This window comes from Micromys minutus, assembly GCF_963924665.1.
Source record: "Micromys minutus genome assembly, chromosome: 4".
Lineage (NCBI taxonomy): Eukaryota > Metazoa > Chordata > Mammalia > Rodentia > Muridae > Micromys > Micromys minutus.
Window position 1 is genome coordinate 35,258,527 of NC_137973.1, and position 72,089 is coordinate 35,330,615.

General features: G+C 46.0%; 2 protein-coding genes across 2 annotated transcripts in view; both read right to left on the reverse strand.

Moving 5' to 3' along the window:
- Positions 1 to 3,026: 3,026 nt before the first annotated feature.
- Positions 3,027 to 38,389, reverse strand: CD101 (CD101 molecule; the record flags this gene model as incomplete). Its single annotated transcript, XM_080915145.1, has 9 exons — positions 3,027 to 3,256; positions 13,191 to 13,592; positions 17,469 to 17,879; positions 21,418 to 21,822; positions 22,953 to 23,330; positions 26,747 to 27,136; positions 28,454 to 28,870; positions 30,009 to 30,389; positions 38,347 to 38,389. 9 exons carry the CDS (start codon positions 38,387 to 38,389, stop codon positions 3,027 to 3,029), a joined length of 3,057 nt encoding a protein of 1,018 aa, XP_080771271.1.
- Positions 38,390 to 50,038: 11,649 nt separating this feature from the next.
- Positions 50,039 to 72,089, reverse strand: part of PTGFRN (prostaglandin F2 receptor inhibitor) — a gene marked incomplete at its 5' end in the record, with an annotated part of 65,533 nt that continues 43,482 nt past the window's right edge. The window contains 5 exons of the mRNA XM_080915514.1: positions 50,039 to 51,728; positions 53,065 to 53,370; positions 58,136 to 58,243; positions 63,666 to 64,085; positions 67,701 to 68,126. Coding sequence (XP_080771640.1) covers positions 51,562 to 51,728; positions 53,065 to 53,370; positions 58,136 to 58,243; positions 63,666 to 64,085; positions 67,701 to 68,126 — 1,427 coding nt within the window. The 3' untranslated portion in view covers positions 50,039 to 51,561. The remainder of the gene's footprint in view (positions 51,729 to 53,064; positions 53,371 to 58,135; positions 58,244 to 63,665; positions 64,086 to 67,700; positions 68,127 to 72,089) is intronic.

Sequence of the window (72,089 nt, forward strand, 5' to 3'; positions counted from 1 at the left end):
AGTTGCAACCACTGAGCACAAGAGAAACCCTCCACAGGATGCAAATACAAAAATAAACAAGAGTGTAACCGGAGCGAGGTCTCCTGGAAAATATAGGTTATGGTGGATCAAAGTTAATTTTTTCAAGAAGCTCCACAGTTGGGTTGGGGAGATGGCTCCGTGGGTAAAGTCGGGGCTAGAAGGGCTTGAAGACCTGAGTTCAAATCCCTAGTACTCACATAAGAGCAGAGTGTGGTATCAAATGTCTTTACCTCAGCTCTGGGTTGTTATGAGGGTTGGGAGACCAGCACATCCTGGTGGTTTGCTGGCCGGTCTGTCTATCCCAAAATAGGTGAGCTCTAAGTTCTATGAGAGACCCTTCCTCAAAAAAGAAGAAAAAAAAAAGGCAGAGTATTGGTTGAGGAAGCCATCTCGGTGTCTACCTCTGGCCTCTACACATAGCACATGCATAGATCTGCACATTCATGTCAACACACATACAGATACAAGAAGCCAAAAGTTAAAGAGTCTGGGGGATTCAGTTGCCTAAAACCTGATTGTTGGACCAATAGTGAGATATAAGGCAATCAGATGTGTTTCCTATTCAAGCCATTTATGGAAGGGAGCACCCAGAAAGGGCCACGCAATACTGCTATGGGGCTGGACAAGCAGGACTGTTTCAGGGGCATACTTGCCCTGGCTGCACTCTGGCTGGAAAAACCCTGTCTCCTCAAATTAGGTCTGTCCTGGATTCAATGGCAAAGAAGTCACAGCTGAGGTAAAGAAAGGAAGGTTTGGAGAGTACTCCAAGCAGGCCAGATAGGACATACCACAGCGCATCTGATGATTCTCCAGCCAGGCATCAATTCAAATACAGCTTTCTTCTAGGCACGCCATTGCCAGGGCACGCAGATCTCTATGAGTATTTGGTTATCCCTGGTTTACCTTGTGAATTCCAGACCAGCCATGGCTACATAGTAAAATCCCGTCTTAAAAAAAAAAAAAAAAAAAAAAAAAAAAAAGGCATAGGATGGATTCTGGAGAGAGAGATGGCTCAGTTAAGAGAACTGACAGTTCTTCCAGAGGACCCAGGTTCCTTTCCTAGCACCCACATGGTGGGAGCTCACAACCATCTGTAACTTCAGTTCCAAGAGATGGCATGCCCTCTTCTGACCTTAGTGGACTCCATATGCATAGTATGGCACCCAGGCATACAGGCAGGCAAGTTGCACAAAATAAAAATAAAAATTGTTAAAAGGCCTCTAAAAATGGGGGGTAAAGGGAGCCATCACATTTGTTTCTGAAGAACTCTTTAATTTCGTTCTTCTTTTCATCTTTACTTGGGAGAGAAGAAGTTAATGTGTTGGTTGTTTGAGAAAGCATTTGGAATGTTTCAGATGAGGCTTTAGAGGAAGTGGGATTAAAGAACCAGCAGGTCTAAGTGGCAGTTCTCACAACCACTGATAATCTGCTTGCAAAGGAGCAAAGGAACTAATTATCTTTGGAGAGGACTGTGTGCCTGATAAAATAATTAAAAATAAATGGCTCTCCTTAGAAATGCAAATTACCAAGTACTGAAGAAACCCCGGTGGTCACACAGACAATAAATAGATGTGTTATCTGAGGTCCTTTATTTGATTGATTTTCAGTTCTGGTTACAGCCAGACCTGCACAGTGGAAACAGCTCTTAAAAGCCTTAAACCATCACACCTCACCCTTGGGATTTCAAAAGTAAGATTAGGAAACTCAGGAGTCAGACTTGACCTGATGCTCCCATTGAACCAACACTGCAGTACCTTGAGCTCGGGAGCATTTCTACAGAGCCCTCTCCCAAGTTCTACTGAAGCTCTTTCCTTCTACCCAGTGCTTTCAAAGAAGGCACTGGCCAAGCACTACTATGGTGGTAGGCTGGCTTGTGTGTGTGTGTGTGTGTGTGTGTGTGTGTGTGTGGCGGCGGGGGGGGGGGTGTTCTTCAACTATGACTTACTAGCTCTTAAACCAAGCATGCCTATGTCTTTCATTCTCCTTCTCCCCTCACCCTTCCTCCTCCAGTTCCTCTTCTTCCTCCTCCTTCTTTTTCCAAGACAGAGTTTCTCTGTGTAGCTCTGGCTTTCCTGGAACTCATTCTGTAGACCAGGCTGGCCTTGAGCTCAGAGATCCACCCACTTCTACCTCCCGAGTGCCAGGATTAAAGACACGCACAGCACCAACCAATGCCACTGAGTGCTTCTAATCCCAGCACTTGGAGACTGGCCTTGGGAGGGAAAAACTGTTGTACACTGAAGGACACCCCAGACTGCGCAGTGCAGGGCTATACAGTGAGATCAAGTTCAAGACTGGCCTGGAACTGTATCCCAAGGTCTTTTCTCAACAGAACAAAAACCAAAACAAAAAACATGCCCAAACCATAAAGGAGGAAGCCAAATAACACTTCCAAAAGGCTGCAACATGTTGCCCTTTTGTCAAAGGGTTAATATTGATTAGACAACGACGCTTACACTTTTCAGCAGGCATTGGTAAAGGGGGTTGGAGAATAAACATTGGTTTTCTGCCTAGAAACAGTTACATACTGAGCAGGAGAGTCCGATTCCAGGCAACATCGTCCATGCTCCCAATTCCTCTTGCTTTGCCGACACCAGCTTCTCCCTACATTTCTTATCTAGAGAAAAATGATTTCCCTTGTGACTGGGCCAAGCTGATGTTTCCAAGGGACTAGGTGATGTTGGACAGGAACGAGAGAGGAAGGAAGGCTCGGCAGCTGGTGTTTCTCTCTTTCCAGATGAGGGCTGGACCTCCAGGAGGCGAGGTCTATGTAAGCGGTGGGGGGTGGGGGAGGCAATGATGCTATCTGCTCCTGAAGGATGGGGGGAATAAAACTGCTACACAAAGAAACACTGAACAAGATCTGGTTAACCACATAAGCCCTCGGCACATTCCTTCTGGCCCCTAGGTAACTTGGCCAAGGTCTGATGCACAGTTCATTCACCCTGGCCAGTCCAACCCAGTCCCTCCCCACTCCTTTCTCCGGCACAGGTGCTCCTTGGAGTTCAGTAGCCTTCACCCTCCTCTCCTGCTTCCTTCTGGAGTGATGTCCGCCTCATGCCCACCCAGAGGGCCTTTTCTTTCTTTGCACTGAGATTCAGCTGTGACAACCTCCTGGTTTTCCAGCACAGGCAGAGGAAGGACATGAAGAGGAGCAGCACCATGATGACAGGGCAGACGAGGAGGAAGTGGAGTAAGGGTCCTGAGGAGCAGATCCGAGAAGAGAACGTGGGCTCTGCAACCAGACACAGAAGACAATCAGTGTTCCGGTGATCAGGGCCGATTAGGCACGCACACCTCCGTACACACTACAACAAGCCCATGTAGATAACAGGGTGGAATGGCACAGGCCTTGCATCCTGTGAGAGCATCCGAAGAACGGGCCTAGGACCTTCCCAACACACACCTTTCCCCTGCCTGGCCCCGGCCGCTGTAGAGCTGCCAATGACCTACTTACAACCACCAGCCAAAAAGAAAAGCAAAACAAAAAAAGAAGAAAAAAAAAGCCTTTCCTTTAATCTTCTTCCCTCAGAAAAGATATGTATAATTCAGTCCTCGTTCTCAACCGTGTAGCTGGCCCTGAATTTTTAACTGAGCTATTCCCACTGCTGTTTCTGAAACTCACAGTGCACCACGCTGTTCTCTCGGTAGCAGCTGTACCTTCGGAGGAGGGCGCTTCTCCTCCTGACCCCATGACATGTAGGTTATCCGGGGCCCTGGCTCTTTGCCCCACCATGCTCAGCTCCCACTTCCTGTATCTAAGCCACTGGGCACAGCCCATCTGATTGGATCTCACTTCTCCCAGACTTCTTACGTGGCCCCATGCTCATCCCTCCTTGTCGCATGGCCCTTTGTTTCGGCCGTGCAACAAGGAGGTCCCTTTCATCCTTGTACTGAGAATGTCTAATTGTCCTGGGTTCCTGCGTTTGCTGATCTCGAACCAAATCGAGTGCTGACACAGAGTCAAAAACACCGTACAGAGGCATGCCAAAGCATGCGATCCTCCGGGCAGCTGCAGTCGGTTGGGAAACACTATTAGAAGACCAACATGTCGGGCACTGGGGCTCCTGGCCACTCCCAAGGGAAGCAAAGCAGAGAGAACCACGGATCCCACAGGTCCTGGGAAATGGCGCCCTGAGCTGATGGTTAAAGGCCTGGGTTACAGGCACTCAGCAGGAAGCCTCATGGTTAAAGTGCTACCGACCACTCACTGTAGCCTTCCAACTACATTTATGATACATTTGAAACCAGGGCTATTCTGAACAATCTGATGCTAACAGCAGCTGTGCTTTGCTTGGGAAACCATAACAACAGGAGGACACTCTTCTTCAAAGGTTAAGCTGTACAATTTCTGAGATTATGGGTTCCTCTGTGATAAAACAGGTTTAGTAGGTCATTCTGACCTACCTCCAAGTGCTAACATGGGGCCTCACTGATGTACTTTACAAAGACTGCCTCCTCCCAGGAAATCAGGAGGGAGCCAGAGGTGGGTACTGTGAGCTCCTGGAGGGTCGGGCCTGTGTCTTACGCGGCTCTGTCTTATAAAGCACTTTCCCTCAAGGCCTCCAGGGTCCCAGAGAAGGAATCAACTACCAAGTATATTCCCCATTTGAGAACCAGGGTGGCCACCGTCCGGCAGAGTGGCAGTCCCTGGTGAACATTAGGCTGTCAGTTCTGAATGGGTTTGGCACAAAGTTGCAGAGTTGGTGGCCTAGATTTTTTTTTTTCTTCCTGTTCTCAATTGTAGTCTTGCTTTACATCTGGTTTTCCTTCTTGAAAACGTGAGCAACGGCAGGGAGATTTCAAATGTTATTTTTTCCTTTTGTTTGTTTTAACCTGAGGCTGAGTCTTAATATGTAGCCTGAACTAACCTCAAACACAGCTCTTCCAGCCTCAGCTTCCCAAAGGCTGGGATTATAGGTGTGTGTCACCACACCTGGTTTAATTTCCTACTTCATTTTTAACCTCTTTCTGCATTCTTCTCCCAGATGGTCCAGCCGAGATCCAGGTCTCCTGCGATGATGCTTGCAAGCTTGGTCAATGGAAGCAGAGGCTGCAACTCCGCCATGTTAGAATCGGCCAGGCTGCTCAGCCATGGCTACTGAAAGAAACTTCTTTTTATAGCAAGGCCCCTGTCAGGAAATGGCAAGTCCCCTACAGAGAGCCCAGCTACAAGAGTGTAAACAGTCTCCTCAGGTGTCCTGGATTCCCAGAGAATGACAGACAGCCACAATTTTTCACTTCCCTAAGGAAGTTTACAAACCTCAGGGCTGGACTCCCAGGGATATCAAAAGGGTACCAGTGTTGACACATGCCTCCACCCATATAATGGGTAGATGGCAACTAGACAGTCTTTTTTCACTTCCCCAGATCCTCAGAGCTATAGATCCCTTTCCTGGAATCCTCTTCTCCTCTCCACCCCACCCACGCTGCTGCAGCTGAATCCGAGAGCCTGGCTGCAAGCTCACCACGTGAACTCGTCCCCCTCGTGAGACCTCTAAGAGGAGCCCTTCTAACTGCCTGTGGGCTTGAACACTCATTAGGGCTCCTGCCGTGCTGCTGTCTGTACTTGGCACTAATAACCCTTGTAATATACTTCGTACCCAAACAACGACAATCTGCCTTAGTGTCCCTCTTGACCCCAGGCCCAAGATCTTTCACTGAGAGAGGATGGAGCCATGGAGTCCCTGTGAAAACACTGGCCATACACTGGAGGGAAGGAGTACCACACGTACTTCAGAGAGAGCTTGGTTCAGCTCTTCACTCCCAAACTCACTCTTATGAACATTGGGGAAGTTATTCATCTCCTCCGATCCTCTGTTTCCTTATCAACTAAGCAGGGACAATCATTTAGGGAACTGCGACGAAAGAAGATGTAATATAACATTTAACACAAGACCTAAGCCATTTGTTGAATCGTCCTGGGAAACCTGAGAAACTCCCAGGCAACCTTCTCCCAAGCCTGATGACTCACCACAGAGACCTAAGCTCTGTGCTCTGGGTCTGGAATCTCCTGTAAGAGACCAGGTGGTAAAGGTTTGGCCTTGGCTAGGCACTACTGGAAAGTGAGGAGACCTTTAAGATGTGGGGCTCAACAGGACATCATAGGTCACTGGGAGTATGGCCTTAAAGGAGACAATAGAATTCTGGTATCCATTCTCTCAGTCTCTTTCCTCCTCCTCCTCCTCCTCCTCCTCCTTTTCTTCTTCTTCTTCTCTTTCTCCCTCCCTCCATTCCACACTCCCTTTCTCTTTGCTTCCAGGAGGTCAAGAGGTGAGAAGCTTCTAGAAGTGCCACACCCTCTTACCCACCATGCCGCCAGCCCAAAGCCATGGACCAAATCACTCACGGCCTGAAAACTCCTAAACAATGAGACAGAATATTCCTTTCTTCCTTAGAAGTTATCTCAGGTCTTCCATCCCAGAGATGGAAGCCGACAACTACAACAGACTTTTCACGTTCTTCCATGGCTAAAATCTCACCCTTCACGGGAAAAATCAAGTGACTCCTTCGGAGACCGTGGTGAGTTGAGTAAGATACCCCATTCATCTCAGGCACTTGAACACTGTTTGGAGAGGTTTAGGAGGTACGGCCTTGCTGGAGGAAGTATGTCACTATGGCTGCCTTTCTAGTAGCTCAGGCTGTAAGCCCCCGTTGTTTATGCTCACTGCCACACCCACTACGTGCTGCCTCTGGTCTGTTGTCATGGCCTCCAACCCTCTGGAATTATAAACCCAAACAAATTCTTTCTTCTGTAAGTTACTGTACTCGTGATGGTTTTTTCCCCCATAGAAACAGCAAAGGAACGAATACACGGGTGAGGTGTGTGAGGTGGTTGGGGATCAGGAGGTGAGTCTGTGGCAAGTCTCCTGGGATGGCAGGACCACGACGGTGACAGGAGGTAGGAAAAAATATGGCACTGGCTTATCCTGCCCCTGAGACTCTAGCCTTCAGCATGAAGGAACTGTCTTCACGGGAGGAGGCTGCTCCATTTAGAGCAGTCTGCCACCAAAGGGTAGCACAGTGCCCTCTGCACGGTGCTGAGTTGGCCAAATGCGAGCAACTGTCAGCTCCAGTGCTTTCCGATGACCTCTCGGGGGAGGGCACTGTTTGCTCCGGAGCCTGCGGTGCCCATTTCCCACCATCTGCCTCTCACCCATGTTTGGATGAAAACTGGTGACACTCAAAACCATTACAGCTTGGCATCGTGAATCAATCCAAGTAAGTGCCCCGGACTCAACGTACAAGGCTTGCAGAAGAGAGCCAAACCGTAATGAACTCAGTTCATCTGAGCCGTTGTTTAGAAATTGCTTCCTTCTGCTCAAGCACACTAGATTTTCCTTTGGGCATTGCCTCAGAAATGCTGGCTTTGGGGGCCACAGGGGTGGGGGCACATAAAGGTATTTTCAGCCTTTCTCTACCTCAATTCCAAACTTGGGCCATATGAGGTCAATTGAGAGATCTGGCTCCTGCCAAGAACTAAAAGTGGGGTTTGGATCTCTGCAGCCGGTGCATCCCAGAGTAGGTGGCCCCTGACAGCTTCCTGTTTTAACCTAATTGAAGAAGTGCTTGCTCACTCTCTCAAGTGTTAGTTCAGTGCCTCGTGCCAAACCTTGTTGAGTACACTGTGGAAAATAAACAAATGGCCTCTCTAGAAGCTTGAGTGTGGGAGGAATGCATGTCTCCTTTAAGAACCCATTCCTTAGTAAATTCTTATCTAAATAAAAGCTGAGATATGGTAATGTGTGTCCTGTGCAGCCACAGCTAATCCAACCTCCCAGGAAGCCTTACGGACTGGCCTATCACAGAACACAACAGTTAGGTAATATGTTTGCCTGGCATGCACAAAAGCCTGGGTCTGAGCCCTCGTGTTATATATGTATGCTGTAATAAGGCAGATGTGTAATCCTAGCACTGAGGAGGTAGAGGCAGAAAAATCAGTAGCTCAAGATTATCCTTGGCTATATAGCATGCGTTAAAACAGGTCGGGAGCTATGAAACTTTAACTCAAACAAACAAACAAACAAACAAACAAACAAATAAATAACACATTTGTGCTTATGATCTGAAGGTGAGGTAAAAAGGCTCAGCCCTATAGCACTCACCCTGTTGAGTCATTGTAAAGAGACAATTGGGGGATGGGAGGAAGCAAGGATCTGTCTGCTCTGCCTCGACTCAAGCCATGTGATCCACGGCTCTTTCATGTAGTTCTAAAACTAACCCCATCTGGTGTGGCCAAATAGGGGAGGAGGCAAAGTGGAGAGTGGTGGTAGGCTGTGTGGAGTCTACCAACCCGCAGAGCTGGCAGCAGGAATGCCACTGTGAGCCTCTCTTGGGTGCCCCCTAGTGGTGGTGTGAATGTATAGACAGCTGCAGGGCAGGTCTGAGGACCGAAAAGGCTCAGATTGCTGGCCAGAAAGGATGTCATGGAGGAGTGTGGGAGGCTCTTCACAGCCAGATGCTGGGCTGCTCTGTGGATCTCATCCCCCCTCCCCGGCCCCACTGCCTCTTCCTCTCTATACTGTAAATCATGCTCCTAAGCCTACCAAACCTGAACCTCAAGCAGAACAAACAACTAAAACTCATTCATCAACGCTTCTGCATGTCTTACTGTCTTCTCTCATGCCCTTTACAAAGTACCTTGTACCACCTGACGTGTCTGCCTCCTCACTCTTCAGCTACCTCAGGCTGACCTTCACATTGCTTTCTGCCCTTACCATGTTAGATCCAGGGAAGATGTTCCCATTCTGTGTGTGTGTGTGTGTGTGTGTGTGTGTGTGTGTGGTGTGGTGTGTGTGTGTGTGTGTGGTGTGGTGTGTGTGTGTGTGGTGTGGGGTGTGTGTGTGTGTGTGTGTGTGGTGTGTGTGTGGTGGTGTGTGGTGTGGTGTGTGTGTGTGTGTGTGTGTGTGTGTGTGGAGTGTGTGTGTGTGTGTGTGTGTGGTGTGGAGTGTGTGTGTGTGTGTGTGTGTGGTGTGGGGTGTGTGTGTGTGTGTGTGTGTGTGTGTGTGTGTGGTGTGTATGTGGTGGTGTGTGTGTGTGTGTGTGTTATATGCACGTGTCCTCCTCTACCACCTCTGCCTTGTCCTTTTGAGTCAGGGTCTCATCTGTAGCTCATGTTACTTTTTGCCGAGGCTGGCAGCCAGCAAACCCCACAGAGCCTTCTACCTTTGCCAGCAGTACTGCTGGAGTCATGAGTCCAGACACATGGGGCCATGCCTGGCTTGTGGCAGGGTCCTAATACCTGAACTCCAGGTAACGGTTGAACAGTGGTGTTTTTAAGCCCTGAGGCGTCTCTTCGGCCCTCCCTTTCTTGTCTTAAATAGCCTATTGTATTCTCCGGTCTCTTAGGTTTCTCTTGCCTCCTGTTGCTCTATTCTGATTCTCCGCTGCTGATGCCTGGTTCTTTATCTTGGGTGTCCTCCCCTGAGCATCATTACTGACCACACATTGGTAGTTCCTAGTGTATGAGTCAGGTGCAGTTCACACTTGGAATTCCCACAATCTCCCAGATCAACGCCTCTTGGAAACTCTTTTTGAGTTGAGTTCCAGCTCAACTTGTGCAAATCGGACCAGTCTCTCCGTCTAAGTCTTGATTTGGTTGCTTGGTAAACAGCTTCATAATCCACCTAAGCCCCAAAACTGACTTGTGTCTTCTTCTCACTCACCGCCCACAGATGTCTATCTAGTTAACCAGCTTCCGACACCTACTTACTGCTTACTCGTCCCTCTGCCTCAGTGCAGGCCTCCATTTGCCTCATCTTGGCCACAGTTTCACATAGCTCACCCGGCTTTGTCTGCCTCCATTTTAGCTTTACTGATGCACCTAATGGGAACCTTCTAAATGTGACTCTGAGGGTGTCACTGCCACACCTCAACTTATTCAGTAGCACCCCCATAACTGTCACCATAGAGCACCCCTCCTTCACTTTGGGCACTAAGCACTGCTTAGCTCTGTGCTAGCCCCACACCCGTGCTCCCATCACTAGCCTTGTCCTCTGTGCACTGAGTTTCAGCCCTTCTCAGCCACTGAGGTTCCCTGGCTCTGGCACAAAGTTTTATATCTTTTTGTCATCTTGTGCACCTTTTCCTAAAATAGTTTTCCTTCTCACGTGTCTAGGAAACCTTCCCAGATAGCATCTGTCCCTGACCCTTCACTCCAGTTCAGTTGCTCCCACAGCATCCTGGGAATACTTCTCTGATGATGCTTATCATAGCGGGTTTGACTCTCCCCACAGCCTCTGCCATATGCACGTCTGTGTGTTCAGATCTCATATGATTACTGAACAACTTAAAACAGTCTGCCACAAAGACGGGTATAAGCATATTATATATGTACATGTGATGGTTAGAGTCCTCAGCTTGACAGAATCTGGTATCGTCTAGGAAACAGGCAAATCTGTGGATTATCTTGATTAGAGTAATTGAATTTGAAGGTTTGCCCACTGTGGGTGGCAACATTTCTTAGACTCAGATTCTAAAAAAGGAGAAAGTGAGCCAAGCACCCATTGCTGGGATCTTCCAAAATCCAGACACAATGAAACTCACCTCCTCAAGTTTCTACTACCTTCACTTTCTTGCCACTATGAACTTTATCTTCTTCTTTTTTTTCTTTTTCTTTTTCAGACAGGGTTTCTCTGTGTAGCCCTGTTTGTCCTAGAACTTGCTCTGTAGACAAGGCTTGCCTCCAACTTGGAGATCTACCTGCCTCTGCTTCCCAAATGCTGGGATCAAAGGTGTACCCCACCCAACTGAACTGTATCTTCAAACTAAGAGCCAGAATTAACCTTTTCTCTCAAGTTGCATTTGCTGAAATGTTTTATGGCAACAACATGAAAAGAAATTATGACAGTGTATGTATGTGATATAACAAGTTTGGTTAAAGACATGAAGACAAAGGAATTAACATTTATCTAAAACTTATGCCAGTGTCTGTACTAGGTTTTTTCAAAACATATTTGTATTATGATCCTCTTTTTATGAGAAAGCCAAAAACTATACAAGTAAACAGTCTAATGACACGGCTAATATGTGGTAAGACTGTAATCTGAGTTTAGGCTTATGGACTCCAACCCCTTAGGACTTTCTATCACTCCAGACTGTTTTCCTAGTCACCAGTCAGGAGCAGCAAGGTAGAGCAGGCCAGTGTCTCAGTCACAGGATTGCCTTGGGAACACGAGATGTTAGTTGCAACAAAAACCCTGCTGGTTGTGGCACAGGCTTGTGAGCATTTTCAGAAGAGACAAAAGTGACTCCATTTTTTTTGTCTCCCTCCAGACTTCCTCCTTTACACCTGTTCTACATGCTCTCACACAGACATGCTGCGCAGCATCTCACCTGTCTCATGGGAGATGTGCTTGCTAGTCACAGACTGTCCTTTTTTATGGTTGTTATCTATAGATTCTACTGGAATAACTGCTGACTCTACGGGGCCCGGGAACTCCAGAGGAAAACATCTGTGGAGTGTACCCAGATGTGTGGAATATCCTAGAATGGTTGGAACGAAAAGCTGATAGGAAAAATTCTGTTTGGACACACAGCAAAAATTACTGAAGAATGGGCCTAAGGGAGAGGTGATGGAGCCCTGAGATTAGACAGGGGGAGAGGATGGTGGAGCTCTAGGGAACACTTCAGATGGACCCTACATGGATGTAGTAGGGTCTGCCTTTGAGAAATTGCCACATGTACCCTTCTCCTTCCAGGAACTGTCGCTAAAGCCAGCTGGTCACCTAGGAATGTCAATCTGATGATAAATCCCATTTGTCTTTCCTGTGGGAGAGTACCAAGACTTTGCCTTAGTTTCTCTTGTCTTCCTTTTCCAGCGTAAGTTCAGCCTGTAGTTATCTTTTCACCTATTTGAGTCTTACTGGAATGGGAAGAAGTAGCTAAGACCAGCTGACAGATCCACAATTATCATATTTTTTATATTATAGCCAGCTACAATTTATTGGTCTTGCTGGAAGAGACTGCTCTTATTAACACATGCCTAATAGATGCGTATCACATGTCGGATACTACACGAGTCTGAGACAGTGGTTGAGGATGACTTCCCTGCACAAAGAGCTGTCACTCTTTGGTCAAAGGCCTTTGTTGGAGGCCAGAAGTCAACTCTTTATGACATCATCCTTTTTTGATGTCTTCCAGGACACAACGATACAATAGAAAGAAGACACCAAATGACCATGGCTACCATGTATGAAGGGATTGCTCTTCAGTTTGGTTCTATTAGGAGATGGTGGTGCCTAGTGAGAAATGGTTCTACTAGAAGATCTTCCTGTTATGAAAGGCACATCACTGAAGTCGGGACGGTGAAACACCAGTCCTTCCTCTTCCTCTCTCTCTCTCTCTCTCTCTCTCTCTCTCTCTCTCTCTCTCTCTCTCTCTCTCTCTCTCTCTTATTTCCTAGCCATGGGGTGAGTGGTTTTGCTCAGCCACAGACTCCTGCCATGGTATGATTCTGCAGACTCAGTCACAGGGCCAAATAATCATAAACCAGAGTTTCTAAAGCTTTGAGCCACAGCAAGCATTCAACCAGTAACATTATCAAAGCCTTGACAGTTTGGTAAGGAGGCAGTCAAAGGGGGGAGAGGGAGAGAGTGAGAGAACAAGTGTGTGTGTGTGTGTGTGTGTGAGAGAGAGAGAGAGAGAGAGAGAGAGAGAGAGAGAGAGAGAGAGAGAGAGAGAGAGATCCCCTGCACTGATTCTTTGAGAAAGTGTTTGGGTTCTTTTCTTCCTTTAATCAAGGTAGTATCTGGGTGTAACTGACCCTGGTTCAGTTGGGTTAAATTGCAGAACTGCCATCACAACTATCTTATTCTGCCTCATCTTCTTTTCCACTACAAAACAGCATCTGGAAATTAGAGCATCAGCCAAGAGGTGAGGATGCAGCTTTCACATGCTTGTTGGGTATCAGAGGCTTACATGACAGTGATTGTTCTTGGCTTGGGCAGGGAAGGTTAAAACAGGTCAGATGTGCCTATTAGTCACGTGTCTATGCCCAAACCTCATGCAGACCTTGCTGGTCGAAATGAGTTATTACGGAGAAAGGCAGTAAAGTTATTTTCTTTAAGGAATTTGAAATATTGTCACTAGCCAGAAGAAAGCAGGAACCACAGAGAGGAACAGGATACGCCATGACCCCTGAGCCAGTGGCTGAGTGACTCCCAAGTTACCTGAGCGCAGCACCCTGAGTACCATTCGTTGCGATTCATCTGAGGCTTGGTTGATCCACTTGCCCGGGTGGCCATGTTGCTGCCACTCAGTCATCCTGCACCAGTACATCCCAGCATCCTCCATTTCTACCCGATGTAGCCTCAGGACGAAATCTGTGGGAGATGATCGATAGCAGTACGGGAGCCTCCTGCTTCCCTCTGGGCCATACTGCAGTAAGCCGTCATACTGCAGGTGCACCAGCATGTGACTCCCGCTGTTGGCCGTTCCTCTGCTCCGATACCATGTCACCGAGTACAGGGAGGCTGTGCTGCCCAAGCCATCCAGGCTGCAGCTGAAGCCCGCCTCTCCATACTCGGTAGCGTTTTCCATCCAGCTCACTTTGGAGACATGGACCTGACTTCCTAGGAGGCAAAGAGGTGGATGGTTAGAGAAGAGCGAGTTATAGAAGAGCGGGACTTTTGGCCTGGTCGTTTCTGAGCCCTATCATTTCCACTGGGAGGTCCCATCTGGGATTCTCTAGACATGAGAACCTTCATCACGAATGCTTTCCTTTGATGCTTCTCCTTTTGGTCATATTTGCCAGAACATTCTCTGTTATGAACCAAGCTAACCACTTCCCCTCTTTAGCCTCCTGCCTGACAGAGCCCACTGCTAAAACAGACATGACTTCAGCCGGGCTCACAGCTTTTGCCCGGCTTTGAACTTCCTCTTTGATTTGCCACAGGTACTGTTCATTTCCCGACTTCCAGCATTCCACCAAGCTCAATATGACAGCAGTACCAGTCCTGACGAAATCACCTTCCCCCACCACATCGTCTTGTTCACACACTTAGAGACAGAACAATGCTACCAGTGTCGAAGTAAGGCCCAAGGGATCCATCTCAGTTATTAATCAGTATGCCTTAAACAACTCTGGGCCTTCCTCCTTCCCCCTTCTCCACTAGTCAGCAGGCGAGGACTTGGAATAAAACCCCCAGGATTTATATCAAAAAACAACTGAAAGTCAAAATGGGACATTTACCACTCTACCATATATTCATTTATTAATCTGTTTTGTTGTTTTTTTCAACTCCCCCTCCCCCCATCTTAGATTACATTTAGTATAATTAGTATTTTCTTGCTCTTCATGGGGAATCATGTAAAAATCTTAATTCACATAAACTTCTATGTGTCCTTGCCTCCAGTTACCCCCTATTTGGTTGCACATTGGTTCCTAAGCCATCACAATTCTTGACCACGGTCCACTTGTAAGCTCAAGAGACCCCTTCAGCCATGATTTTTTCTCATTGGCCTTTGTCACTAAGGTTTATTTTCTTCTTGAGTTTTTTTTTTCTTTTGACCTGAGGAAAAAGCTCCGGCCACAGTGATGCCCACAGCATCGCCTGGCAGCCTATTTCGTAATTTCTTTCCTAACCCAGGTGTACAGCTACAACCCACAGTCACACGGAGATTCCATGGAGCTTGGTACCCTCGGGTTTTTAAGAGACTTTGGTCAACTACAAACATTCTCAAGTTGAGGAATGTCACTGTGCTAAGTTAGTCAGTATTTCATTACTGTGCCAAAAATACCTGAGCAAAGCAACTTAAGGAAGCAAAGTTACTGTGTGCTTGGTGGTTTCAGGCTCCGTAATCCAATGTCTACAAAGCCAGCAGCACCTGGATGGCTTGCCTTGGACCACGGCTTCAGTGGGTCTATGCAGCTGGGTCCAGTAAAACAGATCCTATAGAAACAACTTCCTACAGAGCTCAGTGTGAGCAGAGGGTTCCAGTCATGTTGCCACCTCAAGAAAAAGTCATTTTAAAAAGATTCCAGTAGCTTGGGGTAGTCTGGAACTCATTCCGTAAGTCAGGATGATTTTGAAGTTGTCCTAAGCTGCCTCAGTGTTTCTAGTTGAATGTCACCACACCTGGTTTTAAAGCAAAATTTTCCTTAATGAATTTATTCTTTTACATCTTTGAGTCTGTGGTGGGTGGGTCTGGCCAATTCCTTAGATGCCTTCGAAGTGCCTTTCCTTTTGTGCTGGTGTGAAGTGTGCAGTACTCATCTCTAACAGCCAACTTTCCTTGACTCCCCACTCCTCAACTTTACGTGAGCCTCTTTACTGGGCAGATGCCAACGTGTTTACATCCCTCTGTTCTGTTTCATTGCTCGTTGTCACTGTAAACCTGGCTAAAAGGAAGGCGCGGCAACCATGCCATAGCCTGAGTTGCCTTGGAATTTTATTTTGTCTTTTGAGTTTAACCTTACTCAAGTCTCGGGGAATGAACAAAATATTTGCCAGAACTCAACATGAATGACCTTTAGACCACTTCCCAATAAAGCCCCATCTCTCTGTGAAATTTCATGAGCAACATCCCTCTGTCCACAGTTCTACCAGCATTTTCTTTCTCCAGGATTTCCCATTAAGCTCTGCTTAAAACATTCTAGAACTGTTCTGGCTTGCTTCTCCAACCTCTTCCCAACTCTTCCTCCAAACCAGTTTCAAATGCTTAAAACCCACTTCATCAGGGCTGGGTCACTGCACTGACCCACCCACCTCTCTGAAATCAACTTTCTGTGTTAGTTCCTTGTTGTTGTAGCTGCTGCTGCTGTTGTAACAAACACTTAAAAGAAAAGAGCTAGAGAAAGAAATCCTTATTCTGTTGATAGCTTTGGAGATTTTAGTCTAAAGACATCTAGGCTTTGGGCCAGAGGTGAGGCAGAATTGCATAGTGTTGGAGCATGTAGCAAATGCCGATCTGAGGATGGCAAGGAGGACTTCCTCCTCCTCCTCCTTTACTTATATTCTGTCTGGCTCCCCCCACCCCCAAGCTGTTTGGTGAGGCCACACATATTCATACATTCTTAGCTAAACCTCTCTGAAAATGTTCTTAAAAACACACCCGAAGTGGACTTTACGATCCTCCTAGGTGCCTCCCAATCCAATTGACCTAACAGTGCAGGCTTGATACACTAAAAGATCTAATCCTGAAGCCACATTTCTACCTTAGGAACACTGGCTTGAGCCAAGAAATGTTACTTTCTTAGAAACATGCAAGCACACACAGTCAAGTTGTGTCAAATTACTTGTCTAGGGCAACTGGAAGGTGGGGAAATCAGTCACAGAGACTCAGAATGTAGGAAGACAAAGTAATCATGAGGGTCAGAAAGGATAAAAATGCAGTGGGGGTGGGGTCTCTGCGGCATCCAGGTAGAAGTGAACAGTGGAGTCTAAAAGCACAAGGCTCAGACTATCTAAATCCAAAGATTTGGGGTGATTATGTTGTTGACAATAGTTGAAGCCAGGGCAGAGTTTTAGAAGTTCTGAGAAAAGCAGAGAAGAAGAAGAAGAGCCCAGGATCACTCCCTGGGGCGCACTCAAGCTTAATAGAGAATAGGAGGGACTTGAAAAGAAAGGACAGAGGAGGACATCGCTCCCTCAGCTGGTATTACTTAGGCTTCCCTTGCACCTATGAGCTTGCCAAGGGCACGGGCCCTGTCTCACCTTTGCAGTCCCATTTCTAGCATATGGGAATGTCCAGTTATAATCTTTAAAAGAATATCATTTTTAAAAATAGTACTTTAAGCACCACATTAGATGGAGTTATTTACATCACATGGTTGGATCTTGTTCAGTTCCTTGGCTGTGACACCCTTTTTGACTTTAATCAACATTGAGAGGTGACCCAGCCGGAACTGAGAGGCCCAGTCAAGCCTGTCCGCATTCAGACAGCAGCACTGGTAGGCTGGCTGGAATGGATGGAAGTTCCATTACACTTTTAAAGATCTCTGGAGGTGGAGAAGACGCCCCCAGTAAGCCATTTCCAACAGTTAACTACTCTTATTTGCTTATGTTTAGGCAGCCAAATGTTGAAAAGCAATTTCTCCACATATCCCCATAGAGTTGTACAGTTTCTGTTCACAGTGGGAGAAATATGCTTCCTATTACTCTTTCTCTGCCAAATTACAGTAGGGCCCACTGGAGTGACGCAGCTGGTTATTACCGAGATCTGGAGATAGGATTCCCAGGGCAGCTGCATGGACCAGGCTGCCAAGATGATAAGCAAACCAGGCAAAGGGGATCTTGATCCTGGTTGAGCTCAAAACCTCATACTGATTCACCTTAAGCAACCTCCCCTCCTCTGGTAGGCTACCAGGTCCTGTAGCCCTTTGCAGGTGTCTATTATTCCTATGATCCGGATCATATTTGTTAATCTCTTCATGGTCACACCCTAAAGGTCTCTGGAGAAAAAAAGTCCTATAGAAAGACGTATGACAATACTCTTCTAAGGTTTACCTGTGGGCCTGAGTTTCAATTCTGTGAGTCCTGACGTCTTTCTTTCAAGCTTTTGCCATGTGCCATTTGTAGACAAGTGCCATTCCTCTACAGCACAGTGGTAGTGGCCCTGGTCACTGTTCTCCACGCTCAGAATGTTCAGCAGAAATAGGTCTTGAGTAACTTTCTCAGAATAAAATTTTTGCTTGCTCCGAGGGGTTTGAAACTCATCCCCATATTTTACAACACTGGTTTGGTCCATTTCTAGGATTTTCAGATAGGATGTGTTTGCAGAAATGGGAGAGAAGTACCAAATGATGGATAATGGAAGGTTGCCAGCAGATCGGGACAAGATGGCACATTCTATGTGAGCGCTGGAGCTGATGGTTAGCTCTTGGATCTGATTGCTTGAGTTCACTCTCAGTTCGTTCTCTGAAGGAAAACAATGAAAAGAGTTACTTTACTAGAAGCACACACACACACACACACACACACACACACACACACACACACCAGAATTTTAAGCTAGCTTGTTAACCAGGGCAAACAGCCACTATAGCAGCACTGGCTCTCAACCTTCCTAATGGGGTGACCCTTTAATACACTTTCTCATGTTGTAGTGACCCCCAGTCATAAAATTATTTTATTGCTACTTCATATCTGTAATTTTGCTACTGTTATTAATCACAGTGCAAATATCTGATACGCACGATATCCCTTGACCCCCGAGTTGAGAACTGCTGTTCAACAGTGGATGAATTGCCTCTCAGCAGCTGCCCTAACTGTTCCTTCAGCTTTGGTGTGACTCCTAATCTGAAGAAGCTGTCCTTTCCTTTACTGAGCTCTGCCCATCTTACAGGCAGCATGTGGCTGAGGGGAGCTGTGAATGGGACCCAGAACAGAACTGTAAATATACTTAAAACACCATGAAACTTTGTTTTGCTCTTGGTGTTTCCGTTGAGCATGAACTTTGTAGATGATGGTGTAGTGTTACAATGTTACAAACATCAGACATGCCTGTGAGAACTCTGCGTGACTGCAAGTTGATGTTTCTTTCTTCATAATATCCATCTGCTGGTCCTCCTGCTGCCCTGACTGTGTGGAGATGGGGGCAGTCATGGAAGAAAGCCCAGCTCTTCTCACACGTGATAGTCCTGTTGTATTTAAGCAGAAGGTCTCTTCCATAGCATATTTACATCATCTGAGAGAAAATGGCATTGCACGCGCTCTGTTTCTCTGTGTTTACTATCTGAGCCACTTCTGGATCCCTCATTCGTCAAAGTCTAGTTAGAGCTGCCTACCAAAGTTAGTAATTGGGAGGAAGTTATTCACAAGCCATTACAACTCTATGTTTCTGCAGCCTCTCCACTCCAGAATATCATGGGCATGGGGGCTGCTATGTTTTAACTCTAGTGGCTTTTCCTTTGTCCTAAGATTCACAGTATTTGCCACAAATCTCTTTTCCATTTCTTGTTGATCATTTTACTTTGATTGATGTTTCCAGAAGGTCCCTGAATCCCCCCCCTCGACAAACATTTAGTAATCACATCACATATCATATACGAGACTATCCTATTTTGTAAATAGCTCCTGTGAGTGAATCATAGTTCAAAGGACATTATAGGCCAGGAACAAAGACTTCCTGGAATTGGTCACCAATGTAGGACTGAGATATGCAGTAATGAAACAAATATCAGGGATCACCCAGCAGATTTATCTAACCCAAGGACGGGAGTGAAGGAAGACTTCCTGGAGGAGGCAACTCTGAACTGAGTCTTGAACATCAATAGCAGCCATTCTGATGAACAGTGGGCAAAGAATTCCACATAAAAGGAAAAGGGGATTATGGATCCAGGCATTTGAGTGTGCTTGCTGGTCAGATCTAGGGTGGAAAGCAGGAGGCTCTGAAGAGACAAGTCCAGAGTATTAGAAAAGATCTTTCATGGCAGCCATGGGAGTTTAGATATGTGGAGGATACGGTTTCTGCTGTGGTGCTGGTTTGTGGGGAGGATCACACCATGAACAATATGGAAGGGCCATCTTTGGACAATGATAACAACCTATGCTATGACACTGAATATAGGCATGTCTTGGAAGCAGTTAGATGTGAATCCCAAGAGCAGCAGACAAAGCATTCTGGATAATGGACTGTAGCATTAGGAAGAGGTTTCGGTTTTTTGTTTTCCCCTGGAAGAACACAAAGAGTCAGAGGGCATACCTAAGCTTGTTTCTAAAAAAGAAACTGTGGGACAAACGCTTGACTACCCTGGAGGAGAATCAGAAGCTTAAGGTCATTCTTGGCCACCCAACAAGTCTGATGCTAGCCTGAATTTAGAAAGAAAGAAGAGCCAAGCACCGTAGCTTATATACACCTGTAACCAGAACACTTAGTGGGGTGGGGCAGGAGGACTGAGAATCTCAGGCCAGCCTGCATTGCAGAATGAGACACGGTAGAAAACCAAACCAAACCAAAGAATTAATATATCAACTCAGTGGAGGAGGAGAATTCTGTACAAGAGAATGAGAAGAACCCTTGGTATTAGGAAGGAAACCTCATGCCATGGGGCTGAGAGCAAGGAAAAGGAAGGCTCATGGAAGCAACCTCAAACAACATAGGAAGGACAAGTAAATTAAGGCATGCTTCAAGCAAGATCGGGACTATTAACAAAACCATTGCTCAGCAGCACAGAGCAGGTGGTGGCTGCCACGCCTGAGTATCTACTTTGGGTGCACAATAGACACACCCCAGTTCAAGTGCACATCAGAGATTTATCAAGGCAGTGACTATGGTAGAGAAAGATTAAGGGACTTGTCCAAACCCAGAGCTCATCACATCTGAGCCATCTTGAAGTCCCTCGGGGCAAGTCAGAAGAGAGGAAGCAAAAGCACAGCAGAACTAGGCAGGGTTTTATTCTTAGCTTCTGTGCTCTGTCATCGAGTTAGGACTGAACTGGACTGGAACCACAAATTCTCTCTTACATGTTAATATGTTAAAAGAGGTAGCTAAGTGTATTTGGGGTTGTTTGCATGGTTATGGCCCCTATAAACTCATGTGTTTAAACACTTGGTCATAGGGAGTGGCAGTATTAGGAGGTGTGACCTTGTTGGAGTAGGCCTGGCCTTGTTGGAGGAAGTGCGTCACTGAGGAGGCAGGTTTGGAGATTTCCTATTGCTAAGCTAGCCACAGCGTGGCACACAGTCTCTTTCTGCTGCCTGTGGATTAAGAGGTAGAACTTTCAGCTCCTGTTCCAGTGCTCTATCTGCCTGGATGCTGTCATGTTTCCACCCATGATGATAATGGACTGAACCTCTGAAACTATGAGACAATCCCAAATTAAATGTTTTCCTTTATAAGAGTTGCCATGGTCATGTTGTCTCTTCACAGCAATAAAACCCTAACCAATACAGTATCCTAATAGAATTTACATGAGCCTCACCACATCCAAATTAAAAAAATGATGCTGGAGCACCAGCAGTGACTGGCCTCAAATATTATCTCCCTGGATGGAGGATGCTCTTGAGCTTTGGCTGTGCCACACAGTATCCTGTGGCTGCTGGCAACAGGAATTCATGGCAGGTGTGGAAAGGTCAAAGAGCAGTGGTTATAAGCTGCTAAGGAAGTATTTCATTGCTTTTGTAGCCAATGTGGCCATTCCACCTACACTAAGTTCATGGGAATGCCATGACGTCATGCTCACCTTACCACCTAGTGAATTGATACTTTATGTCTATTTCTGGAGTTCAAATGTGGTGAAGGGATACTTTGTGTCTGTTTCTAGAGCTTACATAAAGTGGGAGGAGTACTGTTGTTATTTGAGACAGAGGCTCACTATTTTCGCCTATTCTCATTCCTCCTAGCTTGGTCTCCTGAATACTGGGCTTATAGGCATGCCCCATCACACCTGGCCAAAAAAGAAAAAAAAAAGATTCTTTTCTTTTTAAACAGGGATCAATGTCAAGTATCACTTACCTGGAAAGGTGACAGTAATCATTAATAGGTTAGAGGTGGTAGATACCCTGGCCGGGCCATTTGTGCACATGGAATTTCTGTCATAAACCTCCACTTTACACCGATACACCCCTGTCTCCTCCCTAGCAGCATCGTGGATTTGGAGTTGAGAACGAAAGAAAGACTGTGACACCTTCATCTTCCTGTGGAGCTGGGGGAGGATGTCCCCCCATTCGACTGTGCCATTGTGGGTGATTCGAATAAGCTGATGAAAGGCTCCAGAGCCAGCTGGCTGGAACTGCCACGTTACTGAGAATGGCAGCTTAAGATCCGAGTAGTTGGCCCTCACGAGGCAGGACAGGTCAAAGGTATGGGCTAACATCACTTGTGGCTGCCGGCTCATCAGATTAACTTGTAAACTTGATTCTGTTGGGGGGACAGCAAGACACGCTTCCTGTTTACCAAGTCCAAGCACGGGGACTTCCAAGTTTTCTCAATGCCACCCTTCACACAGGACCACAGGGGCTAGAGGTTGGTCCACAGTACAGTCTGTCCCGAATTTCAACCCCAGCTCTCCAAGTCTCCCCCCTCCCTTATGGCTGTTCTCAGCAGCCACAACAAACAGGCAGTGTTTCTCCAGTGTGCACTGAGACAGCTGCACTGAGCAGGGACACCACGCGCAGCCAGGGTCTGGCCTCCTTCCTCTCCCCACCCCCACTGGGCTCAGTGTCACTCTCTTGCCCAGGCTAGAGAAGACTCCATGATACCTGTGCTGCTGCTGGGATGGGGGGCAGGCTTGGCTCCACTCACCTGTAAGTCAACTCCAAGTCATAGGGGTTTGTTTTCAACTTTGAACAATTTACGAGTTACACTCTGGAATAATCTTTATAAAGATGAATACACTCAAGAGGTTGCTGTCAGGCCTGACTTGCATAATCTGCTCTACATGTCTCAAGGTACATGTCCAATGACACTTAGGGGACATATATCACTGGCACTCAGGATACGTGTACCTCTAACAGGGGTTCTGGATGATATCACTCACACTGCAGCATAGAATAAGGTGACTGATGTTATGAAAAGGATGAAGAAAGTGGGGGTGGGGAGGTATGGCCCATCGAAGTGCAGCGAGGCCTGGGGGCAAGGGAGATGCCTCTGGGAGGGACCAGCCACACACAGAATAGATTTATTCAGGTCATGGGGGAGTTAAGAGGGTAGTAGAGGCAAAGAGAGAGAGAGAAGAGAGGAATAGAGAAGTAGAGGAGTAGAGGCCGGCCTGGAGTACATGGAGAGAGAGGAAGGAAGGGAGGGGAAGAGGAAGAGGAGGAATAAGGGGGAGAGAGCAAGAGAGCAAGACTGAGGAGGGCAAGAGAGAGAGGAGGGAGCAAGCAGCCCCCTTTATAGTTGTCAGGTCACTGGGGAGGAGCATACCAGGCTATTGCCAGGTAACTGAGGGGTGGGGTATACCTGGCTGTTGCTAGGTAACCAAGGGGTGGGCTTTACAGAATCCCAACAACTGACACACATTCAGAAAAGGACTTTTCCCAGGGACTCACTCAGAGGTTTTACAGTGACTGAAATCTTCTGGGTTGACTGCAAATCTTTGGCCTTGTTCTGGGGTCTCTCTGACACTCTGCATTCATAGGTACCGCTGTCTGTGACCATGGCAGAAGCAATCTCCAGCCGAAAGGTGGCCCAGTCCACTTTCTCCAACCTCCTGTTACCATGGTACCCAGGGCCCAGAGAAGAGACTCCCAGCTGCATAGTACCATCTTGATCCATGCCAGCCACAAACACGGGGGTGGTCTGGTCCTGTGGGGTGAGCCACCAACTCACAGACAGAGCACCTGCATCTCCAGCTGCCTTGCAGAGAAGGGTGAGTGTCTCTCCTTCCCACACGGTGCATTGCTCGGCAGACATGGAGACACTTCTTGCTGCAGATTACAGGTTATAGAAGAAAGGTGCTTCAAGTGAATAAAAACATTTCTAAGGTTAGATCTCCCAAACACATCATAGAGGGAAGGATGGATGCATGGATGGATGGATGGATGGATGGATGGATGGATGGATGGATGGATAGAAAGGTAAATGGACAGCTGATGGGTAGATAGATAAGTGTGCAAGTGTGTGTGTGTGTATGTGTGTGTGTGTGTGTGTGTGTGTGTGTGTGTGTGTGTAAATAAAATAAAACTTCCCTAAGGTAATTATTACATAGTGGAAACAAGAAAGCAGACTGGGGAGCCCATGAACACATACATGATACGTACTACATCTTTTCCCTACGGTTTTGTTCAGCTGGCTCATACTGAAGAAGGTCTAGTTGGGCAAATGTCTGATAGTATTTTGTTTGGCTCATTAGGGAGAGTAAATGAACCTGAAAGTAATGAAGCCCTGATAATTTAAATTTTAAGGTGTCTTTCTTTTAGGATAAAGGCTGTTGGTCTTTTCAGTGTGCTCTGTCTTTCTGCTTGGGTGTGCCTGCCAGTCCTAATTAACTTAGTGTGTGTTTTGAACAGGGAAAAAAATTGTTAGTTAGGTCTATGTTTGCAATACCACCATTAAAAATCATGAATCTGGAGAAATGTTATATACACATTTATTATAGACACAGGTGTGTATCTGTGTTCTATCATTGGCAAGTGACAGTCTTCTCATGTTTAAATGCTATAATATAACTATATGCCAAATAACTATAAATGCAGGACCAGCTCCCGGATGGGAGATTCAAGATGTAGAGAAATGAAAACATTCATGCAATGACTGCTTATTGTACAAGGTCCTGTTCTGGCTGCTCCGTGGGCCTTGGAGGTCCTGCGCATCCAAGCGGTAAGTGTTAGGATAACACCCACGATGACCGGGAGGCAGACTTACTCTGGGCAGCACACTTGACATCTCCAAGCCTTTGTGTTTCTTTCCAGAAAAAATGAGGGCCATAATAACAGCCACATTTTTGCTTTGTGAAGAAGACTGAGCAAAGGCCGCACTAAGGGCGTAGGCCTGGAGCTACAGAGAGGACTGAAAGGGTTAGCTATTAGCATTAGTGTTTAATAAGAGGCACTGGCAACAGCAGAGGTAGTTCAAGGCAAAAGAGAAGAATAAAACAGACTGGCATTAGAAACCTAAAGGGGATCTAAACGAATCTGCAAATTGCTTTTCCCTTCATAGGAGAGGGATCCCATCCTGTGCCTCGGGCGTGCACACATCAACTACAAAGGCAGAGGGAAGACTCATCTTCATAAACGGGTTGAGCAAATGCTCAAGCTTGCTTCTGCAATTTGGGTGTAAGAGGCGGCGGTCTGTAATGTATGTTTTTTGTTTTGCTTGTTTGTTTTTGTTATAAAGATGGCTCTTGACCAAAGTTTAAAAACTAGTAGGGAAATAAGGAGTCACAATCTCACCTCTTTAACATAATCGTTGTGATTAGTTTCAACGAGCATCACTTCAAAGATGCCTTATCGCCATTAACCTCACAGTAAGAAGTATAGCAAGACACGGTGGCGGTGGGTGTTCCCTTCTGGTTAAAGTATTCATGGAGTGATAAAATCTGCTTGCATTTCAAATAGCATTTGGACTTTCAAACCAGAAGGTTAGACAAGGCCCCCAATAAATATACTAATAAGTTTTCCAATTGCTACATGCGAGGCCCAGTTTGGACTCCGAGTTATGAGAAAAACCATTCTCTTTAGCATTAAAAAAATAACGCTCTCTGCGGGACTAGAAGCAGATGCCATGAAGCACCCTTTGGAGCTCCTGGGAACAAATTCTCACACACCAGGTTTAAACAAGATTTTGTAGATATTTTCCCCCTGGGAGTTCAGAGATTTATCAGGCTCTGTGCAAATATGTAAACCGCCCACATTGTTTTTCCTGGATCCTAGAAACTTAGACCAAATGTTTAGTGTGGAAACTAACACCAACACACTTCCTGGCCTGCCATTTGTCCTGAGCTCCACTATCTTCCTCCCTAGCCAATGGGGAGAGGGAAGCAGGACTCAGAAGTGGCATTTATCTATCTTTGGAGAGACCCCTAATGAGCAAGTGTAGCAAGAATAGCTTTCATTTTAGCTCAGTTTATTTTTAATTAAAATTTCTTCCCCTATTTTTTTCTTTTTGGCTTTTGGGCAAAATTTCTTTCTAGAGTTTGACTTTACCACTCAGCCCAGAGGATTCTAATATTAGTTGCTGGCGCATCTGTTTTTATGTTACACAGAAAGCACCGAGGATTCAAACATATTTAAAGTCATTCATCCTTCACCGAGTAATGATGAACCCAGTGGCCATCCTGGGGCTGTTTTGTATTGCATGCAAGAACAACATATGTGAGGCTGGGTAATGTATAAAGGGGTTCATGGGCTTACAGATCCAAATATTGTGGTACTGGCATAGTAGGACCCTCTAACTACAGCGGGACAAGTGAGGAAGAGAGGGGGTGGCCTCATTTACACAGTCCTGTCTCCCAAGGCGGCATTAATACGTTCACAAGGGTGGAGTGACCATGATCTAATTTCACCCTCATCACCACACTGAGGACCAAACTCTGAGCCTTTGAAGGACAATTATACATAAGCCACAGGAGTGGCTCGCACTGTTAGGGATGCTCAGAACCAGCTGAACAGACAGCTCACTGCATCCCAGCAAGCGCAGAGAATAGAGTCTGTCTGCTTTCATTTGTCTCTTCATTCCTCACTATGAGTCAGAATTATGACCCACTGCAAGTTAACATAACAAGATTAGCAGAAGGCAATTGAAAAATGGCTGCCCAGCCTCAACTCAAGGTCAGCTTACTTGGCTGTGTGTTCCCCAGGAAAAGGGACTCTATACTTCTCCTGCCCCCGCCTCACACACTTGAATTCATACACATGGGCACAAAAGTACGCAGCATATTCATGAACTTATAAGTATGTGCTTATATACATACAAGTGTGCAAACACACAAAGTCAGAGGACTCCATTAAACAGAAAGCAGCATGTGAAAAATCACAGGTTAAAAAAAAAAATAAACAGACTCAAACAACTTAAGATGGCAAGACAGGACGTAGGGCCCACCTACTTGTCATTTTATAGACAAGATAATTGAAACTGAATGAAGTCAAGAGGAATACTCATGCCCCGTGGCTCATGAGTATTCCTCTTGACTGTACTCCGAAGGGCCTAGGGGCTGTACTCCGAAGGCCTTGGCTAGTTTGGGTGCTCTCCTGTCCTTCACAATTTACTTCCCCTCCAGTGGGGTCTGACAGGCTCCAGACTCCAAAGGAAGACCCACCCCCTCCCACGTGTTCCTGTAATGCCTCCCGGGGGCGTCTAAAAACAGCACCATCTGTGGATACCCCTATGTCATGTAGTCACATACCTGCTGGCTCCCTCAGCCGCACCTGGTAGCCTAGAGACTTCTTTCTCTGAAGTACCTGCCAGGAGCCCCTCTGAGTCCTAGCCACCTCCGCCACTTCACAACTGTAGGCACCCGTGTCCTCTGGACCCACAGAGAAGATCTTGAGAGAGAAAGTCTGGGCACTGAACTTTGAAACCTGCAGCTGCCCTTGGCTTGCTCTGTCTCTGTAGTCTCTCTTCAGATCCAGGACCCCACCAGCGTCAACCTGGGCAATTTCCTTCCCATTGAGGAACCAAGTGCCCTGAAGCTGTGGGTCGCCTCCTCCTCTGCCGACAACCAGGCAAACCAGTTCCAAGGGTTTTCCTTCATCAGGTGAGCTGCTGGCCGTGATGCTCACTTCAAAATCTCTCACTGGGCAACAAAAGCAAGAAAGATGTTTAGAAAGCCCACTGCACTTGCCCGTTTCAGCACAAGATGGATGGAATCCATGATAAGAGTCCCATGGTTGCGTTTCATGTCACTTTTCAGTTCTGTGGTGCCAGAGTTCCCTACTTCCAAATAGCCCCACAGTAAAAGAAAATTACAAAGTCCCTGACTAGTCTGAGTCACTCAGGAAGGACAGTGTCCATGGTTTCCTGAAAGCAGTCCCAATAAGGGAAAATTTTGCATACACAGATGTGTCAAGATTTACTTAGGTCTGCCTCCCAAATAAAAAAGTGAACTATTTAATGCTGTATTGCTGAATTGCTGTAAATGAGGACTCCTGGTTTTCTCTTTCATTTTTGTACTGGGGATTAAAACTGGGCCTCGCTGTGTGCTGGGTATTTGATTCTTCCTCTGAACCCCCAACCTTGATTTCTTACCTTGTTCATTTGTCTGATAAACAGCCAGTAGAATTTCCTAGCTTCCAAGCACATGTGATAGGGCCTTGTGGGACCCACTGAGCACAATTTAGACACTCGAAGGATGTGGGGGAACTGAGTATCATATAAAGTCAGTGATCCACCACTGGAGTATTGCTTTCCACAGTGGATACTTATGGTCTTAGCTGGTCCTCTTATTAAACCAATGCACGTAAAAAGAGCAAAACTGACCAGGCCTTTCTGTCTACTTTTGACAAAAATGTCAATGGATCATGAAATCATCCATTCCAATATGGAGACGGGGCCTGGTGGAAGGGCATCCTGCCCAATATGAACAGGGGCCAGGCTTCATATTGGAAACTGGAGATGCTTTGAGGCCCAGCTGGCTGTGGTAAGTGGGCTTTGGAAAGAGGCAGTTCTGGCTTTAGAAGGGAGCACCCCCTGTCCCTGGTAGGTGTTGGGATGTACTCAATATGTCTGTAACTGGGGTTCCTTGTTTTTAAAACAGAGAGCTGGCTACATTTCGGGTGATTGTTTGGACTACAATTAAATCATGAAGATAACGTGCTTACAAGGTGCCTGTTAACCATGGTTATAAAACAATTTCCATGGCTGCCTTGCGGCATCTATCTATCTGTCCCACATTTCTTGTCCCACATAAACTCTCCCATGAACAGAGCCCCAATGGAACATTCTGGAACATCTTCTCAGTTATGCTTTCCAGATGACAAAAACAAAATTAACTTAAACTTTTTATATACCTTTTAGAAAAAGTCAACAGAAGGCTTAAAAAAAAAAAAAAAAAAAAGATATCCCTACACACTCACTGAGAATGAATTCACAGGTTTCCTGAGAAGATAATTACCTTTCGGCTGGATCCTCAGAACTGTTTGATCTGTCTGCTTTCTTGTGATCAAAGTCCATGTTTCATCTGGATCCTGAATCCATTCTGTGGCCTCACAGAACACCCGGCCTTGATCTGAGGGCTGGAGCTTGCCTACAGACAGCTTGAAGAAAGTGGCTCCAAGCTTGTCCAGCCGAATGTCACCGGCCACAAACCTGTCTGCATAGGAGGCCCCGGGGGTCAGTATAAAATCCTTGGAGAGAGAAATGATCTCAGTGGCTTGGTTCCCTCCTCCTTCCTGCATCAGGTACCAGGCGAGAGAGAGGTGGGTATGTTGAGCTGTGGCTTTGGTGGCCTCGCAGGTGAGTTCTAATGGCTCTCCTTCCATCTTACTGAGCGTCTGGGAGGACATGGTAACAGACAGAGTGTCGGGAATCACTGAAAACAAGACAAGGGGGGTTATCTTACTGGTTCGTGTTTGTCCCATTAGACCTCGGGAAAAGATGGCACCTAAACCTCATCTGCAAGGCACATCCCTTGAGCTGGCTTCCCAGTCACATGCTTTTCCTTTTGCTGAGAGAGCATAGGAACTTTGCAAAGTGAGTGGCTAGGTGATGCAGGACACTGGCTTTTCTTCACCAGCACAGGCAGGAGCCAAGTTAGCTACTCAGCCATGAGTAGAAGGAACACTGGAGTTTCTGAACCCAGGCATGAGTGGATTGCTGCTTATCCCTCCCTAAATCCAAATCTGCTATGGAGATCTAAAGTAATGCAATGTGTTATTCAGAGACCAAACACAAGCTTTCCCAAAGTTTTCATAGCTGTCTAAGGACCCCATTCTCTTCCTCCTCAAATGTAAACCACACAGTTGAAGCTCATGTATAAGCAGCTCCAAGGCCAAGTCAATGAATATTGTGGACATTGCACAAGAACTGAGAGTTTCCAGGAAGCTCAGGGGTGGAGAGATGGGCACATAAGTAGCTGATTATGAGATATCGGGGTGAACGCTGGTAATCACAGTGTGAACGGGCATTAAGAAGTACCAAGTTGGGGATATGGCCTGAGGCAATCTGGAGGGTTCCGGAAAGGAGGAAGTGTTGACTCTGCATCCTTGAGTTCATGGAGGAGTTTGTTACACTACAAAAGGAAACTAGATGTCCCAGGCAAACCACAGCTGCAAGAGTTTGATCCTCTCCCTCCAGATAAACGTGCTAGGAAATGGTGGTTGGAAAATAATCATTCTGCAGTTAATGACATCACTCATGAAACTGGGCCTGGCTCTCTTAATGAGCTGCAAGATGATATGGGGGTGAGGGGACATGCAAAGGTCCATCTAATGCTTTGCTACTACCGACTTGGGAGTGGGGGGCTTGGGAAGGCCCCCACACTGGCTCCTCATCCTGTGTGGCATATGTCACAGGGAAAACACAAAACACCTACTTGTGACACATCTGTAAAATACTCGGAGTGGCAGGTAGGCTCTTTACCCAGAGCGAACAGACTGGTGGGAAGTCTCCCTTGGCAGGGCAAGGTGATGGTGGATACGGGCTCACCAGGGGCGGGGTAATGAGCTCACCAGTTAGATTCATCTTCGCACTGTAACTTCCAAAGTACTGCTCATCCGTGTTGGGCGTGTAGCACTCGTACTCCCCAGCATCCTTCATCTGGAGTTTTGAGAAACGCAGCAGGACCGCGTCGCCCCGCACCCTCTCCACAGAGATCTCCTTGCTTTGCACCCTCCCGGCATACACTGCGTAAGAGAAGCCGCCATCCTCGGTACTGATGATCTGGACTTCCTTGGCCGGGGCACTTGGCAGGTAAACAGACCAATGGAAATCCTGTGTGGAGGGACCCTGATAACCACTCACATTGCAGCTGATGCTGACAGGGTAACCTTCGGCTCTGTACAGAGGTCCTTCTTGAATTTTTACTTCCCTCTGGCTGATGCTGAGCTTAGCTTGTAAGTGGGAGGAAGAAAGGGGATAAAAACAGATGAGTGCTCTAATTCCCGGGGCACCACATCGTGTAGGTCTCTGTATTACCATCGTGGCAATAGACCGAAGGTTATTTGCTATAATCACCCGGAATCTTTACCGCCTTCAGGCTGGACGGCAATGGAACGGCTCAGTGAACTCATCGTTCCTCTGTGAGCTAAGCTTGCACAGCCCTAGTCTCCTTTTGAAAATGTTTAGCCTCAACCACATATCAAGACCACATCTACCAAGCAGCAGCTTGTCTAAATGGACTTACTTGAAAGGTAATATTATATGTGATAATTTACCTTTTGGAGTATTTTATGGCAAAACAGCATAAACCTTCTCAAACCCCAAATTCCAAGGCACAGTCTCTCCCATAGAAGGGCGTTCAAGAGAGGCAAAGTCCACAGCTCTGCTCCCGCTGCCTTACTCCTTGCTGGTTGGCTACAGATATTTGTAGCCCTCAACCACGTCTGGTGCAAGACTAGATAAAATTAGCACCAGAAATTGCAGTGATACTTCCTGTCTCTGCTGTAATGTTTTTTTTTTTCTCTTTGCTTTTGCTTTGTTTTGCTGTTTTTACCGTTCTAATTTCTTAGAAAGGCATTTTCACTTTCCTTGGAAACTCTAAAATGGATGTTTATGAAGTCCAGGTTCTGGGTTCAGAGTTTAATTTTTTTTTTTTTTTTTTTCTTATCCATGGTTTTTAGCTAAGATGCTTTCTAATCAAAACTGTAGAAAATTAGGTCTAAAAAAGAAATGTGATTAAAAATGTGATCTTTTCTATAGAGATGTTTTAAATTCAGCACCTCCCCCAAATTACAAGATTGTTCATTATGATTAATACTGAAAGTGGGTTCTCTTTGTGTTTCCAAAAGAGCAGAGGCTAGAGTTAATGCTGTCACAGAGATGGACAAGATCTTCTCTGAGGGTCCAGGAACCCTTGAAGGACAAGATGGGGGGGTGCTAAAGGACACCAGAAGGTCCATTGAGAGCTTTGGGCAGCATGAAGCAGTTAACAGAACAGAATCCTTCAGAACAGGCTCTAGAGAGCCAAAACAAGGACAAAGGGTTCAGGACACCCTTGTGGGGAGCAGGAAGAGAAGTGCAGAGCTCATGAGAGAAAATGGAAAGAGGCAGGAAGGAGGCTTCCCGCCCCCACAAGAGGATTAAGTGATTAATTGATAAAATCAACTAAGAAGTTAAAAACTGCATCTGAATACACTCAACCAAAATCGGCCAAGAAACTAATCAATACCCAACCATGCACATTTCCAGTAATAATTTAAAAATACATTTAAGTATTCATAAATCTCAATGTTATATATTTTTGTGCTGAATATCTATAAATAGAAATTAGACTACATTAGAAAAAAATTAAATTATTACTTACCAGAAAGTGACTACAGAGAAGTTTTAAACATTTTTCAGCAAGGCAACCTTGTAAAATGTAAAATGTAGACACTGCACCAGGCGACACATGAAGAAATATTTACAGCAGTGCCATTCACTGATGTCCCAAACAAGGAACAGCTCACATTTCCATCAACAGCAGAGCAGATAAACTGAGGCAGTGTGCCACAGGATGGAATTTTACAAAGAAATTAAAAATTACAACTATTTGTAGTAACATGTAGAATTATGCCTGATCATCCATGGACTACATTTGAATCCCTTTGGCTACTTACAGAAATATTCCATACATTTTAAAGTTAGATTATAGGGAGCTGGAGAGTTTGCTCAGCAGTTAAGAATACTGACTGCTCTTCCAGAAGACTGGGGTTCAATTCTCAAAACCCATACAGCAGCTCACAGCACCTGTAACTTTAGCCCTAGGGATCCCAATGCCTGCGCACAGATATAGGTAAAGGCAAAAACAGCAATGCATATAAAATAAAAAAAATAATAAAAATTTAAAAATAGGCAAAACTACATTGTATCATTTAGTTGATTCATAAAGGTTAAAATATCTTTAAAAATAGGTCAGAAAGTGGTTGCCATGGGAGTCAGGAAGTTGATTTGTGGGGAGAGATTTTGTTCTGATGTACAGGAAGAATGGGTGGGTACTTCTAGGGACCTGATCATGTTGCTTCTTGAAACTTACAGTGATTATGCAGGTTTCAGTTTCTGCTTATTCGTCAAACTGCATGACTATGTTTTATTAGCCTTTAACTTTTTTATTAATCATTTCGTTCGTTTACATCTCAAATGATTTCCCACTTCCCAGCTACCCCTCCACCAACCCCCATCCTACATCCGCCCTCCCCTCTCTCCTGTGCCTGTATGAGGGTGCCCACCCACACTCTCCCACCCAACCACTCCAGCATCCTCCTATGCTGGGGCATCAAACCTCCTCAAGACCAAGGGCCTCCCCTCCCACTGCAGTCAGGTAAGGCTAACCTTTGCTACATATGTATCTGGAACCATGGACCCCTCCAGGTACACTCCTTAGTTGGTACCAGTCTTTGGGAGAACTGGGTGGTCAGGCCCACAGTCTATGTTATTCTTCCAATGGGGTTGCAATCCCCCTCCAGTCCTTCCGCCAGCTCCCCCCAACAGGTCCCCTGAGCTCAGTCTGATAGTTGGCTCCAAGCATCCACATCTGCATCGGTCAGTTGCTTACTGGACCTCCTAAGGAACTGCCAAACCAGGTTCCTGTCAGCAGACATGATGAGTCCCCAGATGGAGCAGTCCCCAGTTGGCCCTTCCTTTAGTCTGTGATCCACTTTTTTCCCTGTTCTTCCTTTGGACAGGAACATTTCTGGGTTAAAAACTCTGAGATGGGTGGGTGGTCCTATCCCTCAACTGGAGGGAGGCCTGCCTCTCTACTCGAGGTAGTCTCTACAGGGTCTGTCTCTCTATTTTCTACGCATTTTGGCTAAAGTCATCCCCATTGGGTCCTGCAAGTCTCATGATTCCCTAGTGTCTGGGACCCTCCAGTGTTATTAGGCTTTCGTTAAATACTATATCTCATCATGAGAATATTTTGTTTTAGAACTGAGGAAACAGTTCAGTCAGTGAAGTGCCTGTTGAGCAAGCATAAGGGTCTGAGTGGTGCACCCCTTATCCAAATGCTGAGGAGGCAGAGGCAGGAGGAATCCTGGGGTTTGTAGGCAGGCTCATCTATCTGAAAGAGTGAGTTGAGTCCAAGGTACAAGTGATACGATCCTATTTCTAAATATAAGGTGGACACTCAGCTAAGAACAATTTGACAAGATATCCTAAGAGCATCACTAGCCCTCATATCTTGGTGGTAATCAACAGCTCTCTAATTAGACTTGAGGCCCACCCAACAGGGAAGAAATCATGCTTAGTACTGGAAATCTAGCCAACTGCCCAAGGCTAGTGAGGTCATAGATCTTAGAGAAGAATCTACTATGACGCTTTACTAAACCAGCATAACCCATAACTACATTTTAAATATCTATCCTTATACCCACAGGTAAGTGTAACTTTTACAACTCATCGAATAAACTTTTCCTCACAACAAGGGAGAACATTATAGGAACCACACAAGCAGTCAAAATGCAAAGAAGGAGTCATCACAGGGAGCCCAGCTCCAACTGATACATTTACAAAACAACTCCTGCAGCTTAGGTTCAGGGGACATCAAGGAAAAGGGGTTAGAAAGACCAATGCAAAGGGACCAGGAAACCCACTGTGGGAATGTGTCTTCTAGAAATGACAGGGAAGCTTCACCTATACCTCAACAATATAAGTACAGAAAAACAAACAAACAAACCTGGAAAAGCCCCACACTTACAGACATACTCACTTGGAAGAAGGAACGTTCACTGAGTCCCTCCCACTGACCAAGAACATGCAACTAAAACTTGTTGAGAGCAGGAGAAATATTCATTCCCATGGATGACCCCCTAATAGTTTATCCAACTCCAAGTGGTCAGCCATAAAATCATATGCATATAAGTGACACCAAATGAGCTGAGCAGGTTGTGTTTCTATGTTTATACATGTGTACATACATGTATACATTTAAGAAGTTAGGGATATAGGAGAGGTTGGAAGGATGAGAGAAAGGGAGGAGATAATATAATCATATTTTAATCTCAAAAAAATACAGGAAAAAAAAAAGAAAGGAAGCAAGAAAGGGTGAAGTGAGGCTGAGAAAGGTACCTGACATTGGTCTTCACATGCACACACCCACACACACATACACACACACACACACATACACACACACACACACACACACACACACCCACACACACACCCACACACACACACACACACACACACACCCCCACACACACACACACTTTTCAAAAGTAGTTTGGAGGCACCATTCCTCTTTCCCTGCCAGGGCACGTTACATTGTTATTTTAGCATGTAGAGCTTGGCCATGCTTCTTCAACACTTTTTATCATTTCCCAGTAAAATAAGTGCACATTAGAAAGTTTCACATTAGAAACTAGCACTTCATTCTTCCCTGCTTGATTTGCCAAGTCAATAAATATTTATTCAGCCACTTACAGTGTTTCTGATACTTGAGAGATTAGGACATAAAGATGAGTTTAGAATCACCTCTGTCCTTGAGCCTCCTTAAGCCAGCCAGTTAGAATGACAATCATCTCTGTGAGAAAGACAGAAATGAAAGATCCTGGAGGAATGTGAATAGAGCAGAGAGCTCATGGCTTGGGGGAACACACAGGCAAGGCTTTGTAGAAGGGATGCTGTCTCAGTTTCCTTATGTTTCCATGGCAAACCCATGACCAACATCAACTTGGGGAGGGGAGGAGAGTGCTTAATTCAACTTATAACTCACCAGCCATCATTGAGGGAAGCCAGTGTGCACTCAAGGTAGGAACCAGGAAGTAGAAGCTGAAGCAGATACTGTAGAGAAATGCAGCTTAATGGCTTTGTCCCAGGCTCATGTTCTGTTGCCTTCTTACACAGCCCAGGTCCATCTGTGTAGGGATGGTACTGCCCATAGTGGGCTGGCCTTTTACATCGATTAGCAATCAAGTCCCAGCAGATATGCCTACAGGCCAATCTGATGGAGGCATCTACTGAGTTGTGAGTCCCTCCTCCCACATATGTCCAGGTTTGTGTCAAGGTGACAAAAACTAACTAGTACAGATGGCATCAGGATTGGACTTTGGGGGATTGGGAAGATTACAGGCCAAGTGGAGACAGAGTCTTTTAGATGAAAGAAACTTTATGACAAGACATCCTCGGTCATCATTGCTGCACAGAAACATCTAGAGCACTAACCTCTATAGATATGATCTCCACAACAGCTCTTAAGTTACAGCCCCTTTCTCCCCACCCCTGCCCTTTCATCAGCTCTGCCCTGAGCTAGAAGTTGCCTGATGTCTATTTCCATCTTCCATCATTCTTCACACAACCATCAGCTGCAAGAGGTTGGAGGAAATCAGATGTATTTGATAGATCTGCCGGAAGAATAACGGTCCTCACTTCCCCCATCCAACCTAGAAGTTCTGCCTACTCCTCGCCCAGTGATTGGTCCCCTAAAATCTTCACTCATTAGGGGAAGGTCCTTGCTATACTTATCGGGAAAGGGGGTATCAGTGGGAATTACCATTGTGTATTCAAGGGTGGGTGAGAAGGTAATGCATTTAACTTTTAGAGATGAAATTTGAGTGCTCTGGAATAAACAGGAAAGACATCCAAAAACAAAACAAACAAACAAACAAAAAAACGACCAAAAAACAAAAGACCATTTGGGAGAGATTTAAATATGTGTGCATCACCTTAAAGACCCTTAATGGCTCCAATGGGAGTCTGATCTGTGTTAAATTTTGAGGACCCACAAAAAAGTAGAAGAGAACCGAGTCTAAAGAGCCGTCCTCCAACTCCATATTGCCACCTACAACGCACAACACATGTAATAATAAGTAATCTAAAGCAATAATAAATTAAGGCATTGAGTGTGGCTCAGTGGTAGAGTGCTTGGTGAGGGAGCGGGTGCTGGGTCCCAGAGGCTGCATGCCAAAGCAACACGACGAAGTTGGGATAAAGAAGAGGTTTGCCAAACAACGCAATTGATCACTTTATCATCATTATTATCAATTCCTGCAATTCCTCTCCATTATAATGAGATGCAGCAGGTTTCAAGTTACTTCTTGATTTATGCATGTCTCACGTAAGACCTGTGACTCCATGCAAAACTGGAACACAATACAGGTCAAAGAGTAGAAGGAACAAATGTAGAACCCAGGTCAGGCAACCATGGAAGTGGGTAGGGAAAAGCAACCATCTTCTCCTTTTTGAATTTTGACTGTTATAATGCTTCCTCTAGACCTTTGTGCCTGCGTTTAAAAAAATAGTGGACAACTAAAAACTAATAATAATAATAATTGGAACAAGAACATGCAACTTTCTACATCCTTGTGCAATGTAAACCCAGTTCCCTCCCATACAAAGCAAATCCACAGTCCCCCCACAAAGCATGCATACTCGGTCAGATAACTGAACAGAATCATAGACAAAGCAATCTACACAGGACTCCACCAAGGCACTGTCCATCAATGCTTGCCCTGCCACGGTGTTGGCAGGTGCCAGTCACCTGGCAAATGGTCCTAATATATCCCTCTGCAGGCTTCTAGTCTCCTTCTCAGGCCCCAGGTCTGACTGATCCTCACCCATATGTTCACTGAGATGTGATCCTGGTTCAAATCCACCAGAGCTTGCTGGTCTACCTTAGTGCCTACATTCTCTGTTTTTCTTATAAAGTTACAGCCTTGGCCACATGGACTGCAGCTCAGTCCAGTTTATTCTACATCCCAGCCACCCCAGTCTCTGCACTAACTCACCCAGTCTCTGGGCATCAAGAGTTGTAAACTTGAACTCACAGGTGGGATTAAAGGGTTCTTAAACCAGGGTGGAAAAGCCTTTCATTTTTACTCTCCTTAATCTCCAGTGGTAATGTCCTGTTTCCTTCGGTGATGGATGGAGACAGGGAACAATAGTTGCTTGCCATATTACATGGTAATTTTGTGGACACATTAAAATGTATTCTCCTCATACCAACCACTTCTCCGAGTTTGATGATTAATAAATAGTCCGCCAGATCTTGTTGTATAATACACGAATAAGAATGGAAATAAACAAATTATGATTTATTTTTTAATGTTTATTCACTATAAAATTTAGGTTCAGATGGCCTCCTACTTTAGGTTCCTATGCCACCACACTGGTATTGAAAGTATTTTTATAACTTTATTTCAGCACGGCCAGTATACAGTCCTATGCATTTTATAATATGCATTTATCAGTTGTACTGGGATGATTTTTGTATGTGGCATACAGCATGCCTGTTATCTGCTCTACATGGTAAGGAACTGTCTTGTTCCCTGCTCAGTTCATTTGCTTCTTCCCTTTATCTCCAAGTTTTTCCTTCCTCCATTCTCTTCAAATATGCATAAGTATCCCTGGGCCAGATAAAGACCCTATATGGGTTTTAGTAGAGTCAAGTAATTGTCCTGATCCTTCTCTGTCTCTCTCTTTAGCTTTCAGATAAAGTCTAGAACCTTCTTTTAGCATGACCTAAACTTCAGGGTACTCTCAGTGCTTTCTCTCTTCTGCCCAGTCACATTCACAAGGCACATGCATCTAGTTACACCCGGCCTCTTTGTGTGGCAACAAAACCTCTTCCTTTCCCATGGGATAGTCAGCCCAGGAAGGTAAAGTAAAGCCAGGGACATGCAAAGCTCAAAGACAAGCCTAAAATAAAATACAACAGGTACCCAGGACACAGCAATGTCTTCTGTTGCCCCCAGTCACAAGGACACACATAGAAGCCTTAAAACTGTCATCAATAAGTAAAAGATTAGCACAAAGTCAGAAGTCTATAACCTAGTCATTCCTGTGAGGACCAGCTTGGCCTGCTCCCTCACCCAGCAGCCTCTGGATGCCAACCTCCTGTGATGGTAGAAACATCAAAGTTAGAAAACTTACTTAGAGAGAAAAGGAGAGATACCACACACAGGATGCATGCCATCTGGACCGGCATAGCCTTTCTGGGCAGCGTCACTGAACTTGTTCAGAAGCTGAGTGACAAAATTTGGGGCTGTCACAGCAAAGGTAAAGAGGAAGCTATGGTGTGGTTTCCAGACCACTGAGAGACGGAGATGGCTTGCAGAAAGCAAGGGAGGCTGCATTTACAAAGGTCACTTAGATTTGGGTATGAAGTAACTAGTTATCTTCAGGGTAAAGGAAACACAGAGACAAAAGAGAACCTGGAGCTCCTCTGGCCTAAATATGAAGGAATTTCAGAAATCTGAGTGAATGAAAAACACCGAGAAATGTTCTGCTCCCCTCTTGAGGGAGGAAGCATGAGGCCCCCCCTCCCACCGGGATCCATGAACTCAGGGGTCACATGAGGTGTAAAAATGGAAGGTCCCAGAGGTAGGCTGCCTGAAGTTTTGGGCAGATTCCACTGTTATCAGCGGTGTGATTTTAAAAGCTAACCTTTTAAACTTTTATCTTTGAAATGGGGCTACTCATAATATGTACCCCACAGAGAGCTAAAAAATGTCATTGGTTTAAAGTACTTAGTCCACAGTAGTACTCAATAAATATCACCTCCCATCATCACCATCAGAAGACCCCTGCGTTAATATTTATCTTCCCGGTGGGTCTGGAAATCAAGGATAGCACATGTGTGTGCAAGCACTGGCCCTGAACCTGGGATAACTGAGTATTTGAGACCTAGAAGGCAAGATCATATCTATGAGGACATTAGCCTCAGGCTCTACAATCTGGTGCAGCACAGACCTAGATAGATTAGTAACAATTTTGTCTGTTTCAGGGCACAGTAACAGGCAGATTCTTCCTTGTTTCATCCATCCATCCATCCATCCATCATCCATCCATCCATCCATCCATCCATCCACCCACCCACCCACCCACCCACCCATCCATCCATCCATCCATCTATCCATCCATCCATCCATCCATCCATCCACCTACCCACCCCATCACCTACACATCCATCCATCACTATCTATATATAGTCATTTTTTAAAATCTTTCCATGTTGTGGTAGAACTTGCACATATCACAACCTTTCCTTTATTCTCAGGAAATGTCTTTTTAATCATAAGACTACCAATGCAATGTGTCCACAAATAATGGGACACAAAAAGGCAGAAAAAGACATTGGTGCACTGAAGGGAATGTCGGGAGGTAACAGACTGGGATAAACAAACAACTAGAGGCAAAAAAAAAAAAAAAAAAAAAAAAAAAAAAAGCCTGAGACACAGTTGGGAAACATTCTAGCCTAGTAGGTAGGTACTGCTGACTGTCCCTTCCTGTTGATGACACTTGGGGCTGGTATGAAGAAATGGAGTCTTGTCTGAGGCAGATCTTAGTGAGCTGTAAAAGCCAGGCTGACTTTAATTTTGAAGAACAGAGGAGCTATCAGGGGAGTTTTAGCAGAAACAGAGTGTTTCCCCTCTCTGCTTTGGAAACAAAGTTTCATATTATTGTTAACTGGTTGGAAGGTTAAGGGAGGTAGTCAAGGCTATAAATAAAGGTCATAGGTTTCTGTAGTTGTTTGATTCACCAATGATCAGGTGAATTAGGTTTGCCTCATTCACCAATGATGGAGCTCCTGAATTAGAGCATCTGAGAGAATGGCAGGAGGGAGTAATGAAACATCAGGTCCTTGTGAGCACCTCTATATGACAAGATACCCAAAGCCTCATTGTAAAGTGCAGCCTCTCCGCTCTGCTCAAGACCTGATGGAAGTGAGCAGGAGAGAACATGACAGACTGTCACACTGGGAAAGTGGGGGAGGTCCCCAGGAGATGGTTACAGTTGCAGGAGGTAGAGGGAGAGTCAGTGGTTAAAGGAACCTTCAGGACAAAGGTATTTTAAGGTAAACTGTATTTCCTTAGTGGATGATCACAGATGGAAAGGGGAGCATCTGCAAATGTGGAAATGGAAGTATTTAATCCAACTGCCCATTCTTTATTTATCTATTTATATACCCACTTACCTGAACCATCCTGCCCTCCAGTTAAATTCACTAGCTGTTGTCTCTTAAAAATTAACCCCCCCCCCCCCCCCCCCCCCCCCCCCCCCCCCCCCCCCCCCCCCCCGCCAGTTAACTGCCAGGGTGTTTGCAAAAGATTCAGGACTTCCCTCTTCAAAGTAAGATCTGGAGGGTAAAGGAAGGGCAAGAAAGCTCCACCCCTCAGGAGCCTGGAATTCACTTTGTAAACAACCAAATCAAGAGAAGTCACAGGAGGAAGCAGGTCTGGGCTATCCACTGCAAGGCAAGGCAAGAAAAACCCTAGGAATGAGTGGACAGAGAGGCAGAGATGGCCACCAAGATCATTTAAAGAACACTTGCTTTGGAGTAGGTCCTTGCAGATCCAGGCTTATTCCAGTAGGTAAGCAGGGATAGGAAAGGAGATTCCAGTAAGCAGTAAAATCCCGAAGACAGGCAGGGGCATGCTGGCTGTATGATAGAGCACTCATGGGCATAGTGCCTATGGCTCAGATTTCAAACTCATCCTCCAAGTTTGTAATTATAATATTAGCACAACTTAAAAATCTGTTCACCATTCTGGCTTGAGCTGTCATAGGCTACCTTCTGGTATTAATATTTTAGGCAAATACACTGTGTCATCTAGTTGCTACTGTGTAACAAATGGCCCTAAGACTTGGCTTCAGTATCAAAATATTTATTTTTGTGGATGTGTTATCTGGGTGGCTTCACTAATGTGTCAGGTGATGGGAAGAGAATTGGCTTAGGACGGCCTTGGGTTAGAAAACTAAGTGCTCTGCTACATGTCTTAAATTTTCACAAAAAGGGTTCCATAGACCCAGTGGAAACATTCCATCCTAGAGGGAGGCTCCTTAAGAATCAGGAAGTAAACAACTCACAGGTCTCAGGAAGTCCCTAAAACTTAACCACATTCACAAGTCCTCTCTTCTTTCTCAAGATTATATAAGCAGCAAGGATGCTAATCTGTTAAGCTTCCTGTATGTTTTTAAGAAAACTCCAGCTTCTAGCATTCATGGGCTGTCACCTATGTTGGGGTGGGTTTTCAGTGGCACTGCTGTTTTTGAAACTTCTCTGCACCTGAACATAATCCCTTACCTAAGAAGCCTCAGTAAACCCACATTCGCCAGAGGAACTCTACTGATATTGTTACTTTGGTCTGTCAGTGGTTCCCTGTCGGGTGAGCAGATCATTGGTCTAAGAATTGTGCAAATCTAAACGTAAGTGATGGGTGAATGGCTCTGACTCCTGGTTGAAGGGAGCAGCAAAGTGACCCAGCAAAGGGGGAACTTTAAACATCAGAGTGTCAGTGCCGCTGTCATGTGCCGTGAAGTGAGAATCAACTCAGAAATACGCATGGAGCATACTGCCAATAACACGGAGCTTCTGCAGCCCTGCGACGTATCTGACCCAGGAAAAGCTGTGCAACTTCAGATTCCTGGTTCTTGCCAAAACATTATTTTTTTCTCTTTCTATTTTAGTTGCCTCCATTTCTGCCAGAATTGAGCACTGACAGGGTGAAGTAGCTTCTTTTCTGGATGGGGGGTGGGGGGGGAGCTTTCTGTTGTCAAGGAAAAGAAAAGAAAAAAGAGAAAAGGGAGAGAGAGACAAAAAGACAGCTATTCTGTTGCCTTGGGAATCGTTGTATGGCAGCCGTTGAAAGGGTGTAAGATGTAGTTTCTCCCAGAGCAAGGAAGGGAGAGGACAGTGCAGGACAGGGATGCTTAGAATGCACTAGAAGAAAGACCTGCTTCAGTTCCTGCAAGACAGATAAAAGAGATCACCTTTCCTCAGGCTGACACACCCCACTATTAGTTCTGCAGAGGCACGGAAACAGAGCATTACGGTCTCGTATGCACCCAGGGCCCAGAAACAGCCAAACTGATTGAGGCTCCAAGCCCTGGGCTGATCTACAGAAACCCACAAGTCCACAAACTGTCCAGTGTGCTGGCTAGTTTTATGTCAGCTTGACACAAGTTAGAGAATCATTTTGGAAGCAGGAGCCTTGGTTGGGAGATTGTCCTTCTTGATAGGCCTGTGGTGCATTTTCCTAGTTGATGATTGATGTGGGAAGGCCCCGCCCTTTGTGGGGAAGAAGCAGGTCAGTAAGCAGCACTCCTTCGTGGTCTCTGCATCAGTTCCGGCCTCCAGGTTCCTGCCCTGATTTCTCTCAGTGATGGAGTGTGACCTGAGAGGTGTAGGCAGATAGAAACTCTTTCCTACCCAAATTGTTTCTGATCATGGTATTCTATCGCAGCCAAAGAAACCCCAAGAGAAGTGTTTTCTCAGTTCCACACACCTACCTCTGTTGCTATAGAAGGCCAAGTGTAGAATAGTGAATGGCTTTTAGAATCTAAAAACCAAACAGCCCAATGGGTTAGCAGTAAGCTGATAACCACTGTGCCCCTCTCTCCACTGGAAGGGTTCTTCCCCTGAGGCAAGACTTGGTGATGTCAAGCAAACTGAGGCTACCTGTTCAGAACACCAGTCACTCCACAAGAATGGACTACCATGCCCTCAGTGAATCCTGACTATGAGGAAGAAACCAAGGCTTGAGTGACCCCATTGCATCCTGTCATAGGGGATGCTCTCAGGTCTTGCTCCCAGCTGCTTGCTCTGAGTGCTCCCTGCCCTTACCCCATCAGTAAGTTTACTAAGGCTGAAGATGTTCTCAACATAAGGAAAAGTATGAATTGAATTTCTGTGGGCAAAGGCACAGGGCTTGGCACAGAGGTAGAATGGGGACAGGGGTGCAAGAAGAAGAAGCCACAACAGAAATTCCTGGGTCACTTCTTGCTAAGTGAACATTCCCCAGGAAAGGGCGACTCCATAAACTTCCTGATTGACAAAAAAACTTTGATACAGTTTAGAAAAGACTCAGAATAGGCCCTAAATAGGGAGGAAGGGATGGGGCTAGGAAGTTCTGGTGCCCACCCTTAGGGACAAACACCCATCTGTTGTGACTTAGTCAGTCTGCAAAGTTAAAGCGTCCTTTGTACTACATAACCAGCTTTAGACATTATTTTGACATATTTGTGTGTATGTTGGTGGGGTGTACACGCACTGTAGCACACGTTTGCTGCTTGCACTATGGGTTCTGTGGACTGAATCTGGCCGTGATGGCAGCAAGTGCTTTTAACCTGCTAAGCCTCTGTACCAACCCCAAGCACCCTGCTCTTTCCCCTAGTTTCAAGTTAAGCTAGGGGGACACAGCCCAGCCCAGCCTTAGACTATGTAGCATAGGCTGCTGACCTTAGACTGACTCATAGCAGCACTTCTGGGCCTCCCACGTTCCATGATTACAAGGGTATGTCACCCCATCCAACTTGTCTAGAATCTGCTGTCTTGTATAAGCAAGACCACTAACGCCTTCTCTTTGAAATGGAGGCTAATAATACCTGTGGTGCCCCGAGCACTTCAGTGCTTTACATCCCCACCACACCCCACCCCAACTCTTCCAGTCCTTCTGCCTGTCACTAAATTATAGTGGCATGCGCTGTGCTTATGTGGCCTCTACGGTGTAAGATACACATCTCCGGTTTAGCAGCTGTCGATCTACACACCACTGCTCAGCAGAGCGCAAACCTTTTCACCCCGTGACGCTGGAATTCTTTGGTTTCTCTCTCCTGGCTCTTAGCCGTCACCTTTCTACCTTTTGGGGCCCTGCTTTCTGACTGCTTTAGAGACTCTATATGAGGAATCCAATAGAATGGTTCTTGTGAGTAGCTTATACCACTTGGTGTCATATCATTAAGCTTCAGTCATTTAGCATGCTCAAGGGTACCTGTCATTCATTCATCCTTCTACCTATCATTGTAATTTGATGTGTGTGTGTGTGTGTGTGTGTGTGTGTGTGTGTGTGTGTGTGTGTGTGTATTGGGTAAGAAGCTTCACGTACCTAAGAATAAACTTGCACATGGAAGCAAGACGTAGACATTAGGGACTTCCTTGATTACTCTCTGCTTCCCCGCCCCCAAGGCAAAGTCTCTCACTTACATGGGGTTGGATGCTTCAGCCCCAGTGCTGAACACACGAGGGTGTTGGGGACCAGGACCTCATGCTTGCATGATATACAGTTCACCTGACTAAGCGTCATCTCCCCAGCCCAGAATCTTTTTTAAAAAAGATTTAATTATCTATCTATCTATTTATTTATTTAATGTGTGTGAGTACACTGCTGCTTTCTTCAGACACATCAGAAGAGATCATCAGATTCCGTTACAGATGGTTGTGAGCCACCATGTGGTTGCTGGGCTTTGAACTCAGGATCCCCTGGAAGAACAGTCAGTGCTCTTAACCTCTGTGCCACCTCTCCAGCCCCCAGAATCTTCTTTTTAAGGGTTAAACAATATTCCACTGTGTGTACATACATTTTGTTTACACATCCATCTGCTGATGGATATTTAAGTTGCTTCTACCTCTTGGCTATTGCGAATATAATGAGCATATGTGTCTCTTGGAGACACTGCTTTAAGAACAGATTTTCTTTAGGACATATTCCCAGAAGTGGGATTGCTAACTCATCTGGCAGGTCTATTTTTAATCTCTTGAAGAACCTCCACACTGCTTTGCATAATGGCTCTACAATATATCTACAGCAACATGGCTTATTCTACTTTTTCTTGCACCTTTAAATTTTTCATGTGTGTATGTTTGTGTATGTGTGCATGCTACACGTGTTCTCTTGGAGGTCAGAAAAGGGCACTGAATCCCCTGGAGCTACAGAGCTGTAGTCACAGGTAGTTGTGAGCCACCCGATGTGGGTGTGGAAAACTTTGGGTCCTCTGCAAGAACAGCAAGTGCCCTTAACCACTAACCCACCCCTTGGGCCATTTCCCTACATTCTTGCACAGGATAGCACCAGACACTGTCTTTTCGAATGTGAGCATCCTAATACATCAGATGACATCTCCTGGTGGTTCTGACTTGCACTCTCTTATGGGCAAAGATACTGGGCATCTTTTCATTTGTATGTATTCTTTATATTTTTCTATACGAGCTCTCCCCCTTTCTGTTTTACAATCAAGTTTCTTACAGTCTGGATATTAACCTGTATTATGTACATGATTTGTAAGTGTTTTCTCCTTTTCACTGTCATTTTCTTTGACACAAGAACATTTTAACGTTTGATATGGTTCCATTTGGTGTCATATCCAAGAAACAATTATCAAACCCTAAGTTCTGAACATTTCCCCCCACATTTTCTCCTTTCTTTTTTAAGTAGCTTTCATCTTACATTTTTGGGTTTTTACTCGTTTGGCATGATGTTCGTATATGATGTGAGGTCCAACTTTATTCTCTTGCATTATGAATATCCAGTTTTATCAACATGCTTTGAAAACACTCAGACCTCGACATCCCATTGTTGCACCAACCATCAAAAGATTCTAGGTAGCCACAGTAACCCATGCTGCTGGCCCAGTAGATTTGAGAATGCAGAGGGCAAGAGGGCTCGGGTAAGCAGGAAGAGCAGGACTTCAGCTGGCCCCACACTCCATGCAGTGAGCGCGTTCATGTTTTCCTTTCAGATGATGTTTTAACATTTGAAGTCTTGCTAATTTCTCTCAGAGTTGACCAGAGAAGCAAAGAACACAGCGCTGAGCATGTCACCCAGCTTGGGGCCACCCCATTTCCTGTACTATGCATGTAGGACCACCCTCCACCTGCCTCACACCAAGGTTAGAACCAGACATGTTGCATACCTTCCCCTCACTGTGGGTGTTGTCCACATGGCCTCTAAGGCAGTGCAAGTGTGTGTCGTCTGGATGCCATCTGTGAGTACAACCCCCTTCCCAGTGCTAGCTAGCTGCTGCTCTGTGGTGACCCTGCCTCACCTAGATCATTACACAGCTCTTACTCCAGAGTCCCATGAGCACTGGCCTGTAGTTACAGGAGGCCTTTCAGTAACCAGTGCTGGAGCTCCTTGGGGTGACTCAAAGTCTAATTGAGAGCACATGGTTCCAGTGCAAGGCATAACCTTACAATTCCAGAGTGAGACTGTGTCGGGGCCATGGCAGCAAATGCCCCAATCTTCATGGCTTTATCAGATGATCAGAACATTTGTGAGGCAGCCTCTTAAACCCCGATGGCTGTTGAGCCCTGAAACCTGGAGAAGTACTAGTTAGTCAGTTAGCAAGATTTCTGGAGCAACCAGGGTTGGGGAAAGACCAGAAACAGGTGACACGTGGCCAGCCTCAGCAGTGCCAGAGCACACAGTAGGTATAGGAGCATGCTTGTTCTGCTTTTGACATTGAGAAAGGAACCATTTGAGTAATGGCAGATGGTTTCCTAAGCCAGGCTCTGCCTGCATCAGTGTTTGGACTGAAGGAATGGAATGGCAGGCAATTCTGACAGCGGTCATTAAACTGTAGGATGTGAATGGCTGGTATACACACTCCATCTGAATAGCTCATATGAGGCAGTTGTTCAATGGGACACAAAAATACAGGGCACAAAGCAAGGCTAAGAGGAATGTCAGTCTGGGGGTGGGGCTGGGGGAGGGGGCTGCAGGAGCCTGCTGAGCTGGAACAATGCAGGAGGAGGAGTTGTCACTTGCTCCTGCCCAGGACTGCAGTGTGGTTTTATGTTGCAGGGGCTGCTGGCTTCCCAAGTTGGACTCTGATCTGCAGCATGAGTCAGAAAAACCACCTGTTCCGGTCTCTCTCAATCTGGTCACTGAACTTGGGTGTGTGTTTCCTCATCTACAGAAAGGAATGGTTTCTAACTTCTCTTTCCTGAACGGAGACCTCTAAAGGTCGTGGGAATTCAAGAGGGGACCAAAAGGACCCTGAGCAACAGGATCCCAGTCCTTACCTTTCTGCTTGCTGGGAACCTCATCATGGGTGTGCTGGTTGCTCTTGGTTGACAACTTGACGACACCTGGAACTGAGTAAAACCTAAGGTGTACTGGTGAGGGATTGTTATAATTACACTATTTGAAATGGAAATACCCACTCTTAATCTGGACCTTTTGAGGTGGGCTACAACTTCTGGTGGCAGCCTACATAAAAAACATGGAGGAAGTCTGGTGCCGCCAATTTCATTCCTTCCCTGCCATTAGAGCCTACTTCTTTGGGATTCCATCTTCTACTACAGAGCAGCAGAAACATCCAGCCTTGTGCACTGAACAACTAGATTCTTAGGTCTACTGCTGTTTGTAGACAGCCATTCAACAATGACTAGACTAGCTGGACCACAACCAGCAATGACACACACACACACACACACACACACACACACACACACACACACACACACACTTTCATTCTGTAAGTTCTGTTCCTGTAGAGAACCCCAGTGGACTCTATAAAATGCAGCAGTTCCATTGTAGGTTAAAATCTACAATGTTGTCTGTGTACTTGTGTGTGTGTAAGTGTATATGTGGAGGCAAGAACAACCTTTGCTGTTGTCCACTTTTATTTATTTATTTAGAGACAGTGTCTCTCACTGGATGGGAAACCACTTGTCTGTCCCTACTACATCCTTAGTACTGGAATTGTAAGTGTGTGCCACTTTGCCCTGTCCAGCCTTTATATATATATATATATACACTCACACATATACATGTATATATACATATATATACACACATGTATACATATATAGTTTAGTTTCTCTTTATGTTAATGAAAGTTTTGTCTACATGTATGTATATGTAACATATGTATACCTCATGCCCGAACAAGTCTGAAGAGGGCATCAGATCCCCTAGAACTGGAGTCACAGATGGTTGGGAGCCACCCTGGAGATACTTGGATTGGAACTAGAGTCCTCTGCAAGGGCAACCAGAGCTTTTAACCACCACTGAGCTATTTCTCCAGCTCTCCTACCTTCCCATCATAGAAAACCCATGGTTCAGGCAATGCTGTTCAGGTTCCTGTATTTGCAAGGCAAGGACTTTACTGACTGAATCACCTCTCTAGCCTCACACTGTTTTCATAGAATTTGAAGGGATCAGAAGGTACTGACATCGCACCTGGAATCAGCCACACTTCCTCCTACTGGTGAGAGGCGGCCCACGGAAGCCAGCATCAACTTCCCCACACAACTTCGATTTAAATTAAATGTCCTTTAATAAAATAAAAACAAAAACAAATGGTGCATTGCATAATGTCTGTGGCCACAGTATGAAACAACACAATTAGTTTGTATAACCTTGGATAGGGACAAAAATACACAAGACCTTCTCTTTGTCTACGGAAAATTCTGCAGACCCTCGTGTTATACACTAGAAAAGAAACCCAACCTTGTTCTCCTAGTGATCTGCACAAATGTGTGTCTCTGAGAGTCTGGTCACACAGTGGAAGAGAACTTAAACCTAAACCTCAATTCCTCTCTTCCTCTGTTATCATCAGTGGAGCTTAAAAAATAAAAAAGAAAGTCCCCCCAGAAAGTAGCAAGTTGTGTAGTATTGCTTATTGTTCCTGCTCCGAAGGTGCAGTCTTTGGCTCACGGATGCCGTAACAAAATCATGGCTGCAGGCAGTCTGCAAAGCAGGAGGCAAAAGCCACCAAAGAAACAGAGAGGTCTGGGTGGGAGGGAGCCATGTGGCTGGGACGGGGAAGACACATATCCACATATCGGGACATTTCTAAATGAGGATTTTATCCAGCTGGTGAGTCAGGGTGCCAGCATATCCCATGCATGAAAAATCTGAAAAGTTGTTAAAAAGCCAGAGTTTGCGGTTCTCTTATTATTTTTAAAAAAGTGAGTTGTGTGTGTAAACATCGTAAAGTAAACAATTTAAAGTAATTTCGAGGCTTCGATCTGAATGTAGCTTAGGTTCTTTCAGCGGGAGATTTTTGTGATTAGGAAAAATACCCAACCTTCTATGAAGTTTCCCTTAAAGAAGTGCAGTTTCATGTGCCAAGGCCTGGTTCGGCCTTTCCCTCCCTCAGACCAGTGCTGCAGGAGGAAGCCTCAGGAAGAGCGCTTCATGGGGAATGCTATTTGGTACATCAAGAGTGTCTGAACACACTTAAAAAAAGACACACACCCCAGAATGTGAATATTCCCAAAAGGAACTAGGTCCTGGGGTTTCTGGCCCCTCTCCCATCCCTAAGCAACATGGGGGTTTGGGCATGGCCTCCACAACTCAGGTTCAAATCTCAACATCAGACGAAAGGGAAAGGTGGGCCCGATCGCTCATCTCTCATCATCAAGTACCCGCTTGGACCACTGCGGCTTTATGCACATCTAGGGTTCATCTCATCTTATCCAAGGTTAAGTCTCTTTCGTCCTCCTAGGGAGGGCTGCACTGCAAAGACCCTGAATCTTCTTCAGAAATGGCATGGGCTCAAGGGCTGTTCCTAATACCTGGTCCTACTCCCCTCATTCCTGTTTGTACAGCCACCTGTGCCTCACGTCTGAGCTAGCAATAAGAAAGTGACATGTAGAACAGCCATGTCCACCAAAGCCTCCCCTTTCTCTGGCCTCTCTTGCTTGCGTGGGGTGCACCTGCCACTCCTCTCTTGCTATTCCTGACTCTAAACCTGGACCCCATCTGGGCTAGAGCCACCGGCTCAGACTCTCATCACATGAGCAGTCCCCAAGGTGGGCTCGAAACAAGCAGAGGAAATTGGGCGGCAAATACAAAAGCCACCATGGGCCACATGGAGAGAAGGTGGAGTGGGGGACTCAGCGCATCCTGTCCCATGGTGATTGGAGCCACACGTGAGTGGCCATCTTTTCATATTACTTTATTGCTTAAGAGAAAGGAATCCTCCCCGCTTTGGAAGACAACAATGTTAAATCCTTCAGAGGCAGAGGGCAGGGTGAGGGTACCAGATGGGTGGTGAACCTCAGTACCCAGGGGAGGCTCATGGAAGGCTATGCTGGGGTGAGAGACTTTGCGTGGCTGAGGCCCTGATGGAGCAGGCGCCGAAGACCTGGAAGGTGTGCCTGCCCTCTGTCCTGTTCCTGCTGGGCTGAGCCAGGCAGAGCCAGCTACTCTCAGCCCTATTTTGCAGGCCGTTCACACAACATGAAATTGCTGGGTTCCCTTCGTGTTTCTAATGGAAAAGCAAACGTCCACAAAGTGTACCCCTCTTCACTACCCCTGCAGGGATCTTAAAAAGACTTCAAGGACTGAAAAGGTCATGGAGAACACACGCTTGCTTTAGGCAATTTCTGATTCCTTGAAGTCAGTCAGTCTTGCAGGCAGTCATCTGCCTTCCTGTGAAGGAGCTCAATGTGGCACATCTGTGGCTCCTGTGCCGGTCCCGTGGCACCAGGGACAGTGCCTCTCATGAAGGGACCGGGCACTTGGCTCAGAGGCCCTCTGCTCCCGCTCACCCCGGGGTTCCTGGAGCTTGTGGCCTCAGAACTACCAGAGAGTGAGCGAGTGAGCGAGCACACATCTGTTCCTTTCCTTCCCCAGTGTCCTCTTCCTCACAGACCTTCTGCCCTGGACAGAGGTGGTGGTGGACTTTTCTTCATACTCATTCTTAAGGCTAAGGTGGCGAGATAAGGTGCTTGGTGGAAAGCCAAATGCTATACTCCAGGGCTGCCGAATCCTCACTCTCACAGAAACAAACCCGAAAACGGAAGAGGGTAGAGAAGGAGGGGGAAACAAAAGGCTTATGGGCCAAGAGTTATAGAGTTTAGGTTCCAATATAGTCTAAACTCCTGACAGTGGAGGATGGGCAGGGTAGTCAAAGCCACAGCTTGCTTGGCACAGGTCTGTATCACTCTGGGCCAGGGTGGAGGGCAGCAGGTAGCAGCTCTCCAGATGTTAACTGCTTGTGGATGCTGGCTTTCGGGTAGGTAGGTACCCTCTAACCCACGATGACCAACTCTGAACGCCTTCGCCCTTCCTCACTGCGATCCTTCGAATCAAAAGTGATCAACACACACGAATCAGAGGATCGATAAGCTGCTAGGAGAAAACTAATTAGACTGAGGATAACCATTAAAAAGCTGCAGCTGGGGGAAACACACACTCGATTGTTACATATCAGAAAGTGCCGTGGGAAGAAGAGCCGTGTGCTGGTAAACATGTCCGCGCTCAGAACTTGACATGCAGAAAAGAGAGAGCGCCGAGTCCCACCTGAGATTAGAGAGGACTGGTTTTAGTGTAACACACTCGGTTGTAAATTATCAGAGTCCTCTTCTCACTCCCACTGTTCCTACAATGTTCCTCCGTCCCTCCTCCAACTGCTTTAATCCATCTCCATGGACATGAGCCTGCGGCGCTCCCGACGAGTCTCTCGCACCTCCTTCTTACAGCACCAGTGGGAACTGCAGTACCCAATGAGGCAGGACAGGAGCCCGATGACTGTGGACAGACCCACACCGATCAGCAGCGGGTACTTGAAGGCGTTCAGCACTGGGCAGGAGACAGAAAGTGGAAAGGGTCAATGCAGGGCTGGAGGGGAGAGAGCACTGGCTCACTCCCTAGTTCCCCTCCCCACCCCCAACTCCTGCAGTCGATCTCTGCAGATCAGAGCTCATAAATCCCATACCCTGCACCTGGCATGTGATTCAGTCAGGAGCAGCCCAGCTCTGCTGAAGAAATGAACAAATGTCCTCACTCAGTGCTGCAGAGCTGGGTACGTGGGGGTGGGGAGTAGCACACAGTAAAAGAGATTTTACTTGATGCTTTTGAATGTCAACTTCTTTTTAGGGTTTTGGCAGGAGATTGATTTTTAAAAGTCAGTATAAGGGCACCGCACATTGAACGGCAGATGCATCCTTTAGGAATAAAAAAAAAAAGACCGAATAAATCAATTTCTATGCATCAAATAACTGAAGTGTACTAAAGGCGCTATTTTAAGAAACACTATAGTAAATTATCGGGCAAAGTGAATAATCACTCCCCTACTTGTTTGGTGAATCTGGGTTTTCATGTGGTGTTACTTCAAGCAGAGTTTAAGATGCAAATGGGGCAGTGGCAGAGAGCTTTAGATGCCACCCCAAGAGGGCCATCGTCCCTCCCCAGTCTCTGGGTAGGTGCCTGCCTCTGACCAGGTCCTTAATGTTTGGAAAGATCTCATGTTCATAACAGCCCCATGGGAGACCACTGTCACATTTTTTTTTCAGGAGGTAGACCAAAAAGTATGTGGCGCTTTGTCCTCCCAAGCAGGGCATGGCTGTTGCCATATCTAAGCCAGACTGGCTGTGTCTACCTGACCCTTTCAAGAGCAGATTTATTAATGGTTCCTTCTGGGGAGGGTGGAGAGGTGGCTCACAAAGCCTCTTCCCTCTACTTGGATATGTAAGTGGTTTGTAATTACTGGGTGGGGGTGGGGAAGTCTTCTTCAGCGGTGTAGCTGCCTGTGTTCCACCGATACCTCTGTAACACTAATAAACTCACTGGCTCACCACCCTGGACTTGGGTGACATTGTTTCCCTGGCCAGTCACTGTCCTCTCCATCTGGAGTGACTGTAAGCAGACTCTTCAGAAAATGCCACAGAAAAACTAAGCGAGGAGGAACTGGAGTTCAGAGGTCCTTCTCCTCAGACTGGTTCGCCACGAGGGAAACCCTGTTGGCCAATGCCTCTCCCTAACCCTTAAGCATCTGGAATTAGTTCTCTCCATGGACTTGTTCCAAGTGGTGTAACACTCTGAAGCTTTCACGGGGCAGACACGTTTCTTGAGAATAAAGGGGCAAAACGTAGCACAGCATGGGGAGACACACTAGAAACCCAGACCGGGAGCTCACCATCCATCTTCACGGTTATAAAGATGGGCCTGGAGTGGATCTCGGCTTCCCTCTGCCAGGAACCTGTTGGTGACCTCACCCAGGGAGTCACAGAACAGTAGTAGTTGCCAAAGTCCTGGTCCTCAGAACCATGCACTTGCAGCAAGAACTCCAGCATGCTCACTCGTTCCAGGCTGACAGTACTCTTCCATTCTCTCTGGCCCATGGTCACGACTCCCTTCCGGTCCAACGAGGACAGGAGGATGGGAGCCTTGTCCAAGCCAAAGGAGTGTACGGCAAACCAGGATACATCGAAGGCCATGTCGTCTGTGGAGTACCAAGCCAGAGTGCTGAAGTCAGAGTGAGCAGAAATGATGTATGCTGTGTATAACCCTTATTCCTGGCCAGGTCTGCTCTATACAAACCTCCAGGCAGCCTGTGATGGCAAGGTAACAGTCACCCCTGTGGCAAGGTCACACAGCCACAGACAGTAGTGTGTGCTGCTTATGACCACCCCTACCCTAAGGAATCACAGGAAGAGGATTTGGGGCCACACAGCCCTGTGTGTGAAACCTGGTGTGCAAAGTCTCCAGGCATTTCAAGCAGAAGAACCAGAGACCGCACACATAAAATAAACTGTACCAGATTTAAAGTTGTAGACAGTTTGGATTTTTTTGTTCCAGTGTGGTTTGTGCTGTTTCATTTTTTTTTCTTCCCCCTTGCAGAAGTATTTAAGTTCAAAACAAGAGGGGGGAAAATCAAGCTGAGAAAATTGAACACAGTTAATAGTCCCAGAGAATAAAGCTAGTAGATCATGAAGTACTCTGTGAAACTGAGGTTCTAACAGCCTCAAATACATTAAGATGGGCAGAAGGGAAAGAGGATGGTACAGGATTAATTAACACAACATGGAAACTGAGGCCACATGCTAAACCCAGACCCTCCATCCCCACCCCGACTGCACCAACGCACACCAGCTGTTGAGCTTCAAGATTCATCCAGAAGGCACATGGGGACAGTGGATCTGGAGCACAGTTGCATCTTAGACCTGCTGACAAAATTTCTTTTTCTAAAAAGACCACCAAGGACTGAACCTGGGCTGCTCTGGGCAAGTGTTCTGTTGCTAAGCTACAACCCTGGCCTGGAACTTTTTGTCTGTCAGTTTTTGCTGGGCAACAACAAAATAACAGGCATTCATTCAGTGAAAGCACATTAATAACTTAGAAAACACATTATCAGGCAAACAGATGTCATCCAAACCCACACAGGACCAAACAGGTCCAAATGATAATTCCACTACTAAGGCAGATCATCTCTCTCCTCTACCCATCCCTGGTGGCACCTCAGCGTAAACAGTTCAGTATGTAAGTCTCTGAGAGCAGCTTGGTGGGAATGTAGAAAGTTCTGTGGACTGCCTAAAACCCCTCAGTGCCAGGGCAGAGTGGGTTCCGAGACCCAGGGAAACTCTTTTGTCATGTGCAAGTCTAGAGTGGCTACCAATGACAAGGCATAGAGGCGTTCCCATTACATCATTCTCCACTGTGCAACGTAGGATGCTAGGGGGCTAAGGTGGCTAGCCTGGACCAGAATCCCAGTACCTACTGGCCACATGACCTCAACAAGCCATGTTAGTTTATTATGCAATGCAATTAATAGGGCTCTGGAGACAGATCAGTGGTTTAAAGTGTTTAGTGCTCTTGCAGAGAACCTGGGTTCAGTTCTCAGCACCCATGTGAGGTAACTCACAACCACTTGTAACTCTAACTCCAAGGGATCTGACATCCTCTTCTGGCCCCCACAGACAGACAGACAGACGCTCACTGTGCACAGACACACATACACTTTAAAATCTTTTTTTTTTTTTACATTCAACTCACAGCATGGGTGAATACTGCCAAGAACCATGATGCCTGGACCATGTGTTCCTGAAAGCATGACCTCAGAAACAGGCAGGGGCCTGTTTGTGTGAAGGGGCAGCGCTAATAACCAGAGATGGTGGACCTAAGATGCAGGGCTCACCGGCATCTGGGAGTTACCACTGGGGTGAGCCTAACCCCTTTATGACATCTGTTCCAAGGCTCATGTGGCCACAAGCTCAGGATCTATGTGTTTCCCACGAAGGACCCCAGTGGGAGCTAGTGATGATAAAAGTGGCTGCCTTCATCTCCACACAAGGTTGGACAGGTAGATGTTGCTAGAAGGAAGGGCATAGTACTTGTCAAGGATGTGATCCCTCCTGTGGACATCTGCTGTGCTGAGCTACCCCATCTCACCACATACACTGGCTAGGCACTAGACGCTGATGTCCTCCAACTGGACCATCTCCAGACACCACCTCACCTGGGACAATTGCCTACAAAAGCACCCTGAACTCTCAGCTACTCTGCCTCTGGGCAGTGACTAAGCATCAAGGACAGGAGAGCCCAGCTCCTTAGCGACCCTCAGCTCCAAGCGCTATGAGCCCCCTTCTTTTGCACCCCTACACCATGCTCTAGAGAACCCCCCTTACCCCGTGATGACTCACACTGCCTCTGCTCTGCTTCAGAGCCTGACCACGGTGCCACCCACGCTTGGCTGTTCCCACCCTGCTGTGACACAACAGTGCCTTGGCTCTCAGCCCACTTATGCAACTTTCCCACCGAGAATTCCCTCTCAGAGCCATAGGATGAATGAAAAAAGGAAAAAAAAAAAAAAAAGAAATTACAATTTGTGTTTAATTATTCAGAATCTTCCACCCACACAGAGCAAGAGTGCAAAGTTCTGGGAAATTGTGATTTGCAAGATACCAGCTACCTATAGCTTTTGCAATTACATCGGAGAAAAGAGGTTTACATGAAAGGCCCAACAGACGACCTATTAATTTGCTGAGAAAGAGCATTTGGAGGGTTTATGTCTGGGTATATTATAAATGAGCTTTAAAACAGCATTGCACTATGCCTTTATTTTCCTTTCCTTAGATCTCCCATAGACTCCCTTCTCCTACCTATTAAGTGTAACCACATTTGAGAGTAGATTTCGGTATCATCAGGATACCATGCCTGCAGGTCAAAGAGAGCCCACTTTGTTCTGATGAGCAGAGGTTTTGGCTGTAGTGGGACTTTGTCTGCTTGGTGAGTTCTTCTGTCTCCCACCCTTCTCTACCCTTTCCCCATTCCTTCAACCCCCTAACACTAGATAGGAGAGAAAAAAATGGGGCGGTATCATTATTGTTAGACTACTTCCTGATGATTAGGTGTTGAGTTCCTTGGTGCAAGATTGATCTTCACCGTCAGGATGTCTAATTTCTTCTTTGTATATGACTACTTAACCAACGGCAACCAACAACTCACAACCTCTCTTGGGCTCTAGTGTTTATCTACCCTCTGAAGAGTTCCCAGAATTCCAAGCAACACACACTCACAGAAACTGTCTGCAGCTGGCAAAATCATACCTCTGCTAGAGCACGAGGTAAATTACAGTCAGCTGCTGTGGAACATCTGAAGCAGCCCCGTATCCCACACCTATGATTAAAACAAAAACATACTCTTAAAATATTTGTTTTTTTTTTTTTTAAAGAAACCAAAACTCTTCCTACTCCACACTTATTGATTCTTACTGTCACTGCTGCTTTCCTGTGTCTGAGGTAGAGCTGAGCTGCCAAGACTGTCTGACCCACAGAGCCCAAACTATAGGTCCTTCATAGGAAGATGTAGATCCTGAGCTTGTAGCCACATGAGCCTCTGAACAGAGTCCTAAGGGATCCACTCTGATGATAATGGTTACCCAGTAGTCACTCCCAGATGCGGTGAGGCCTGCAGAGTCTACCATCCCAGTGTATTAGCCCTGCCTCTTCATACAAAACAAAACCTGCCTGACTGTTTCTGAGGCCATACTTCCAGAAGTCCACACACAGAGACACATGAGAACTCACAGAATTTGGCTAGCTTTGTGTATGACTTTGCTAGGAATGGGGTGGGGCTGGGCAGTGTCAAGGTCATAGTGGGTGGAAGCAAGAAGGGCAGGCCTCAGCAAGCTAGGCTCTTCACAGAATCTTTGGGGAAAGGCAAAGGTGGGTACAGTCCTGCTCAGCAACAGGAACAACACCCTAATGCCTTTAATGCTCCTTTTAAGATCAGAGGAGCCAAAAAGAGAGGGATGTCATCAGGTTACTGAATGCACCAAGCACAAAACGCATGAGGGATGGGCCCAGGATGCTGAGGCATCTATTGGCAAGGTTAATCTTTTCTGTGAAGAGAAGATTTATACAACTGGGGACATGGCTTGGGGCAGGCCTAACTTGCACAAGGTACAACAGATATCCTAAAAGTTATAAATTATGTCACTTTTCCTCTGCTCTCAGGAGCAGACCTTGAACATGTTCGCTGCTCTATTTCCAGCTGCTCTTGGGTATGAAGGAGCTGAGAAAGAAAGAATGAATGGCATGCAGTAGGAAGAGGAGTCTGTGAGTGGGTGTCTAACCAAGCCACAGCAAGCCAGCAAGAGATTTACTGATTGTCCTGAAAAGTGTTTCAAATCTCACAACAGATACACAGCCTCACAGAACCAAGCCAGCAACAAGTCAGGAAGAGTGGTGTGCTGGCTAGTCTTTCTGTCAACCCGACACAAGCCACAGTTATCTGAAAGGAGGGAACCTCAATTGAGAAAATGCCTCCAGAAGATCAGGCTATAAGGTATCTCCTTAATCAGTGATCAATGGGAAAGGACCTAGCCTATTGTGGCTGTTGCCATTCCTGTGTTATAGAACCCAGGATGGATCCTCAAAGAAAGCAGGCTGAGCAAGCCATGAGGAGCAAGCCAGTAAGCAGCACACCTCTATGACCTCTGCATCCAGGTTCCTGCCCTGTTTTGAGCTCCTGTCCTGACTCCCTTCAGTGATGAGCTACTATGGAGACATGAGGCCAAATAAACCCTTTTCTTTCCAACTTGCTTTTGGGTTATGGAACTTCATTGCAGCAACAGAAACCCCGACTAAGACAAGTGGACATCAACCGACAGTCCAAACCCTAGTTCCTACCTCTGTGTGACAGCAACAGATGACAAGAGAAACATTTACAGAAAGCAACAGGAGGAGGAGAGAGGATGGAGGAAGTACCTGGGTCCAGCACTGCTCCTTCCACAGTGACGATACAGAACAATTTGATAAGATCTCCCCGGGTGACGGATGGCGTATCTGAATGCACAGAGGCATTAAATATGGGACCTGGAAGACAGTAATATGTAAGCTGCACAATTTTCCTTCACACAAGTTCAGTTTTCATTTCTATAGCTCCAAGAAATGAAAGAAATGTGGTTTTCTTTTCTGAGAATTGGTCTAGAAAAACCATAAAGTAGGCCTTCTGAGATCTTCTTTCTCTAAGCAGATAGAGTCGCATCAGGGACAACTAACTACCTGAATTCAGTCTTGACTCAATCTGAACCAAACTTTCTCTGCACAACAACCACAAGCTTTGCTTGAAGGATATGCTCACTTTGCCTCCCAGCTGGTTTCTGGTTCAAACTAGCCAGGGTGGTGTAGAGACCAGAGGGGCAGGAGCCGAGCCACGTGAGCTTCTGGCCATGGTTGGGTGAATGGCTTTGGTTATGTTCTGCAGTGCTGAAGGGGACAGGACCCTGAGACCCCAGTGTTAAAGGGCTGAAATGAAATACAGTTAGGAGAAAGACCTGCCAACACTGCAAATGTTTAGATAAGGTATGGTAGGGCACTGAGAAAGTGCCAGGATTTCAGCGGAAACTGAAGCAGCTTGGCGAGTCCTTTAAAAGACCACCCAGGTTGGGGAAGGCAGGGTGCATATGGGAGTACTCTATACTTTTAAATCAATTTTGCTGTGATACTAAAGCTTTGGTACATATATATGCACGTATCATACATATCATGTACATGTATATGTAAGTATGTGTTTATGTGCATAAGCACATCTAGTTTAAACTAGCATCAAACAAAACAAAACACCATCCTCCACTGAGACAGGCTTTGTCTCACATCCCCCGGAGGATACTAGCTGCCTAACAATTACTTTAAACCTACCTCTCTGTTTCCCTCTTAGGTAAGGGTATCTCACAGCCCAAGCCAAACTGATCCCAACAGCTTCATGCTTAACCTTATCATCCCAACTTCTAAAATCTAGGAACAGGAAAACGGGAAAGAAAGTTCTAGGACACTGGAGCTCTGAGACTCTACTTGGATGTTCAGGAAAGCATATATAGGTGGCCTGCTCTATAAATAGAACAATGCCAGATTTACTGCCGGCTCTGCTAATATAGAGCATAGAAGCTGAGCGAAAGCTTACTTGAGCAATAGGGACATTACTGTTTTCTTGTTCAGATTACAGAAAGGAAAAGTACCCCAAAGTGTATTTAAAAGCATCTATAGAAAGCTACTCACTTCATCAGGAGAGTGTGAAAGGTCACACTGTCATAAGGCAATGGGCTGAAATGCCTTTGGCTTTGTTCTCACTTTGATCTGATGACTAGTAATAAGTCATTAAATGGCTTTCCTGGCACTAAGAATAAGAATAATTTGAATGGTAAAGAAAGGTTGGTTATGGAGGTTGGGGTGTTAGGGAGACCCGGAGACTTAACTCCAGGGGCTGAGAACATGGCAAGATGGCAGTCTCAGGAACAGGGCCCCGGCTCCCTTAGTATCTCATACCCAGGGCCTTGTGGAGAGACAGGGCCAGCCTTACTGCTCTGAACCAGTTCCGTGGAAATGGCTGGCAATGTAACCACATTTCTGTCAGCTCAGGGTGGCAGTGACCATGTTCGACAAGGGGATTAAATTTTTCCCTTAGATTAGAGACCTGTTTGTAATAAACAACTCTGCTAAGGACTTTCTTTGGAAGTCTAAAAGTATTCAAGGTCCCTTCTAAGAGAACCCAAGTGACCAAACAGTGAAATGAACTGATTTATGTATTTTTCTTATTTAAAGCAATGGAGAAAGACTTACCTAACTTGAACAAATGTCACTTTTCTTTATTATTTCCAAAAAAAAACCCCAAATACCTTCTGGGTCACAAGTCATAACTCCCAGCTCCCTATTGGTGGCTGCCGTGGGAACCAAGGCAGGGCTTGTGAGAGGGTCTGTGCTCTCTCTGTCTCACAATGCAGATAGGGCTGGGGAAGAAGGCCTTCATTGTAGCAAACAATTCACAGTGGTGGAGTTCCTTCTAATGAAATCAATAGCTCGATGTTAATATGGTCATTATCCCAGAATAATGGGATATTTAGAAATGTTTTCATTTTGGTCTATTTCTGTGGCAATTCTGTTTTGTGAAGGAATTTGTCTGGTTAGCTTTGCAGACCACAGACTTGGAATATTCAGAGAGCAGCCAGAGTCACTGGGGGGAGGGTCCCTGGATTCCCAGTCTGCAGAGAGCATGGGGACCACTTAACTTTTAAGTACAAACACTCACACAACCATCTTCCATACTCCATCCCCATCCTGGGAAAAAGCATTTCCCTATAAGCAAACTCTGTGTCCCAGCCACACTTTCAGCCATGGGGGTCACGGCCAAGAGATGCTGCTCTATGCAGTCACTGGGCTGATGTCTACCTAGCATTGAATGTAACAGAGAAACTGATTATCTCACATTATGGGAAAGGATGTGGGTCACAAAATCACATGTATAGCCAGGATTTTGAAGTCATGAAGATAACACCGAAAGGAAAGATGAGCAAACTAAATTAGTGTTTTATAGGGCAAGGTGGGGGTGGGGTAGGGTGTGATTTCTACTCCTTGGCTCTATTTCAATTTCTTAATAATTATTTTTATCTTAAGTGTATGCCCATTTTGCCAAATGTATGCCTGAGTACTAACTATGTGCATCTTGTTTCCAGGGAGGCCGGAAAGGGCGCCGGACCCCACGAGACTGGAGTTGGAGCATGCGCGGCGGTGTGGGTACTAGCAATCGATGCCAGGGCCTCTGGAAGAATGCCCAGTGCTCTTAACCTCTGAGCCCTTTCGCTCTATTCACACATTTCTATATTAAAAAGAAAAAAAAAATGCTATTCTTTTTAAAGGCTGAGTCTTACGTCATCGGTTTTAAATCTCATGCTAGCCCCGATAGCTGGGTGAGTGAAAGTCGGTGGACCTGGTGGATTTCCTGGGAAACTCAGATCCCACTAACAGGAGGCAAAGGTCTCGATTAGATGACAGAGTGGGGGACCCAGGGAGGACTTCTTTGTCCTGGATCTTAAGGACGACTACGATGTACAGGAGATGAAGGCTATTGGGGTTCAAATCAGTTCTTTACTGGGGGACAATCTGGGGCTCCAATCAAGGAGGGAACAGACTGTGACAGTTCCACACATGGTACAGGTTTTAGGCAATCCACTGAACCTGGAAGTAAAGAGCTGCCATGGTAGGATTCGAAGAATTAAGAAACAGACCCACTATCTATCCCTAATCCAGAAATACATACAAAGGATTTTATATCTCCTCTCTTCCACAAAATAAAAGTGATCAAATACCAAGTATAAAATAAGGTGGTCTTGACCACAGAGCAAGACATTAAAAAGAAAAAAGACAAAATTGTGTGCTCATCTCAACAAACACAGATGCAAGAGGAAAGAAATCATTTGGTAAGAAGTCCCCAAACCTTTCCATGACAGAAACACCTAGCAAGGGCCAAGTACGGTAGCACAGGCATTAAATCCCAGCACCCTGGAGACAGACGAAGTGGGTTCTGATCTACCTGTAAACAGATACGAATGGTTCAAGGATTTCTTTTACTATACATCATTTATAATTATGTGTATGGGCATGTGCTGATTCCCTGGGGAGTGGAGTTACAGGTGGGTGTTGAGATGCTGAGAACCACACTTGGGTTCTCCGATAAAGCAGTAAGTGCTTTTAACCACTGAGTCATCTCTCCACCACTAAGATGTAAATAATTTAATTAAAGCATCTTATTTTTGTTATATAGATTCAATTAATGACAGGATTTTTATAGGTAAGTATAAGTGTATGCATTGAGATCCCTAACTGGCATGCAAGACAGATTAGTTAGGACTGTTGGTCTAATCTTCACAGATGAAAATTCTTCACATGGATTGTCTGAATGAGACTGGGGATTTGAATCTCTAAAAGCATCTTCCCATTAAAAGACATAGACATGTGTGCCAGAGCCTAGTGACAAACACACAGAAGGGTGTGCCAGAGCCTAGTGACACACACAAGACAGGTGTGTCCAGGTGTCAGAACCTAGTGACATACATACATAAGTGTGCCAGAGTCTAGTGACACATACAGACAGGTATGTCCAGGTGTGTCAGAGCCTAGTGAGCCACCCATTAAGAATGAAATATTTTCACTCGAGAACATGTATCTTATAGCTATACAGTCTATAATGTGGGCCTTTCTGCCTTATAATGCAATAATATTCTTGCTGACAAAGATACATTCATTTCTTAGTGAACAGAGTAAACACCAAAGATAAATATCATGAATAACAATTCTTAAGAAACCAAACTGACAGAGTCACCGATACCACAGCACTAGAGCAACTCTGGGGATGCTCAATTATAGGAAGTTCATGCAGCCCAAAACTGAGGACCAGAGCAAGGCTGGGCGCCATCCCGTGGGGAAATGCTACTGCAAGGCGGACAGAGCTGCAGCCACTCCTGCAGTCCTGGAGCAGAGAGCTCCAGCTTGAAACTGTCTACTTTACAAGCCTTGTTCATTTCTCTCCACTAAATTCCTTGACGTCTGAACTATAAGTTCCAGTCTTTTTTTTTAAATCCATTTACAAAAAATCCCCCCAAAACCAACCCAACAAAAAAAATATTTTTACATGTCTGTTTATGACAGAGTTACAACAGTGGAGGACTAGACACACCTGAACTGTCTGTCAGTTGACGAGATGATGAACCGTGACCTAAGCATGTCATGGGATGGCACTTAGTCGTAAATGAACAGAAAGCGTGGGGCAATATGGGGGATGTTTGAAAACACCATGCTCGGTCAAGTCAGCCAGACACTTAAGGAGACACACATGTGCTGTACACGGTCCGGGAAATCCATGTACGGGAAACAGAGTGGGTGCTGGGATGGGAGGCTGGGCACTGTTGGTTAAGGGGTCCGAGGTTCATTTTGATGCCACAGGATTGTTCTAAGATTGACATTGGGGATTGGTGGCAGTGCAATCCTGCAAATATATGAAAAGCCACAGAATTATGGACCGTAGATGGGTAAACTACACGGCACATGAATTCTACTTCACAAACTCTTTGAGAAGGGAAGGAAAGAGTTTGGGAGGCAGCAAGATTCGTAAGAGTAACTGCTGCTTAATAATGAGGACCTGGGTTCAAATTCCTAGCACCCACATAAAAAGCTGGGTGTGGTGGTGGTGGTGGGGAGACAGACAGAAGGATCCCTGGGCTTTCTGACCTAGCCTAGCTCCAGTCTCAATGGGAAACTGTCTCAAGGGAATAAGGCAGAATGAGAGAGTAAGATACCTGACATCACCTTCTGGCAAAAGCACACACGTGCACATAAACCACATACATATACCACACATATATGATACTCACACATACACAAAAATGAACAGATTATAAGGACCCTTAATTAAAATGTGAAGGTTGTCTTCCAGACCAACTCTGACTTCACAGAGCTCTCTGCTCACCTGAGGTTTGGAAGTCAATCTCAATAGGATTGGAGAGACTGGTCGCTGCCTCTCGCCACAGGCTGCCCCCAATGGGAGACCAAGCTGTCACCACGCAGCGGTATAGGCCCGCATCAGAGACCTGAGTCTGGTACATTCGGTAACGAAACTCATCCTCTTGAACCTTCTCTAACACGACACCGTCCACCCGAGATGCGTCGGTCCAGTTTTCCAGCTTCACCACGGAATCCTGGTCCAGGGAGATGATGTACTTGGTTTCATTGGGACTGGAGAGGTCCCCAACGGGCTTCTCAGCAGTGATGAGAACAGAGTATCGTGGAGACTTAATATTCTTGGAAGACACTTTGCAAGTCATCTCAAATGTATTCCCTGCAGCAAAGAAAGGCTTTGGCTGCCGTGCCTTCACCACAAGCACAGAGTCTGGAATAGAGAATCAGAGATGGGCCACTTTCAAAAGATGTGGTTAAAATGGATATGCATCTAAAAATCAAAGCATCCAGGAAATAGGGATTTACTTGCAATGTGCCACACAATAACACTAAGGAAACGTGGTAACTCCAAAAGAAAATAACACGTCTCTGAACAGGCTAAAAACTGCCCCAGGGGAAGCAGCGGTCAGAAAGGGACAATAGACAGTTAAAGTGTGACCAGGAGGAATTTCAAACCCTCAGATGTGTCACCGAGGAACTAATAAGACAGCTAAGATGGTGCCTCTCAAGATCAGAGAGCCAGGGAAGATAGGTTAGGCTAGCCACACCACAGCCTTCTCTACTTAGTGCCGGGGTAGTAGGCCTTCTTGAGGTAGCGTGTGTGGACTTTTGGCTCTTCTCTGCCTAACCCTATAGTATATCAATTATACTTGATAAGATATATAATATACACTATAATAAATATATAACTGCATTTGCAGACATGGCCAGCTCCCCTGGTTTACACTTCTAACTACAGAGATGAGGTTTTCAGAACTTTGAGCCAATGTCTATGACTACACTACCAGAGGGTTTGCATGTTCTTTCAGTTTCTCTGTCACGTACCAATCCCTAAGCATGTACATATCAGGTGTCACCAATCACAATGACACAAAGTCAGGCATGTGAAAGGCACTCAAGTAGCTATTAAAAGATAAAATAAATTAAGCCCATTCACCAAAAAGAACTTTTAATACAATAATTAACCCAATTCCACTCATGAATCAAACATAATTACTAACAGCCCTCATACCACTGGCACTGGGAATAAAGCAGTAAGGGCCCAGAACCCTCTTCACTTTGTATACTAGTAGAGGAAGACAAGTAGATAAAACATGCACTGTGATTAGGTGGTGAAAATGTAAGAATGGCCACAGAAGAAAAACAGACAAAAAAGAGAAAGTGTAGGACCGTATAAGAGAAAGGGGGCAGAGTTACAGACAGAGTAGCCCAGGATGGTCCCACCAAGATGCTGACATTTGACTAAGCACTGGTGGGAGGTGGGAAACCTTTCTAGGCAGAGAAGACAGCAAATGTCGAACTACAGAGCTTGTCAGGTGGTGAGGGGAACTATGGGAAAGGCAGGGGAACTATGGGAAAGGCAGGGGAGCTCAGTAGAGTGGGCAGAAGGGAGAGCTGTGAGGGAGATTGACCCGTCTATATAGGACACTGAGAGGACTCTGGGTTTTGCTCTGCAATAGGGGATCTGTGGAGATGTGTGGAGAAGAATTTCCCCATCTGATTAGATGTTAAGGGCGTGGTTAAGGTAGATGCAGGGAAACCAGACAGGAGGCAGGTGATGTAAATATAGGTGAGAGATTAACGCTGGCTCATCAGAGTGAAGCAGGAGAGGCCATTAGACTCTAAACCGGTCTCACCAAGTTAGACTAGGGCACGGTGGTGTCCCAGTACTTGGGAGTAACAGCAGGAGGATCGGAGCTCAAAGTCATCCCTGACAACACAGTGAGCCTGAGGGCGACTGGGCTACGTGAGTCCTTGCCTCTAAAAACAAAACAGCCCCCAAATACATTGAACAACAACCAAAAAGGGAAGTTAGGGGTCAGGGTTCGGCTGGTTTGCAAGACACTTGTAAGATTATGGTTCAATCCCTAGCAGGTTAAACATTTAGGTCAGCAACTAAAGGTGGAAGAAGAGGTGTGGCAGAGACCAGAGGTTCCATTTTGGACGGAAACTTAAAAGAGCTGCCTGTTAGGCAAGAATCACTGTATCTAGAGTTCTAGACCACAGTGGGACACACAGGCACAGTTGGGAGTCAGTCACTGAGATGTGGCATGTGCAGACACTGCTGAGCAAGTTAAGGAGGAATTCAGGGGCTGTGTCCTGATGCTGTGTCCCGAGTGGGAACTGGGAGAATGACTAGGAAGCAGTCAGGAAGGATTGGAGACACGTCCCGAAAAAGCACTCCACAAGCCATGTGAAAAGCCAAAGCATTACCTCAAAGGAAAAACTGTCCCGGCCCAGGAAGGAAACTGCAAAACAGGGTTCTGCAGCGTGTTGATCTCTGGTGATCTTAATATGTGCAGTAAGGGGTTGGGGAGTAGGTACCACAGAGAAATGGAGGAAAAACAAGAGATATTAAATATAGTTAAATCAAATCCACCCAATAAAAGGTCAGAGTAGTGAGCAGGGTTGTAAGAAACAGAAAGACGAAGGGAAAAGATAGACCAAAAGTAGTTACTCTAACAGCAATGTTAGCAGGCTAATGAAAAAGAGCCAGAGGAGAAAGAACATTGAAGATATAAGAAGGAGAGGGAGAGGGTCATGGGTCTGAGCTGTGTGAGGGGCTAACCTCTGCTACGGAATAAGGGAGAGTACCAGGCTCAATGCTGAGCACGGAAGATGTAGTTCTCCTTTGACTGTCTTTTTATAGGGGATGGAGGAGCAGGGCCAGGAGCTGAAAGACGCTGGGGGAGGAGGTTTTCAGAGAGAGCAGGTGGCATGCAATTATCACTTTGGAGAGTGGGGAAGTAAACACACGAAGGAAACCAGAATGACTCTCAATGTTGAGGGCCCACGTGACAGAAGGGATTGGAGATCTGAAGTGAGACCTTCACCGTTGGAAAGTTATTTTCTTCAATTGCATCTAGCTCTGCATACACAGCCGAAGCGGCAGCAGAGTTGGCTTTGAATTGGGCTGTGTTTTAAGCAGAATATAAGGTAGACCAAGCTAGGAGAAGAAAGTTAAGAATGCAAAAAAGGGACATGATTGGCTAGGAACTTAGGCTGGATATCAGTAGGTGGTCATACAACTCTCCTCACCCCGCCCCGGAAGTGTATCAGGAAGGGCTATAGGTACATGTTGGACTTCCTGGTGAGAGAGAAGTGAAGCCCCAGGAAGAAGGCAGGACAATGATAGAAGGCAAACCAATAGGGCTGAAGCACTAAAGGGAATGACCCGGGGAGACTGTGGGCTTAGAGAACCAGAGCGTGGCACTGGGCTGTGGAGGGGCTGGGTTTCAATTATCAGAAGTGGGAATGAAAGACTGAAAGGGACAGAAGATGTGATACTCAGAGACAAAGTCAGGGGGCTGAGACTGAAGGTGTCTTTTATACCAGGGTCCTCCATGGTGGCCCTCTAGAGGATTCAATTCCAGCGTCCAGACAGCACACACCTCAGACCAATTTAAACATAATTTCTACTGGGGTCCTTTCCTTTCTGAAAGCTCCCATGATTTCAACACAGCTAGTGGGACAGGCACAGTGACAAAGTGGCCGTGAAACCCAGGCTAGCAGCTCCAGCGGAGGAGCAGAAGACCAGGGAGTCAATCGGGATGAGTGACAGGGGGAAGGCGGTGGCTCTGGGCGGGGGTGGGGCTTTTGGGACTGGGGGGGTGGATAGTAGAAAATGTAGAGGAACAAGGTGTGCCTGACTCCTTTATGCCCAGCTATTCAAGGAATGTGGGAAGAAAACACAGCCACTGAGGTGGGTTCTGGGGACAACTGTCCTCAGAGAGGAGGCTGGCAAACCAAAGAAAGAAAAGGGAACAATGGACAGATGACTTCAGAAACGAAAGCAAAACTAAACAATGACAGATGATGCTCCCACCTTCTGAGGCCCAGAATATGTTGACAGGCTTGGAGAAGACATCTTTGCTCTTCACCCAGCTGTTGTTCCTCTGCCTGGTCCAGGCAGACACAACACAGTAATAATTGCCCCTGTCTTCCTCCGTAGTCCTTTGGATCCGGAAACTGAATGTGTCTGTATGCTCCTTAGAAAAAATAAACTCTCCATCCTGGGCCCTCTGCTTGCTCCTCTCCCCGTATCTCAGAGTCCAGTCCCCGTCCATGACTGCGAGCAGCTCGCTGGTCACCACATCATCATTGCGACGGTTCATTCTATAGTACCACGACACAGTGAGTCGGACACTGCTCTCCACACGCTTCGTGTCTATCACTCGGCACTGCAGTTCTGTGGGGTCGTCTGAAAACCCGGGGACCTTAGAAGCATTCAGGTAGACCTGGTATTCTGGTTCTGAAGGGGAGAAAGAAAAAACACGTCAAGGATCACTTGCATTCCAACAAATTGTCCATCCTACCGACTTCTGAAATACAAAGCAAGTCTTTGCGTTGAGCGGGAAGGACCCTGTAAGAGTATTTCTCAAAGCCTGTAAATCACTTCTTCCTGTATCTCCCTTAAGAAAACTGCCAAGGTGGCTCAGAAGTTAAAAACACTGGCTGCTCTTGGAGAGGCCCTAGGTTCAATTCCCAGAACCCATATGGCAATCACAACCCTCTCCAACTCCAGTTCCAGGGGATCCGATACCTTCTTATAGCCTCAGAGGACACTGTACACATGTGGTGCCCAGACATACTTGAGGGCAAAATACCCATACACAGTAAAAAAATAAGATTAAATTAAAGAGAGGAAGGAAGGAAGGAAGGAGAGAAGGAAGGAAGGAAGGAAGTAAGGAAGGAAGGAAGGAAGGAAGGAAGGAAGGAAGGAAACTAGCAAGCAAGCTGCCCTTACTTTTGCACAGGACAAGGGGAAGCTAACAGGTGACCCGGAAGGTTGGAGTCTGAGAAAGATGGCAGAAACTCAAGTGTTCCCATTCTATCAGGACTGTCTCTGGGATACTAAGCAAGCCCAGACTTCTGATGCTCCCGCTGGAGCAGTGATGCAAAGTTCTAACCTAAAGAACAATGTGCAATCTGAGGCTCACCAGTCCCCCCAGGACACCACCCCTGGCTATGCCCCAAATGCAAGGCTCCTGGTCCTCATTCTCACAGATATTCTTATCCTCATCTGCTATTTTCCACTAAATCTGTATTCAGTCACCCAACACCCCCTCACTTAAGACTCCACAAAAGGATGTTCTTTCCACTGCCACAAATAGCTCACCCTGTAGCTCTGCCAACCATGAAGCCATCACATATGAACCTGGCCCTGGTAAGTCTGTTCAATGCCACCACCACCTCCCTACTGTATCCCACGTTTCTATCTTCACTGCAGGTCTCTTCCATGCTTGCCTCCTTAAGGAACCTGTACTAGAACCCCAAGGTAGCCTTCCTTCTTCTCCCCTCCTCTATTCCTGTCACCCCTCATGGGTGACTCTTCACCCACCATATAGTCTGATGCTATTGTGGTACAACAGTGTTTGGGATGTTCTGCAAACTTCACGTCACTGGAACTGGTGCGCTTTCTCTGAGCTTAATGTCTTTCCTACATCAGTCATCCTCTCTGAAAAAAGTCTTTGCTTGAGAGTCTCAACCCCAAAATCCTGGAACCCAGTAGGTATTCAGCATCTGTTTCCTGCACTGATGGTAAGGTCACGAGAAACGTCTACTTTTTTTTTTTTTTGGTTCCAAGCACGTTGCCTTCTATGAGAAAGGTCACTCTAGTGGAGGCCTCTTCCCAGTGTTCTTTCTCTCCATCACCGTTAGCAGTTCTGTTTTATTTCTTGCTGCTTTTATTTATGACTCACACAGATTATAAACTGCTGAGGTCAAGGAACTGTTCTTTTGTGATTTACACTTCTAATGAAATTTATAACATCGTGACTTCTCCAAGAATGATTCACAGGGCTAGGAAATGGAAACAACTCAAACCTTAATTCTCTCAAATGTTTCTCTTCACAAGTATTTACCCGAGAGTGAGATGAGGCTCCACTGTAGAGGTAAACCTCACGGGCCCTTGCCAAACAGTCACTGTGAAGTGGGCAACTGGCATATTAGAGAACGTAAGGACAGCTCAGAAGACAGTGCCACCACTGGGGACTCTAAAGCTTCAGAGCATCTCAGATATCGGCACACCATGGGCAGGAAGGAGAGTGTGTGATGACCGGAGAACCTCAGGTAATGTGGAATGGGCAGACAGAGGAAGGAAAGCTTACAAGGGGTTTAAATATGGGTTTCCTGGCAAGTGTGGAGGAGGCCTGTAGCCAGTGAAAGTGAAATATGACACATAGCTTCCCTGGACTCTGTACTTAACCTTTAACCTAACGATGGCTGCCATTAATAGACCTCTGTGTACCGTGAGTTTGATATGGGTAACACTTCCTGGTGCTACGGCCTCAACCTGCACAGTATTTCGTGAGGCCGTAAAGAGCAATGAAGAGGGTCTGCAGTGCTGATGTGCCCGGGGTCAGCAAGCAGACCGTGTACTAATCCTGCCTTTGCCAGTGACCTGTAGGTAATCTTTCACACATTTCATAAGCTCTGTGGTGCCTCATCTGTAACGACGTGTAACAAGGACCACAACTTCACACTCCTACCCTCACTGCAAGGACTGAGAATTTGAATACACATAAAGGGGGCTGGAGACCTAGTGTGGCAAATAAAAGTAACAGTTGTGCAAGACCGAATGATGTGAGTTCAAACTCTAGAGCCCATATGAAAAGCCTGGTGTGCTCGTAATCCACCGGTAATTCCAGCACTCACACGACAAGATGGGAGGCAGAGGCAGGAGAATTACCTGGAAGCTCACAGGCATGCTATGTCGGAAAACACAACATGGCAGAAACTACATAGAGCCTGCCTCAAGAAAGCAGAAGGAGAGAACTCCACAGTTGCTCTCTAACCTCCACATGTATGTTAGGGCATGACCGTGCTTGCATCCTCCCCTCAACACAACATGTATAAGAACATACCTATGCTACTTAACACAATTCCACTTCCCACTCAGAAGACCTTTAAAAGGTAAGTAACTTCCCCGCTTGGCTCACGGGTGGGAGGTTTGGTCCCAGGGCTGAAAGGGTTCCTGCCATTCAAGACCAGCATCTCTCTGAGCCAAACCCATTCTCCTCCAAACTGTACAGTTTCTAAGCTCCTCTGCTCAACAGGACTATTTTCAGGACACTGAAGATGTGGCTGAGCTGACAATGACACTGCCAATTAGTGCCACAGGGACCGTGACCAGAGGCCACTTCCCGTGGGTCTGAAGCTGAGCACACCTGTTCCATGAAACTGAGACACCCAGATGCTGTCCTTGGAACGTCTGTTCTCTAACAGATCATGTATTTTTCTAATAACAAACCCTTCTGTCTTTCATGGTTTACTTCTACCCATGGGCACTTTCTCCAAAGTGACACCTTTCTAAAGGCTGTGAAAATGACAATGAGTGACAGACAAGAGACACTCATCAATGCCCTGCTCACAGGAGCCGAGGAGGAGGAGGAAAGATTCAACCTAAGCGTCTGTCAGCAGATGAATGGGGAAAGACAACATAGGACCCACATGCATGCACGCACAAGTCTGAAGAGGCTGTGCTAATCAAAATAAGACAGACAGAAAGACAAATGCCTCGTGGAACTTAAAACAGTCAAACTCATAGCAGCAAAAGGTAAAATGGTAGTTCTCAGAGGCTAGGGCAGGGGAGGGCCAAAAGATGTCAAAAGTTCTGCTGGGCGGTTGGTAAGTCCAGAAAGTCCACTCACGACATGGTGACTGTTCTTACAGGTGCTTGAGCACTGAGAGAAGGAATTTTACATGTTCTTACCACAAAAGGAGTAAGCCTGGTAACAGATATGTTAATTGGCTTAGTTAAGCCTTTTTACTCTACATATATCAAGCACCATGATATAACACACACACACACACACACACGGGCACACACACACACACACACACACACACACACACACACACACGCTCTCGTGCAATGTTAAGCCAGATGTGGTATGCATACCTTTAATCCCAGCACTCCAGAAGCAAAGGTGAATAAATCCCTGTGAGTTCAAGCCAAGCCATGTCTACATAGTGAGTTCTAGGCCAGAGTTAAATGGTGAGGCTTGTTTCAAAAATAAAAGACAAAACCAAAACCATATACACACAGAGATATAGACACATGTACAATACAGACACACATGTATAATACGTGTGCAATTTTAATTGATCGATTGGTTAAATAAAAAAAAATGATGATAAAAAAATGGAAACATGACTGACCTTTTAGTGGTCAGAGAAAAGTTCCACCAGAGGACCTCTGCCCTACTGTCTT